Here is a 72089-nt window from a genome sequence, read left to right as displayed (position 1 = left end):
ATTCTCTAAAGCTCTTTTTTAAAAATGGAGATCTATATTCCAAAGCTTAAGGTTTAGAAGTTTAAGCTTTATATATTTAGAACTTAATGTTTAGAAAAAAAAACGTCATTTTGAGATAAGAGAAAAGGGATGGAATCCGATACAAGCCATCCATTATTAACAAGGTTGAGATGGTGGATTTGGAAGTGGTGGAGGGCGGTTTAGAAGTAGCATCACCAACTGACCAAAATTCATATAGGCTGGTCTCTTCCTCTCTATTCGGTACAATATCCTCCCATACATGGGTGAGCACCTCCCCCATGTATGTATTTATGGATTTTTATTAGTTTTTGTGCTTAAAATACATTGAAATGCCATCATTTTTTGAAAACTTGATTTTCTCTTCTTGCACGACATGGTTATGTCTATTCTAGCATTTTTATTTAAAAATAACATTTTTGTGTTTCTACGCTTTCTTGCACAAAAATTACAACTAAACAAATAATTTGTACAAGTATGCATATAATAGCCTTAGTGTAACGTTTGCCTAAACATTTTTCTAAGGATAATACAAAATTTTTTTATTCCCCTCCCCAGTCGACTGTTGTGCTGGAAGGGGAGGGGAATAGCAACGAAGCGGAAGCTCCTCGGTGGGAGCTCACAGGTGTGGGAGATGCATGCCCATCGACACGTATGAGGGGGGAGGATCTTATCCCCTCCCCTATATAACTGGGGGGGGGGGCCGCATGGCTGAAAGGGGGGACGGAAGGGCAGAGATCGAAAGGACAACGCTACCGCCATAATGCCGTACAGTGCCGCTGCCGTGAGAAGTGAGGGTTCTCTGAATGCGCGTCTGAGAGAAGGGAGGAGGGGCTGCACTGGTCGCCTGGGCAGAGGGACGCAACGCCGTCGAAGGAGGGAGGAGCCGCCTCCATTGCGCCGTCAACTAACGGTCTTAAATACCCCCTAGCAAGCTTCTAGAAGCTTGGAAGCTTCCAAAGGGGGGGCCTTCTTACCCCCCTTTCCCCTGGTGTTAAAACCCCCCCTCACAACCCCCCCCCCCCCCCATGTTTAACCCTTAAGCCCCCCTTTCACCCCCGTGTCCTAAAATCTACCAAGGCCCCCTTCTTATGCCTTTTGGAACCACAGTTCCCCCCCCCCCCCCCCCCCCCCTCCCGGGCTTTAGAATCTCCTTAAGCCCCTTTCTTATGGGCTTTGAAACCCTTTCCTTCCCCCCCCTCCCCCCGTGTTTAAACCAATTAGCCCCTTCTTAAGGGATTTTAGGATTACCCCCTCCGAGTTGTCTTTAAAGGGCCCTTAGGCCTTTTCCCGCATTCCAAAAGGTATAGCCTTTAAAGGCTACTTTTTCCCCTTGGAAGTTACACCCTTAGGATTCTATAAGGCCATTTTCCCCAAGAAAAATTGTCCTTAGCCCTTTCTTCCCCGTATGCAAAATACCCTTGGGACTTTGTTTTTTTCCCACTCGAAAAAGAGAAGAAGAGTGTTGAAGGTTTTAACACCTCCCTTTCCCACTTAAAAAAAAACCCTCATAAAGGATTTCACACCTCATTATTCCCTATTCGTGTGAGTCCTTACAAAGGCCATTAAGCCTTTCCCATGGCTTAATAGGTCTTAGTCGTGAAAGATTCTGAAATACCCCCTTTCGAACTCCCGACTCCAAGGAGGAAGCCTTCTAAAACTCCTTTTGACGGACGTTGCAAGTTATTACGAAAGAGAGCCACGGTGGAATATCAAAAAGAAGTTGTTAAGCTGCTTCCACGGCAGAAATGCCTCCTAAGAAAGTCCAAGGTGCAACTGCGGGAGGGTCATCTCCCGACATCCACGTGGATATCTCACCCCAAGCCCAGGTTTTCCTTCTTAATTTTTATTTGATATTGTTGTAATTCAAACATGCAAGGTTAATTATTAGAAATAGGATATATTTTTGTCCTAGTTGTTCACGACGAAGGAACGTAGTCATCAATACTTTTTGAAACATGCAAATTAAGAAAGTATAAACGCATTTCTAGCAAATAGCTTATGCATTGAAATGAATTATAAGACTAGATTATTATCCATTAAAATAGTATACTTCGGTAAAGCCTAGAAGTATAAACTGCATCTCGCACTATTAACCCATATCGCAATGAATCATCATGGAAAGTGCAAAGCATGAAACGAATCTTACGATGCATAAACTCTATGAAATTATCGTTTTCAACTGCACAAATTAGCAAGAAAAAGGTTGCTTATTTAGCATGAATTTTGTTTGCGAAGAAAAGGAAAGATTAGTTGAAATTAATCTAACCTATGCCTGACCTCAAACCGATAAGTTAGGGTTAAAATAATCATTTTACGCATAGTCAACGAATCATGTGGAAGTAATCTCGAAATTATCTTCTAAGAGTTAACCAAATTGGCATAAACCTAAAACACCTAAGCCACGAACTACTCGTTTGGAATAAGTTAAGTTTCAAGAAATGCCTATACCTTAAATACTTGCCCGCATTCACTGAATGTAGGGACAATGAAAATGTAATTGGAAAGTAAGCTAGGGTTTGTCCCTAAGAATCTTACAGGATGAAACTTGGAAAGCCTAGGTCTAATGACGTCAGCCTAGTAACCTGAAATACATTGTTTCGTGACTCCATCCTCTCATAGTTCGATGCGACACTCGCGCAGCAAGTGCGGAGTCATATGATCTTGTGATTGGATCAGAAGAGAATGGCAAAATTCTCGCAATGAGGTTGGCGGATCCTTACGCAAGTTATCTTGCAAGAGGATGAATACTTTAGTATCCTTCTTGAGTAAGGAAGATTAATTGGAAACTAAAGACCAGCCGATAAACTGAAGTAACCAATGAACGTAAGGTTTGACCAAGTTGGGTTAATAGGGTACACCCTGACCCAGGATATAGGGAATCTTGCCAAGTTGCAAGTCATCCCGGATCAACTGCTGGATGCATTCGAAAGGAAGGATTCATTCCTTAGCAGTTTGCCAACAAAAACGATCAATGGAAATGTTTGTGCTTGCTACAGATTTTAGAGCACTGTTTGGCTTTGTTTGATCAATGAATTAAAAGATAAATGGATATCTATACTTCAAGTTGAAGTCCTGAAGGGAGAGGCAGGTTTAGTTACCCTCGACTGCCTGCCTGACCCTAACCAAGGGGGTTGTTGACCGCGCCGAGAAAAAGGACCGAGCCCGCCGCGAGAGGTCTCTCCGTTGAGCGCTACTTGGAGCAGGAGGAGCTTGGGTGCCAGGGGGCTCTGGCCGTAAATCCCCCTTCTTCCGAGCCCTGCACAAGAGGCTAACGTGACTTGGGATTAGATCTCGAGGCCCGCATACTAGTCTACGGGTGGAAACTTGGAATAGTGATCCCTGTGGATTGCTGGATAGCCTTCGTGCGGATTGTGGATAAGCCTATAGGCTGGACTCTTTGTATTTCAAAGATAAATATGATAACCTATTAATAAGGAACTTGTCTGATATTGTTTTTCTATGTCAAGTGATAAGATTACGTGAAGGAACCAGTGCCTAATGGGTTAATTAAAGAAGCTGGTTGTTACATGTCCAACTAATGTGTTAGGTAACTAAATAACTAAAACAATCCAAGGAAAGTGCAAAGGATGGGCCATAGGTCCGTCCTACGGATGGGTGGTCCCGGTTGGCCGGGAACTTTTCTCAAATCATGATGGACAGCAAGAAGATCGTCAAAGAACACAAACGACAAAAGCGTTGACCTAGAGTTATGATTAAACCCGATTTACGCTGTTTTAGGGGAATGGAATGGGACTATGCCTTATGGCAGAGAGGTTGAGCTTTGCCTCCCTCTCGTTTCCCATTCTGCTTGAACCAAGTGCAGCGTGAATTTGCTTCGGACCCGGCGTTTCTGTGTAAAGTAGTTCGCTTGGGTCTGATGCTAGTTGCTGTTAGGAAATGACCAATCAGGAAAACCCTAATTCAGGTCGATTCTAAGTGGGAACGGCCGGAATACTTCCACTACGTGGCAGACGCAAAAATCCCTAGATCGCAAACCTCGTAACATTCCATGGGAGTGCTGGGCAGAGCTTTCTAGACATCCTTTTCGATGGACTGCTAAGACGTGTCCTGAAGATACAAGTGGACACGTTACAGTTGGTATCAGAGCCCAACCAACAACAGAATTGTTTTATGAAATCTTAATAAGAAGAAGTAAAGCAAATGTTGATGTTCCAAACATTTCCTTACCTTCAATGTTGTCTTGCAGAATTACGAAGCGTGGAACAAGTTCTTGGTATTTTGAGTCATGTTTATGACTGCAATGCATTCTCCGCATTATCGACAAAGGGTTGAGATGATGAACATCCTAGAGCAAATCTATAATCCATCACCCTTGTACATGGAATGAAGATGGACGGGTGCCTCAGGAATCTACTATATAGCCGCCTACCGGTTTGCTTACCTACAAACCAACTTAACAAGGATCAAGTGGTTGGAAGACCTGAAAGTCGTGAAGCTGTTCATTTTTGTGGAAGCTCACATAAACTCAACTTTACATATTCGAGGTCAGAGGGTTAAGATGAACTCATATGTATACGAGGACGTAACCCGTGTAATCCCCGCCGGACAGAATTAAAGTGTTGGGCCGCCATGAGAAGAATGGATTCTAACGGAAAGGATATCCTGAACTTCCAATGATTTACCGATTCTCGAAAATCCATGACCCGAAACCATACTATTATACAGTTCTTGTAGATAAATGTAATACAACGTTGTTCTTCCCAAACTAAATGTAACAGTTGGCTTATCATCTCAAGAAATGTTGTATTCCGAAAGGGCTATGCCCATATAAATACGAATAAGACCTCCTTTTATCAATGTCTAATTGTGCATGAGAATTGATAAAAAGTTAAGTAGCTACATTGCTTACGTGATAGCAGAATTAAAGATGTAATATAAATCAATAACGATTATCGTATAGTAACGTTAAGAAACCTTTATCTAGGCACAACCCCAGGTATAGGTTCCTAATTCGCCTCCTACATCAAGTATGGCTGTAATCCAGGAGAAGAAGTTCCTTCTCAAGCAGATTAAGCCACCTGAGTTTGACGGGAGAGGAGGTCCGTCCAAGCAAAACGCTGAAATTTGGATTGAATCCATGGAGGGTTACTTCAAAGCAGCCGGTACTGCACCTGCCAATGAGGCTATGCTCGCCAAGTTAAAGCTCACCGGAGAAGCCAGGCTTTGGTGAAAGCAATGATGCAGGGATCAAGGAATCGCAGAGGGATCCATTACCTGGGAGAAGCTGAAGAAAGCCGTGCAAGGAAGATATTTACCACTTGCTTATCACACGCAGAAAATGAATGATTTCTACGAGCTAAAATAGCTGGGGCTCACGCTTGATGCATACTATTCTAAATTTGTCTCAGTTCTTAAGTATGCACCACAGATGGACATGACACAGCAGGTGTCCAAATTTTGTGTTGGTTTAAATCCACGAGTCAATACCCGTCTCGAATCTATGCATCCATCAGATCTTCAGGACGCACTCATTCGAGTGGCGCCTATAATTCAGGAGGTGCAATCTAGACCAAGGGGTAACAAAACTTGGTCTTATAATGACCCGAACAGAGGAGCATTCAGACCTCAGATAAAGAGAGTTCAAGGTCATAATCAGGGACAAAGAAAGAAAGCAAGAACTAACAATGTCAACAACTTTGTTCCTACTCAAAGCAATGGCCGAAACCTCCGTTGTTTCCACTGCAACGACCCCGGTCACTTCAAGAGGCAATGTCCCAAGCTTGGTGGAGGACATTGCCAAGCACCTTTCCAAGGAATGGGCTGTGGTCAAGGAGCCGCTACCCGAGGAAGAGGAAGAACCGCCTGTGTTTCCAATAGGCAAACATGCGAAGAAGAAGAAGAAGAAGAAGAAGATCCGGCCATGGAGGCAAAGTTTGAAAGAGCGACAGTCCATGCCGCTCTACACAAGAAAGGGCCGAATTGCCAGTTCTTAGTGATTCAGACACCGTCGGACTATCAAGGTAAAAGTTTCAAGACCTTGATTGATTGTGGAAGTACACATTCCTTTATCTCACCAACTTGTGCAAAAAGATTAGGAATAGCCTCAGTAGAAGCACCTACCTTGCTTGTGGAATTGGCAAATGGTCGTGAGGTTACTTGTACTAGGCAAACTGCTAAGGTGGAATTCTTTCTAGGAGGAAAGAAGGCTTTGGTCAAATTCAGAGTCATGAATTTAGGTATCCATGAGTGTCTACTCAGAATGGATTGGCTTAACCCTAACGATGCCCACATTCATTGTGAAAAGGGTCAAGTTTCCTTTCGAAACTCTGAAAGGGAATTAGTCACAACTCAAGGTGAGGCTGGAGTGCCAAGAATCCAATTGGCCAAAGTATCTCGGATCATAAAAGGAGCCAGAAAAGGATTACCTGTCTACTTGATTAAACTCAACAAGTTGGATCAGAATCAAAAGTGCAGACTAAGTATCATGAATTTTCTATCAATAGTGGACTTGCCTACTATAGAACAAGGCTGTGTATACCAGCAAGTCAGTCACTTAAGCAGAAGATATTATGGGAAGCTCGTGATTCCCCTTTTTCAAGACATCCTAGCTATGCCAAAACTCTTAATGCAGTTAGGAAGAGCTACCATTGGGAGAGGCTCAAAGGTGACGTTCTCAAATATGTCAACGAGTGTTTGTCTTGTCAACGTATCAAAGCCGAACATGTCAAGATGCCAAGGGTTCTACAACCGCTTGACATTCCCCAAATGAAATGGGAATTCATCAGCATGGATTTTGTTATAGGCCTACCCCAAGTCCAGGGAGGATACAACTCCATCATGGTTGTGGTTGACATGCTTACTAAGGTTGCACACCTTATTCCAGTAAAGACAAACTATAAAGCCTCAGACATTGCAAGATTGTTTATCAAGGAGATATTCAAGATACATGGGTTACCTAGAAGAATCATTAGTGATCGTGATTCTCTCTTCACATCATACTTCTGGAGAGCTATCTTTGAAGCTATTGGGACTCAACTCTGCTTTAGCACCGCTTACCATCCCGAAACGGATGGCTAAACAGAGCAAGTAAATTAAGTCATCGAGCATATGCTTAGGGCATACTGCTGTCGAGAGCCGAAGAGGTGGATTCAATACTTGCCTTTGGTTGAATTTGCCTACAATGCTTCTTACCAACAAAGCATTCAGATTACCCCTTTCCAAGCATTGTATGGTCATGACTGTCGAAGTCCCCTAAACTTCTCAGATCCAACCTTAAGGGTTCAAGCTTCAAGGTAGATGTTGGAAGAGATGGATGACCAAATAAAGTCAATAAGACAAGACATCCAAGCTGCCAAGGATAGACAGAAGACATACTCGGACTTGAAGCGTCAAGATAGAATCTTCGAAGAAGGTGACATGGTCTTCATTCGCATACACCCTAAGAAGAGTTCCCTATCCTTAGGAGATTGCAAGAAGCTGAGTCCAAGGTATTGTGGGCCGTATAAGATCCTCAAATTCTTAGGACCTAATGCTTATAGATTGCAACTCCTTGAGAACCTAAAGGTTGACAATGTATTCCATATCAGCCTATTGAAGAAATATGTACCTAATCCTAACCATGTACTTGATGACCAACAAATTGTAATGCCTAGTCAAGGAGTCCATGAACTAAGGCCTGACAGGATCTTAGATGTTAGGGAGAGACAATTAAGATCCAGAACCCTGAGAGAATGCCTCGTCCAGTGTAAAGATTATCCCGAAGAGGATGCCACTTGGGTAGATGAAGGCACCCTCAACCATCAATATCACCAGTTTATCTCGAGATGAGGACATCTCGGTTCCTCTAAGGAGGAGAGAATGTAGCATTCGCGTAAACATTTTTCTAAGGATAATACAAATTTTTTTTATTCTCCTCCCAGCCGACTATTGTGCTGGAAGGGGAGGGGAATAGCAACGAAGTGGAAGCTCCTCGGTGGGAGCTCGCAGGTGTGGGAGATGTTGAGACTCAAGCTCATTTTGTTTACCTTAGTGAATAAGGTTAAGTCACACTGACTTAACCATGATTAGATCTAGGTCAGTTGATCTTTGAATGTGTGTGGTACATACAGTTTACTTTATAGATGGTGTTGATGGAATGGAATGAACTAACGGGAGCATGTCTGCTACCCTTTCAGTCTGTGCCTTTTGTCCATATCTCTTTCTCTATGAATGCTAATATGGTATCAGAGCTCGCCAGGTAGTAGGGATGCAGAGCCAAGTTGGTGGTCATGGCTATGACCTTCAGAGGAGAGCACCTTCAAGAAAGCGTTTATTCTGATATGCCAAAATCAGTGCAGTGATTCTCCAGAGAGCACGTGAAGATTATAGAATGTCAGTGATGGAGTTATATCCAGGCAGTAGAGACGGATGTTAGAATCAGACAAAATAGCAAAAATTGTGTGAAATGCCACCATAGCAAGTTTCCAATGCTGTTAAAGATGGCGTGGGATCAGAGTTCACTGTCTTCATGATGCTGAAAAGTCAAAAGGCCATTCATTTCATGGTGCAGGAGCAGCACGATACCCTCAAGTGGAGCACGACAGACTGAAATCAATAAAAACGTCATCGTATACTGCTGATGAGTAGAGATGATAGCAGAGTCCTGGATGACCTATCGTGCCAGCCCGTTGTGCTATTGATGCCTTACTTATCCATTGTATTTCATACCTTGTCATACACAGATTGGTATCCAGTGCATAAGCAACAACGTTTGAATGTTGTTCTGGCCTTGTGTTGAAGACCAGAAGGTCTTCGTTGAAGGAGTTGCAAAGGTTGATCGGAAGGCCTCTAGCAATAGTCCTGCTTGGGGTCGCATTACATTCCCAACAGGAGGTGATATTATCTTTTACTTGCATTCGTTGCTATTGGAAGATTGAGTCATGGAATGTCAGTGGTTGATTGGGATGTATTGTGTATAGCAGATCCATTCATAGCAAGATTTCTGAATCAATGTAATTCTGAAGTCACCAAAACGTAAACTATGCTCTCTTGATGAGAAGAAAGAAAAGTATCAGTGCAGAGACCTATACCATCGAAAAGGTTCCTGCAGCCACTGGCCAGAATACAAACTTGTGGCCTATGATTGGAATATCAGTTTCCCTGCACTGAAGCAGCCAACTGAGAAAAGCTAAGTTGAGCATGCAAAGTTGGACATTGTTTGGGGACTGACTCTTGGGTTTGGTGAGGTGCATCTACAAAGATGGACATGGAGCCTTGGTTGCACTAAATTGAGTGTTGTAGCATGTATATTATCACGTCATTGTGACCTTGACAAAAGAATATTTGTAATGAACATGTGCTCTTTCAAGGCATTTTCCTCATCGTGGTCCACAACATTTTAAAATCTTGCAGATATGGGCTGAACAAACATACAATAGCCTCCTTGCCAAGAATTGCAGTAATCATATCACATTGGAATGCAAAGGTGTTGATGCATTGTAATTGCAGTTAAATGGGAATAAAAGACATGTACTATCTGAAAATGCAATAGTGGTTATTGTTGCAGTTTTACAATAAAAAAACTGGTTGTACTACAGATCATGGAAGCGTATTGCCTGCTGGCATTTTTGGAAAATTAACTGGTTTTGCAAAACTTAAGGCTTTAAAATGGCAAACACAGGAGAGAAGGATACTATCACTCAGATAGTTGGTGAGAAGTTGGACTATAACAATTTCGTTCTATGGAAATTCAGGATGTCTAATTTTTTAATTGGAAGAGGCTATTGGGACCTAGTCACAGGTCTTGAAGATGAGCCTAAGCTACCGGAAGATAGACCTCCAACACAAGATCAGTTGAAGGCACACAGGACTTGGTTGGAAAAGGCCAGCAAGGTCTTGCATTGGTTGTCACTATGTGTGTCAGACACAAAGGCTATGCAAATTGCAAATTGTACTTCCCCAAAAGCTGCTTGGGACTTATTGATGAAGAATTATGGGCATGTTACTCATGCAAGAAAGACACAACTGAAGCAAAAGTTCAGCCACATATCCAGGAATGGAAGGTCTATTGAGGACTATGTCAGTGAGATCAAATCCATTGTAGAACAACTAGGATCAATTGGAGCTGAAGTTGAGGATGATGATTTGGTAGCTACTACCCTCCATGGACTTGGACAGGAATATAAGCAGTTTGATACTTCCATTTCAGTGCGTCAGGAGCAGCCTGACTTTGATGAACTTGTAGCACTTCTTTTGCATGAAGAAGTGAAACTTGGACTTAATACAAGTTCCAGTGGATCTAAAAACAGTAGGGACAATGTCTTCTACTCAAATCAAAGGGGTAGAGGTGGAAGAGGAAGATCAAATTTTCAAGGAAGAGGTGCTGGAAATGCATATGCAGCCCGTGGACAGCAAGCTACTGGATGGCAAAATAGGCAGCCTCAAGCAAATAGAGGTGCCTCAAATGCTCGTGGAAGAGGAGGTTATTCACCTAGAGGAAGAGGCACTTGGCAGCAGCATCAAATGAGTTATGGACATCAATCAAATGCAAATAAGGATTGCCATTATTGTGGCAAATACGGGCATGTAGCTAAAGATTGCTACAAAAAGTAGAATGATCAGAGAGGAAGAGGGAAGCAACATGGTAATTATGCTTCTTCTAGTGGTATGCAGGAGGATGACAGGTTGTTTGCAATGCAACATGTGAAGAAAGGGTTGCCTGTACACGACAAAGCCGATGATGTATGGTATATAGACTCAGGGGCATCTAACCACATGACTCCTCATGGAGAGTGGTTTGACACATTGGTAGAAGGTGCTCATGGATATGTTTGCACAGGAGATGATACGCAACATGACATTATGCATGCAGGTACTGTTCCCTTGATGATGCATGGTGACAGGAGAAAGAGTCTTTATGATGTATTGCATGTACCCTCCATAACCAAAAACTTGCTTTCTGTGGGACAAATGACTGAACAAAATCTACAAGTTAGATTCAATAGAGATGGATGCTACATTGAAGAGTATGGTCAAGGATGCAAACTCATTGCTAAAGGCAAAAGAAATGGCAGGATGTTTACATTGGATACGAAAATTCCAGCATTGAATGCTGCTATGTACTCACATGAAAATGCTGCAATAAGGGACATTGAGATATGGCATAAAAGGATTGGACATGTAAATGTTCAAAAGTTGAAGAACATGCAGCATAAACAAGTTGTACTTGGACTTCCTAAGTTCAAGCATGCGGAATTGGGACATGTATGTCAGTCTTGTCAATTTGGAAAGCAATCAAGGCTTCCATTTATGAGGCATGTAAGCACTACTACTAGACCATTACAGCTTGTACATTCTGATGTATGGGGACCCTCACAGAATGCATCTCTTGGGGGATCACGTTACTATGTGTCATTCATAGATGACTATAGTAGGTACACATGGTTGTGTGTGCTAAAGCACAAGAGTGATGTCATGGATGTTTTTCAGGATTTTAAGAGACATGTGGAGAAAGAATTGGCTTGCTATATCTCATGCTTGAGATCTGATAGTGGTGGAGAATATGTTTCTAAGGACTTTGATTACTTCTTGGCAGCTCATGGAATTAAAAGGCAATTGACATGCAGGTACACACCACAACAAAATGGTGTGGCAGAAAGGAAAAACAGGGTGATCATGGAATCGGCTAGAGCCATGTTGAATGAGAAAAGCCTACCAAATGCATATTGGGCAGAGGCTGTAATGACTGCAGTATATGTCATGAATCGTACACCAACAGCAGGTATACATGAGGTGACTCCTTATGAGAGGCTTTATGGGATAAAGCCAGACATCAGCCATCTTAAGGTTTTTGGATGCTTGGCATATGTACATGTTCCAGATGAAAAGAGGAGCAAGCTCGATCCAAAGGCGGAAAAGGCCATTTTTATTGGGTATGCACAAGATAGGAAAGCGTACAAATGCTACAATCCTTCTACTCATGAGACATTGATCTCAAGAGATGTGGTATTTGATGAGCTAAAATCATGGCATGAGAAGAAGATCACTGTGATGAATGATGAAAATGGCTATCACGAGCCTTATGTACATGTAGGTACAAATGAAAGTGCAGCAATTTCTGGGCCTTCTAAAGATGCTACTACGTCAGTTAGTCCTTGGACAGGTAGATTGAGGACTTCAGCATCTTTGTCCACTGACACGGGTATGTCAGTGAGGGGGAGAGATGTGGATAAAGGCAAAGGAAAACTTGATGATGTTACTGGGCCACTCACCTGTGGTTATGATTCACCTGGTACTGACAGCTTGGATAGTGAGTTTGGTATTCCATCAGTTGTGACTCCTGGTGTGAGACATAGATATATACCACCTCATGAGAGAGGAGAGTCTCATACTGCACCTCAGTTAAGGAGATCAGAAAGAGTTAGGAAGCCTATGGATAGGCTTACATACAGTGGTTACACAGTGAGACACTATGCATATATGGCAAAAGTCACTAGCTTCAAGGAACCCACAAAGTTTTCTGAAGCTACTTTGGATGATCATTGGTGTAAGGCAATGGATGAGGAATATTCAGCATTGGCTGAAAATGACACTTGGGATTTGGTTGAATTGCCTGAAGGAAAAATGGCTATTGGTTGCAAATGGGTATACAAAGTGAAATGCAAATCAGATGGCACATTGGAAAGGTACAAGGCAAGACTTGTGGCAAAAGGGTATGCACAACAATATGGTCTTGATTATGAGGAAACATTCAATCCTGTTGCTAAAATGGCAACCGTGAGGACAGTGATTGATTTGGCAGCATCTAAAGGATGGAGTATGTATCAGATGGATGTGAAGAATGCTTTTCTCAATGGTGATTTGGTTGAGGAAGTATACATGGATCAGCTCGAGGGCTATACACATCCAGATTTTCCTACATATGTGTGTAGATTGAAGAAAGCATTATATGGGCTGAAGCAAGCACCTAGAGCTTGGAATGCTAAGATAAGTGCATGCTTACAAAAACTTGGCTTTACTATGGGCAAGGCTGATCATAGCTTATTCACAAAGAAGACAAGAGCTGGTTATGTAGTATTAGTCATCTATGTGGATGACTTAATCATTACAGGTGATGATGTCACAGAAATTGAAGAGATCAAGGAAATGTTACATGCTGAATTTCAGGTCAAAGATTTGGGAGATCTAAAGTATTTCCTTGGGATTGAGGTTATCTCTACATCTCATGGTACTTGGTTGTTGCAGAAGCAGTATGCACAGGATATATTAACCAAGTATGGTATGTTGGATTGCAAAGCATTGAGCACTCCATTGGAACAAAATGTTAAGCTACTTGCAAATGTTGGACATGAGATTGAGAATGTCACTATGTATAGACAAATGGTGGGTAGCCTGATTTACCTTACCATTACTAGACCGGATCTTAGCTATTCAATTGGACTGATTAGTCAGTTCATGCAGAAGCCTATGAAGCCACACTTGGATGCAGTGAGGAGGATCTTGAGATATGTAAAGGCTACATCAGATTATGGTCTATTCTATGAGCACGATAAGCCTTTGGAGCTTACAGGATATACAGATGCTGACTGGGCAGGAAGTATCTATGACAGGAGATCTACTAGTGGGTATGCATTTTCCCTTGGTAGTAGTATGGTCAGCTGGAGCAGTAAGAAGCAACCTACAGTTGCACTCTCTAGTACTGAGGCAGAGTATAGAGGTGCTGCACTAGCTGCATGTGAGGCAGCATGGCTCATGAAGCTTCTTGATGATTTGGGCATGCAGGAAGTCAGGCCTGTCACACTCTATTGTGACAACATGAGTAGTGTACTCCTAGCTAGTAATCCTGTCTATCATGCTAGGACTAAGCACATTGAGGTACACTATCACTTCATCAGGGAAAAAGTGATTGCAAGTGACATTGATTTGGTCCATGTGAGGACAGAAGACCAAGTTGCAGATATCTTTACCAAGTCATTAGGTAAAGATAAGTTTGTGCATTTCAGAGAGTTACTTGGAGTCAAGTATCCTACTTGAGCTTGAGGGGGAGTGTTGAGACTCAAGCTCATTTTGTTTACCTTAGTGAATAAGGTTAAGTCACACTGACTTAACCATGATTAGATCTAGGTCAGTTGATCTTTGAATGTGTGTGGTACATACAGTTTACTTTATAGATGGTGTTGATGGAATGGAATGAACTAACGGGAGCATGTCTGCTACCCTTTCAGTCTGTGCCTTTTGTCCATATCTCTTTCTCTATGAATGCTAATAGGAGATGCATGCCCGTCAACACGTATGAGGGGGGAGGATCTTATCCCCTCCCCTATATAACTGAGGGGGGGGCCGCAAGCTGAAAGGGGGGATGGAAGGGCAGAGATCGAAAGGACAACGCTGCCGCCATAACGCCGTGCAGTGCCGCTGCCGTGAGAAGTGAGGGTTCTCTGAGTGCACATGTGAGAGAAGGGAGGAGGGGCTGCACTGGCCGCCTGGGAAGAGGGACGCGACGCCGTCAAAGGAGGGAGGAGCTGCCTCCATTGCGCCGTTGACTGACGGTCTTAAATACCCCCCCAGCAAGCTTCTAGAAGCTTGGAAGATTCCAAAGGGGGGGGGCCTTCTTACCCCCCTTTCCCCTGGTGTTAAAACCCCCCCTCACACACCCCCCCCTATGTTTAACCCTTAAGCCCCCCTTTCACCCCCGTGTCCTAAAATCTCCCAAGGCCCCCTTCTTATGCCTTTTGGAACCACCACCCCCCCCCCCCCCTCGGGTTTTAGAATCTCCTTAAGCCCCTTTCTTATGGGCTTTGAAACCCTTTCCTTCCCCCCCTGTGTTTAAACCAATTAGCCCCTTCTTAAGGGATTTTAGGATTACCCCCTCCGAGTTGTCTTTAAAGGGCCCTTAGGCCTTTTCCCGCATTCCAAAAGGTATAGCCTTTAAAGGCTACTTTTTCCCCTTGGAAGTTACTCCCTTAAGATTCTATAAGGCCATTTTCCCCAAGAAAAATTATCCTTAGCCCTTTCTTCCCCGTATGCAAAATACCCTTGGGACTTTGTTTTTTTCCCACTCGAAAAAGAGAAGAAGAGTGTTGAAGGTTTTAACACCTCCCTTTCCCACTCAAAAAAAACCCTCGTAAAGGATTCCACACCTCATTATTCCCCATTCATGTGAGTTCTTACAAAGGCCATTAAGCCTTTCCCATGGCTTAATAGGTCTTAGTCATGAAAGATTCTGAAACACCCCCTTTTGAACTCCCACTCCAAGGAGGAAGCCTTCTAAAATTGTGTTCGACGAATGGTGCAAGTTATTGCAAAAGACAGCCACGGTGGAATATAAAAAAGAAGTTGTTAAGCTGCTTCCACGGTGGAAATGCCTCCTAAGAAAGTCCAAGGTGCAACTGCAGGAGGATCATCTCTCGGCATCCACGTGGATATCTCACCCCAAGCCCATGTTTTCCTTCTTAATTTTTATTTGATATTGTTGTAATTCAAACATGCAAGGTTAATTATTAGAAATAGGATATATTTTTTTCCTAGTTGTTCACGACGAAGGAACGTAGTTATCAATACTTTTTGAAACATGCAAATTAAGAAAGTATAAACGCATTTCTAGCAAATAGCTTATGCATTGAAATGAATTATAAGACTAGATTATTATCCATTAAAATAGTATACTTCGATTAAGCCTAGAAGTATAAATTGCATCTCACACTATTAACCCATATCGCAATGAATCATCATGGAAAGTGCAAAGCATGAAACGATTCTTACGATGCATAAACTCTATGAAATTATAGTTGTCAACTGCACAAATTAGCAAGAAAAAGGTTGCTTATTTAGCATGAATTTTGTTCGCAAAGAAAACGAAAGATTAGTTGAAATTAACCTAACCTATGCCTGACCTCAAACCGATAAGTTAGGGTTTAAAAAATCAATTTACGCATAGTCAACGAATCATGTGGAAGTAATCTCGAAATTATCCTCTAAGTGTTAACCAAATTGGCATAAACCTAAAACACCTAAGCCACGGAGTACTCGTTCGGAATAAGTTAAGTTCCAAGAAACGCCTATACCTTAAATACTTGCCCACATTCACTGAATGTAGGGACAGTGAAAATGTAATTGGAAAGTAAGCTAGGGTTTGTCCCTAAGAATCTTATAGGATGAAACTTGGAAACCCTAGGTCTAACGACGTCAGCCTAGTAACCTGAAACAGATTGTTTCGTGACTCCATTGTCTCATAGTTCGATGCGACACTCGCGCAGCAAGTGCGGAGTCATATGATCTTGTGATTTGATCACAAGAGAATGCCCAAATTCTCGCAATGAGGTTGGCGGATCCTTACGCAAGTTATCTTGCAAGAGGATGAATACTTTAGTATCCTTCTTGAGTAAGGAAGATTAATTGGAAACTAAAGACTAGCCGATAAACTGAAGTAACCAATGAACGTAAGGTTTGACCAAGTTGGGTTAACAGTGTACGCCCAGACATAGAATATAGGGAATCTTGCCAAGTTGCAAGTCATCCCGGATCAAGTGCTGGATGCATTCGAAAGGAAGGATTCATTCCTTAGTAGTTTGCCAACAAAAACGATCAATGGAAATGTTTGTGCTTGCTACAGATTTTAGAGCACTGTTTGGCTTTGTTTGATCAATGAATTAAAAGATAAATGGATATCTATACTTTAGGTTGAAGTCCTGAAGAGAGAGGCAGCTTCAATTACACCCGACTGCCGGCCTGACCCTAACCAAGGGGGTTGTTGACCGCGCCGGAAAAGTGGACCGAATGCGCCGTGTGAGAGGTCTCTCCGTTGAGCGCTACTTGGAGCAGGAGGACGCTTGGGTGCCAGGGGGGGCTCTGGCCGTAAATCCCTCGCCTTCTGGGCCCTGCACAAGAGGCTAACATGACTCAGGATTGGATCTCGAGGCCGGCATACTAGTCTACGGGCGGAAACTTGGAATAGTGATCCCTGTGGATTACTGGATAGCCTTCGTGCGGATTGTGGATAAACCTATGGGCTAGACTCTTTGTATTTCAAAGATAAATATGATAACCTGTTAATAAGGAACTTGTCTGATATTATTTTTCTATGTCAAGTGATAAGATTACGTGAAGGAACCAGTGCCTAATGGGTTAATTAAAGAAGCTGGTTGTTACATGTCCAACTAATGTGTTAGGTAATTAAATAACTAAAACAACCTGAGGAAAGTGCGGAGGATGGGCCATAGGTCCATCCTACAGATGGGTGGTCTCGGTTGGCCGGGAACTTTTCTCAAATCATGATGGACAGCAAGAAGATCGTCAAAGAACACGAACAACAAAAGCGTTGACCTAGAGTTATAATTAAACCCGATTTACATTGTTTTAGGGGAACGGAATGGGACTATGCCTTATGGTAGAGAGGTTGAGCTTTGCCTCCCTCTTGTTTCCCATTCTCCTTGAACCAAGTGCAGCGTGAATCCGCTTCGAACCCGGCGTTTCTACGTAAAGTAGTTCACTTGGGTCTGACGCTAGTTGCGGTTAGGAAATGACCAATCAGGAAAACCCTAATTCGGGTCGATCCTAAGTGGGAACGGCCAGAATACTTCCGCTACGTGGCAGTCACGGAAAGCCCTAGATCGCAAACCCCATAACATTCCATGGGAGTGCCGGGTGAAGCTTTCTAGACACCCTTTCCGATGGACTGCTAAGACGTGTCCTGAAGATATAAGTGGACATGTTACATTTAGACTAAGAAGTGCCTACAAAAATATAATAATCGTGTTCTAATGAAGTTTCTAATAAGTAGAACTTGTGTGCTATGATGCACTCTATTCTCTAGTCAAAAGTATTAATTCTCCTAACTCCACCTAATAATATGCCCACAAAAACAAAAAATACATTAGCTTCTTGCCATCTATCTACCAAGCATAATACGATGAGTGTGTCACAAGTGGGCACATACATAGCAAGTGATGATTATGCAATGAATAGATAAAGGAAATCCAAAAAGTTGAATAAATAAAACTCAACTTAACTTCATAAAATTTTTCATAACTCTATGAATCCCATTGCAAGAAGGGATGCATAAGTGTCTAAGCGATATATAGTTTCTTACATCCTAAAGAGTAACAAATGTATTTTGGTAGTAAAAGATCTATAGAAAAATTTGAGAAGCTATAATAAATATGGCATGGTGACATTAACGACATTAAGTTGGGTTCACTTGTAGTGAGAATGGCCAACGATGATGAGATTGTTCATCCATTTTGGATAGCAAAGTTTTGGAAGTTAGGAAGGATGAGTTTCCATCTAGGATTTCCTCTAAAAATGTATATTGGTATTTTAAAAAACATCAGGATGCACTTAAAAGTCTAGCCATAAACTCTACAAGAAATGCCAAACCAAAAGAAAGCAAGCAAGGTTAAGTGAATGTGTAGGCATATTTAAACTTGATGAGGTGGATATATTAGTTTATGAGTTTTCCCTCATAACGATTGGGCACCTTAGAGAGAATCATTGCAACTCTAAAAGAGAAAGCACTCCTAGCTTGAAGAAAGATGATGATGATGATGTTGATCAATGAATGTAGGGAAAATAGATATACTAGAAGAATACCTAAAAACTTGGAAAAGCAAGGCATGTATTTAGATGAAAAAAATGCTATAATCGTTGATAGTAGAGAAGAGGATGCACCATCTAATTCATGAAGTGAACAAATAGAAGCCAATACAACACAAATGGTGCAACATGAGGAAAAAGAAGAAGAGTAATTTCATTGTTCTTTTACTCCAATTAGTATAGATTTAGCGCCCATTGTCAAATCTCAATGTCATATGTATGTGGACCCTCATAGTGAATAGCAAGTTTCATATGATATATATATAATTCATATGCCTCTCTTATAGTTTTTTAAAGTTTATATATCAAAATTAGGATAATATTCAAGATTACCAGTCTAATACAACTTAAAAAGTTAACTCATTTTCATAAATTTCTTTGAAAACATTGAGTCTAAAAAGTGTGATATTAATTAATTATATGAAAGTAGAAAAATTGTTATGGAATATAATATTAAAATGTATTTCACATGTTTCTCCTAAGATGAACTAGTATCAAAAAGATTCATAACTATCTTGGTAATGACCTAAGAATAGGTTTCTGTAGGATGTTTAGCATGACATGAAGAATATTTGGAACGAGCCTATGTATCTTTGTATATGTGAGAGAACACTATGTGCTTGAAATGTTGTGAGAATTAATGTGTACAAAAGTCTTATTTGTCATGTACACGTGAAAGGGTGTGCCTTGTTTGATTCCTTGCTTAATATGTATCTTTGTATATGTGAGAGAATACTACGTGCTTGAAATGTTGCGAGAATTAATGTGTACCAAAGTCTTGTTTGTCATCTACACATGAAAGGGTGTGCCTTGTTTGACTTCTTGTTGCATACATAAGGACTAACTTAAGGCACACACTCAAGGAGATCAAGGAGTTATGCTACTATGCTATCTAACTAGATACCCAAACATGAAATTAATCCATACACTCTCAATGGAATCTAGTAGAATTTGTTCTCTTATCAACATATATGCATTTGAACCAAAAGGAAGAGGGATTTATACTAACACAATAAGGATGAAGAACCAAGGAACAAAAGTTGTAAAAGCTATATATTATTTTGCACATGATTGATACTACATGATTTGCACATGATTGAATAGATAACATATGACACAATGTGTCCTATGTAATGATATAGAGAATACTAAGTTTCTTTAAGCACACCATCTTTATGAATGGCCATTGTAATGTTTTTTGGTTCATATGAAGAACGAAAATTTCATTAATGTGAGGCTTATTGCTCTTGGCTTCATGACAATATGAGTATCTTTAAGCACACCATCTTTATGAATGTCCATGATAATGTTTTTCAGTTCATATGAAGAACAAAAATTTCATTAATGTGAGGCTTATTTCGCTTGGCCTCATGACAATATGGGTCATACAATTACAAGCTTCCATGATTACAAAAAGAAATATGAATGAAAAGAACACAAATAATGATTGTCTCCACAGAACATGGGATATACTCTTGCATATTAACAAGTGTGTGAAACACCTACCCCTTGAGCCTTCCACAATAGCTTTGCAAATATATTGGGATTTGATCCCTCTTACAAATTTGTTATTGCTTGGAATTTTTTTTCCATGTGCAGACATGGTGATTACATGTACTTTTTAACTAATATGGCATGCCAAACTTTCTACAAGGATGCAAGGTGTTTGGTACAAGGAATATGTGGATATAAAACTCAAACAAGTGGTGCCATTCAATGTAGGTAGTCTCTTGATCAAGCTTTCATTTTCCAAGGGAGAGCAAGTCTCTTTCCATGAGAACCCACTACACCATCTTGTTCAAAGAGGAGCTTGTGCTTTACTATAAGGTATGGTTTGGGGATAAAAAAATACAAGGCATGATTCTAGATAGACAAGCTCAAGATTTTTAGCTACCAATGTGATTTAATGAGGTCTGCCATTGAGCTTTTTGGAAACAAGCTCCTCAAGAAGACTCTTCAATTCTTCACTTCCAAGGCAAGCTTTCTCCGTAATCTGCAATAATTAGATGGTAAATTGATTAAGAATGATTAACCATGGTAGATGTGATGGGCAATGCTAGCGAATATAGATTGTATGAGCATGAGGGACAAGGAGATGATAACTGCAAGACATACATACATAGGCATGGATAGTATGGACGTGTGTGTCGTGGGCAGTGGTGGTGAGATTGGCCTCCACAACATTGAAGTTATGAGTCTCCATGCTTGAGAGCAAGGCGGGCCACAAGCCTCGACCCTTGGGGCTCTTCAGGGTCACAAACGCTTCCTTTCCCAAGAAGGAAACTGCAACATGGGCCTGCTGGCCACGGCCATTCCCGCCAGCATCAGAGTCGTTCCCCATGAGGCAGGGTGACGAGAGGGCGATCTCTGTCTATCTGTCTGTCTGTCTGTCTGTCTGTGTTGCGCGTCTCTGTTTCTGTGTCTGTGACTCGTGAGCGTGAATCTCGCAATGGGTCGACAGGCCTTCAGCTCCCAACTATATCATCACTCTCTCTCTCTCTCTCTCTCTCTCTCTCTCTCTCTGTGTGCGCAGACTACGTATGGAATGGCAAGATAATAGCTAAATAGCAACACACTTTGTTTGTCTCCCCGACTCAGTTGCTCAAGAAAGAGAGCAAGTATATTGCCCAATTAATGCAAACCCGGCTCTTTAATCATTGACAAGATCGTACGACCCAGGGCGATCATCGAGACTTGAGAGAAAAAGATCCAATTAGGACAGAGACGGGCATCTGACACAACGTGCAGGGTCCCTTTTTCTCTTTTCTCCGGAGTCCGCAGTGTCGCCTGCCTCAGTGCGACTCAGCCACTCAAGCACCTTCCGATTTGAAGCGTGTTAGTAAGGAAAGAACATCCGTGTGAGGAGGTACTGGAGAGCCCAGATGGCCATCCGATCATTTCGAAAACACGGTGAAAACGATGTGATATCATATATGTGGCGAGAGAAGAAAAAACATGAAAATGAATGGTGGGCAGGCATGCGCCCGCAGAGCACACGCTCTTCTTGCAGTCGCGAGACCACATGGGTCTCGCTTGCCTCGTGGGCCGTGCGCCTTGCGCATGTCTTTCATCTCTCTCTCTCTCTCTCTCTCTCGTGTGCACTGTGCATACACTGCGCTGCGCTGCGTACGTTGTTTGCAATATTCTAATCACATAAGATGATAGATCTCTCTCCCTCTCTCTCTCTCTCTCCGTCTCTATTCTTGAGAAACTTTAAAAGTGTATCTAAAGGAAGAAACAGGCTTTTACAATACTCTAGCCCTTAAGAGTTCCTAACCCTTAACTTATGATTAACTCTCAACCCTTAGCTTAAGTTGAGCTCACAACTTTAGAGTCCTACTTTCTATATACAAAAAAGTGAGAAGCCAACTTTGATGCTCTCTTCTTGACAATACCTCACTCTACTTTAGATCGGTCTCCTGTTTTCTCTCCCATGTGTGTGAGTATTCATGTACTTTCTGATATCCTAATACTATGGCATGATAAATGTGTGTGTGTGTGTGTGTGTGTGTGTTTTCATATCTCTCTCAATCATGAATCCTAAGTCTTTTGAAGGCAAGACTTCTGCTAAAAACTATAGGTGTTGAAACAAACACTTATTGAAACTTGAAAATAGGTCTAACTATTCATTCTAGGCTAGTGAGATCTTCCACCTCTTAGGTTAGACTTAAGGTCGTTCCACACCTAGCCCTTACTACACTTTGTCAAAGACTTTCAAGTAAAGTGAAGATGGCATGGCATGTAGTTTTGCCTCCTTACTTACTATTAGCATGATTGCTTTTACTTATTAGACTCTTTAGAATCTCATAAATGGCTTGGGTGGGGTAGCATCCTTATCAATATAAGCTATTGTTGATCTCAACTACTTGCTCCTCTTTCGTAACAATATGGTGATATACCCAACTCTTACTCAAGTTTATGAGAGTCTTGAAAGAATAGTGAATATGGTATGGCATGTCCTTATGCCTCTTCACTTACTTAAAGTATGGCTAACTATACTTGTTGGACTATTATATTAATGTTTTACTTTCATAACCCTTTGTCCAATTATATCTTGTAGTCATTTCTAAACACCTATTGCTTCATTTCTAGATCTACTTGATACAATACTTGTATCAAGTAGATCTAGTTATAAACAAAGGGTTTATAAAAGAGTGACGATGAGGGACCAATAGAGTGACACTCCATGATGCCTTGTTAAAGATATTTTAAAAGTCAATAATAATAAAACGCTTAGATGATCCATTTGTCTGATTCATATTAGGCTTATATATAGTACATCAAAAGATGTATTATTGCTTTAAGTGGCTTTAAACAGTGCACTTTGTAAAAAAACTTCACTAAATTGGGTGAGGTGTGTTTTGCTTTTGGGGGGTGTCATCTTGTTGGCCCCTTTACTACATAGTTCTCTTGCCTTCCTATCAGACTTCTCAATCTCAACATCCATCTACAAATCTGAATCACTTTTCAACCTAGACCTCAACATTATGCTAAATGACTGTGGAAAGGAAAATAACTTTGTTAATGGAGACATTCCAAATATAAGTAACCCTTAATTAATGCCAAAGTACAATAGGGACATTATATATCTCACTAGGATGAGACTCTTTTTACTAGCATGATTCAAGAATTGAATAGAAGAGTGAAGATAATGTAAAACATCTTTGATTTTGCTATAAGTAATAAGTATATGTCACATAGATAGGTTCCTCCATGTACATCAATAACAAGTCCCATCCTTTACAACAAGTTTTGAGTTCTCTTTAGTCCACTAGGCTTAAAGAAATCTTAAATTGTGAAGTAAACTTATGTTTTTATATATGTTTGAAATCTACATATTTTCAAAGGGACATTTTTGGCTTTGCAAAGAAAAAGGGATATTTTCAAAGGGACATTTTTGGCTTTGCAAAGAAAGAGTAGGAAAAAGGCACCATGTGTCTCTAAATGGGCCAAATTCATTTACTGACATTAACCACAATTAACATTCAACAATTATCAAACATTATGTGTGATTGGTTTAACTTGAGTTTAAGAATATTTGAACTCTTATCCCTCTCCTTTATGGCTCCACGGTGCTATTGTTTGAGCTTTATATTTAGATTTTTCATGTATAAACTACTTAATAGGGTTGCTACAATCATTTATCTCACATGGACTTGACCATTTAAAACTATACATATGATCATTGCTCTCATATGGTCTCTTTCACAAACTTATTTTGTCCTCTTTTTCACCTTTTCATTTAATGTCTTTGAATAATCCTCCTTCTCTTTCTATGAGTGTAAGAAACTACTTCTTACCTCTACCTCTTAAGAAAACCATAGATCTTTAGTGTCCTAGGACTAAATCTTGTGATCATAACCTAGAGGTTATAGGTTTAACCCACAAAACTCGTCATGGGTAGGGACACCTATATTTAGATGGAGTGTTCATGTAGTTGTAGCTCTTGCCCCTTGAATACTTTGGTGAACCCTCCTCCTTGGTGGGCAGGCCAAGGAGGATGATCCTAAGCTCTATTATTCACTTAGCTCATGGATTGTCCTTGTTGTACATAGGAGATGCCAAAGTTATTTCATGGCTAATATTTGGAGGGGAGGCACAATTGGGATATTTTTGAATAATATACTTTCTTATTACACTCACAAACCACAAAAAAAGTGGTGAAGTTGCACATAACATATCTCTCCTAATCAAAGTTGTGTGAGATGTTATACATAATCCTTTCTTTGAATTTTTGTAACATGTTTACAATATCATAGATTAAGTTCATGGATTTAGGGCATATGTCATGCATGAAAAAGTTTGCTAAGCTTATAGATTGCTTTCATCTTTGTAATCCATTGCTCTAAGATTATGTTATTCTCATGTGCCTTTAGACTAGCTAGGAATCATATATTGTTAAGAAATTCTACAAATTTCAAAATATCATTGTATGCAAAAAATTAACAATCTTAGCTATCCATTACTCTTGTACTTTCTTGAATGTGCAACTTGATTTGAGAAATCCAACATAGATGACCAATGATGTTGGATAAATGGGCATGCTTGTCATCCTTTGAGGAGGTTTGCTTTTGAGGGAATCGATATAAATAGTAATTATTTCCCTTCAAAATTGAAGATATGCAATTTGATTTGTAGTAAGAATAGATTCATGCAAATATGTGACTACATTTATGTTAAACTTCAAGTCTATATTGTGGCATATCATTTATTTCTAATGATAATTATACCACAACAATACTAGTATAACAACTACTCTCTACTATGTCCAAATGTAATGTGTGTGGACTTAAGCATGATGCATTTGCAAGCTTTCACTATTTATTGAGATTCTTTAGTATGAGATGTTGAAGTAGTTAGAGTAACTCTTAATCATACAATAATATCAATGTATGTTGAAATGAAAGGCTAGAACATGCATTTGTACTGTTGTACAAATTATTTGAGAGCGTAATCAATTAACCAAACACACTTTTAGACATGCAGTTTTAAACTAGAAATTGCATAGTCTAAATCCAACAAATCAACTAGCTCTAGATTGATTCTTTTAATGCACATGAAGCATGGATTCTCCTTTGGAAGTTGATATGACTTTTCTTTAAGAACTAGCATGAGCTTCTTGGAAGCTATATGAACTATCTCAATTGAGGAGAATTTCTCTTCTCATATAAATCTTAAACATGAAAGCTTTGACTTATTTGTAGAAAATTTATATTTTAAGAATATATTTGGTGGTATGAAATTAAGAAGAGAGAAAATTTACGGGTAGAATATAATTGCTCAAAATGTCTATAAAGTTACATCATAGTTGTTGTGCTTGAATTGAGTCCAATTAAGTACTATACTTATAAATGTTAGAAAATTTCTCTAAATGTTTCTAAAGGTACATTTGAGGTGACTGATTTAAAAGTGTTTTATAGAATGTCATTATATTAGGGAAAAATGTTCGTTGTAGTGACTAGAATAATTAGGAAAACATCATTCTACATTGAAACATGTGCTCATAATTTGAAAGCATAACTTTGAGAGAGAGAGAGAGAGAGAGAGAGAAAGAGAGAGAGAGAGAGAGAGAGAGAGAGAGAGAGAGAGAGAGAGAGAGAGAGAGAGAGAGAGAGAGAGAGAGAGAGAGAGAGAGAGAGAGAGAGAGAGAGAGAGATTACTATTGAATCTTGATCAAATAATGATTCACTCAAGCCATGGAAACCATGGGGACTTTACCTTATCGTTTTCTGCCATATCAATTTTGAAAAGCTCCAAACTGTTTATGAAAAATCATTTGCCGCTTAATGTGAGAGAAATTTGGGAGGTCAACATTTGTGATGTGGAGCTAAACAGAATCTTGTAAGCGACCTAGAAAATCATACTAGTATTTACAGAGATGGTATTTGCCTAGAGAGAGTGGTGGCAAGCACAATACTCTTTGAAAGAAAATTGAGTAAAAGAGGCATGATAGATGGCAAGTGCACATGTGGAGAGGAAGAAATGCTAAGACACATACTTTGTGATAGTTGTTTGGTTACAAAAACATGGAATGAAATTTTGCCACATTTGGGGCTTAGTCATAGGATAGTAGTTGCATGAGGATAATAGATTTTTTGAGACTCCTCAAAAAAATAGGGACCATATTCAATAACCATAAATATGATCATGTTTCTTACACTCCTTGAAATCTAGCAAGCTAGAGCTAAGAATAAAATAAGAAGTGAACATATAACATCAAAGAACAAAACTCCAAAAGCTTGCATGACATAAGAATGGGTACAATCTCCCCCCATGCATGGATGAACACCTCGCCCATGCATGTATTTATAATATTAGAATAAGCTTTTGTGCTCAAAATACATTGAAAGTATCCTTTTTGTGTTTTTACTTTTCCTCACCTTGCAAGACTTTCTTTTGTACAAATAAATCAAAACACTCTCTATTCTAATAACTTTATGAAAAATAATATATTTTCTCTCTAATAAATACATCAAAATAAATCTATTGCAAATATGCATGTGCAAATTCCTTCCGCATGCGTGCACACACACACACACACACACACACACACACACACACACACACACACACACATACACACACACGACTTTTGGCAATAATTTTTCACATTGTAAAGTGTATAAATTCCATGTATTAAAATGTAGAGTCCAAAATAATAATTTTTATTAACTCCATCTAGTTATTTGCTCACCACAACACAACACACATTAGTATGTTCCATCTATCTATACCAGACATAATGTAAGTAGTATTGTACACATGTATTTGCTTGATAAATCACAAATTATGTGGCAAATATATAACATTCATAATAAAAATAAATTAATAAATATAATTTCATAATATTTCGTAGGGGTTGAAAAAAAACTATCCTCGATTGATAACTCAAAGGAAAATGCAAGTGTGGCCAACCACATGTAGGTGCTACCTATCATGACAGTGAATTTGCACCATATAGTAGTGCTATCCACTATAGTGAATCTACACTATAAAATTCATTAGATTTTACACAAAGCACTGTCTACTACAACAAATCAATATCTGTGGGATATTTAATGTGATTCTGAGTTATAAGCATTAATTAGATTGTTATATTGTAGAGTTAGTGTTGATTTTTGTATCCATTGTGATTCTTTCACAGAAGGATTTCTATACTTCACTAAATACCTATGGTATTGATTTCATGTTCTAGTAGTTGTGGTCCTCATTAAGGATTACTTTAGAAACTAAAGTTTTAGTATCGATATGTAATAAAGGTGGGTCATCAAATACATGTATAACTAGAGGTGTTTCATTGAATGGCCTCAATAGACTAATGTGAAAAGAATGATGTATTTGGTAGTGAGGAGGGATGCCCATTCTAAATGCATTCTCATTAATCTTGTGAAGACTTTTTAATGGACCATAATATCTTGTTGCTAGCTTAATTTTTGGATGCATTTTAATGGATTGAAGCCTTATCTTTTCAATTCTTAACCAAATTGATTCATTTTCTTGAAATTGAATAGTCTTTCATCATTTGTTGGCTTGGGCTATGTATCTTAATTGATCTTTCTTAATATTTTCTTTATAATTTTATCTAAAAAATTTCTATTGTTAGTAGCCAAAGAATTTGCAAAGTTGGAACATCAATAGCAATGGTTGTCATATGGATAGGCAATTGCTTGCTTCCCATAAACTACTTTGAAAGGAGCTCTATCAATTGTAGAATGTGGGGTATTGTTGTAGGAAAATTGAAGTCTAAGTAGATGTTGGTCCTAATTATTAGGTCCATCAATTGTGTAGGATCTACAAAGGTCAAGTAAATAGTCATTTCAATCTAACCATTACTCTCAGACTAAAAGGGTGAAGTAAAATCCATCTTAGAACCTAAAATTTTAAAGAGACATTCCCAAAACTAATTGCAAAATCTGTTCATCATGATCATATAGGATACCCTCAGGAAACTCTTGATAAGGGAATATGGTGATAGTAAATAATTTTGCAACTTGTGGAGCAAACAAAGTCTTTTTTATAAGAAATGAAATAGGCATCTTTACTAAATATATCAACAATGTTCTAGATCATATCATGATGAGAGGATGTAGCAAGAAGGCTAATGATAAAGTCTAGTATAGAAATTTTCTCCCATTGGCCATTAGGAATTGACAAAGGCATAAACAAACCATACAGTTTTCCATGGGATACTTAATTCATTGATATACAATGTAGTTAGACACAAACTTTGCTATGTCATGCTTCATAAGAGACCAATAAAAATATTATTTGTATGCAACTATTCTTGATTGGATACCTCTATGTCCTATGTATGTAGCTTGATGCACTTCAGTCATAGCAACAATTCTAAAAGATATGGTAACAACGGACAACTTTCTTTGATATATAAAAAACCATTCAAATAAGAATAATTATAAAAAACAATGATATTAGTATTTTGAAATCTTTCCCAAATAAAAGAGAAATTTCGATCAAAAACATAGGTAGGAGTCATTGCATCAAAAGTTTGACTTTAAGTAGTGTAGATATGATTTAAATACACACTTTCAATCTTAACAAATCCAAGTAGTTCATGTGATGCAATACTTTCATGTGGTCTATGACTTAATGCACCTATAACATTGTTAACATGACTTGGTTGATATTGGATCATGGGGTGAAATTTTTGAATGAAGGAAGCCCATTGGATCATGGGGTGAAATTTTTGAATGAAGGAAGCCCATTTAATGTGTCGATTAGAAATCAAGGATTGCTTCAGCATATATTTGATGGCTTCTTGATTAGTTGTTATAAGAACTTCAGATCCCATTAAATAATGTTTCAAAATATCCAAAGTATCGTAAGAAGCTGGGAATACACGTGTTAGTGAAAGAGAGTTATTCATAATACCTTGTCACACTGACATAGGTATAGAAGGTGTGAGACACGTAGTTTTTTACCATCTTTGATTATAATACAATCAATGTCTCTTATCTCACCTAATGTACTCAACTTTCATGGCTTCTCTCTTCTTTTCTATCTTTCTAGTATCTCTCTCCTCATTGCTCTTTCTCCCTTTCTCTCATCTTCTCTCTCTCTTATACGCTTATTTCTCTCACCTCTTAGCCCTCTCCTTGACAAGTGCTATTAGAGCATTGGTCTTTGATACATTTGGTACAATTCTTTCTTGGATTTTCTTCCACAGTCTTGTTGCTTCCTAATTACTCAATGATAGGGTGTCAATTTGGAAAAAATGGTCAAGTGCACTGACCAAGGAGACCAAGGACAGCTAGTCAGAGTTAATTGGAGTACTTGAAGGAAAAGTTGGAGGCATCTTGGATAAAATGGCAAGTCGTGCATCAATAACATGGTGTTTTGCAAGTAAAATGGTTAAAAGACAAGGTGAATAAAGTTAGTATTGGTTATAACTTTAATTTCTTTTCAAGACAAGTTTTCTATTTCCTCTATCTTTCAAGTTTTTGGCTGAAGCTCTCATGGCGAACAACAAATATTTGCTTCTTTTTCTCAATAATCATCCTATCTCCTTTTGGAAGCATGGGGCAATGAATCTTCATCTCTTGTTGACCATTTCAACCACCAAACTTGAGTTTTGTGTGATACACAAGAGACCATCAAGAGCAGGGTCTGAGATTTGCAACACATTTTGCACAAATTTACTGCTCAGCTTCTCCAGTTCTTGACAATCAACAATCATCCATCTCTATCTTGCCTACTCTTTGGACCATTTCTTGGCATTATATTCAGTAGTAGGATGAGCCTTTTGAAGCCTTTGATCTTCATCATTCTTCTCTAAAAATCCTAATACATAGTAGGGCAACCATAGCCATAGATCTGGAAGCTTCCATTTTTTCAATCTTTAGTTCTTTCCAACCTTCAAGGCTTCTCTATTATCATTTTTGAGCAGATATACTTCAAGATTGAAGGCATTTCAAACATTTCAACATAATGAGCCTCTTAAAGCTCATATTGAAGGATTATTTTGGGATTTTCTTCAAGAAGCTTGAATCTTTAACATTCAAGTGTTCAAGTAAGCTTGGGGCATTGATTCTTCACGGATTCAATCTTATTCAAGCATGTATGGGCTAATTTTATGGATTCTTTGAGCTTCATGATAGATTCATGGTGGATTATGGAAGATTCTTCCAATAATTGGACTGAAGCTTGCACCAATCATCTTCTTCAAGCTTGATAAAGGGTGAGGACTATTCTAGATAGTAGTAAAATAATAATTCTAAAATATTCTATCTTGATTCTGAATTTGAGCAATATAGATCATCTTAAAGAGCTATTTATGGGCTTAAATTTCCATCAAAATGTTCTTAATTCTGAAACCATGGTCAAAAGTTACAGCTATTTTGTAATAGGGGATCTACTAGGACTATACTATACAAGTGAGAAAAAATGGTTGAAAACAAGGAAAAGAACAACCCTAATGATGATGTTCAACAAAAAATTAGAGAAGTATGTGAGATAATACCTAAGGCACATCAAGATAAGGAAGATTCACAAGAATATGGTGCTCATAGTACTCTTAATGACACTCTTGTAACCATGAGACTGGGCATTCCATTAGAAACATGAAATTGTTTTCCAAATTGGCATAGGTGGTTGAACATTTGGCTCAAGTAAACATGCAAACCAGGGAAGCGATGGAGAATACGACTCAATTTACCAATTATTCTTTGGAGAAGTTTGTCTCTTCTACTAAGATTTCTTTGGACAAACTTAACTCTCAAATTTCTATGATTGTAGCACCACAAATGGCAAATAAAGAAAGTAGAGATAAATAATCCTTTCATCCATTTAAAAAAATCCTCAATAAGGTATTATTGGAAAGAAAGGGATACCACACACCACTTATGAGATTGGGGAGACTTCTTTTAGAATTGATGAGCCTATTTTGAGCATTCATGGGTCAAATCCTCCACAAGCTACTAGAAACCATCCAATTATTCATCTAGGTTGGTTTCAAACTAACTATCATAGGAGTGCCTATTTACATGGACATGCAACCCCAAGTAACTAATGGACATCAAAGCTTTGTTGAGAGGGAATTTCATGGATAAGATTGTGTTAACTATATATAATGGTCATTCATAATCATTGGCTGATTTGGAGGAGTGGACTTCCAAGCTGGAGTCCTACTTTGATATTTTCCCTAGGTCACATGACCAAAAAAACCTTGAAGGCTTTGCTCATATATGGTGGAGGTACATAAAGAGGAAAAATCAATAGGTTGATAGATGAGAGAAATTCAAAGCTAAGATGGCTCATGTGTTTGTATCTCTCATTGAGAAAGAAAAGTTGGCAAGAAGATAGTGTCAATTGGACCAACAAAGCCTATCAGTTAGAGAGTATACAAATCAATTTTTAAATCTTACCATGTAGGTAGAGAGTGTGAGAAATGCTGCAAATTCGCATAAGTATATCTATGGTTTGGAGCCTAATTTGTCAACTAATCTTATGGCCCAAAAATCTCCCATACTATTTCATGTTATTAAGCTAGCTGAGAGGTATGCTTGTAAGTATAGGAGGAGAGATATTTCTTATATGTAGGCTTCTTTTGGATAGCAAAGGGATATTACTAAATAGGGAAAATTTGGTGGTGACTATAAAGGTGCCAATACTTCATTTAGAAATCCCAAAGTCCCTACATACCCTATGCTCAATGCCTCAAGATAGCAAAGTGCTTCAAAGCTAGAAATAAGCCATAAAGTGGAGCCTAGGCAATGTGACAATCCTCAATTAATTTAGCGAATAATGCCAAGTTTATACCTATGGATCTTTTCAAGGAAAGAAAGGAAAAGAGTATTTGCTTCAAAGGTGGTGAAAAGTATACGCTTAATCATGCATCAAAGTGTACTTTCAAGAATGCCAAGGCTAAGAATTATAACATGATAGTACTTGAGAATGGGAATGATGAAGTTATTAATGAACCAACAGTAAGTGCTCAAGTTGGATTTGAAGAGCATGATGAGGATCTTGATCCTGATAAGTCTTATGAGGTTGCAAATGGATTTCCATTAGACCCTGGTGGGCATATTCCTTTTAACCTTGGTGATGCTAGTTTACCTCTTGCTACCACTACCCTTTGTTCTATTTACATGGATGCTTGGATAGGTTCAAAGAGCGCTAGTGCACTTCTTATGAAGGGTACCACTCATGGCAAAGATTTCTTTATCATGATAGATAGTGGTAATATACACAATTTTATAAATAAGTCAATTGTGGATAGGTTACACTACTTTTCCACTAATTTATAGAAATCCATAAGAGTACAAGTAGCTAATATAAAAGAGGAAATTAGTACTCAAATGTGTCCACAAGTTCCCATATAGTTAGCTAAAATTTTTGAAGTATAGGTGAACCTAATTGCTTTGGAAATCAATTTGATTGATATAATTATACTTGGTTATGATTAGTTGATGACTTTAGGAAAGATTACTATGGATTTCTCATAGTTATACATGGAGTTTATCTTTGATGGGCAAGTTATCCATCTATAGGAAATCCCAAGTAAATCTATACATGGAGTTTGCGATTGATGGGCAAGTTATCCATCTACAGGAAATCCCAAGTAAATCTAATTTTCAGCTTATTACCATTAAATACCTCAAGAAGGAGTACAAGAAATGCTCACATATTTTTGTATTACACTTGAATAAAGAGGTAGAAGATAAGTCCAAGAATTTTAGTAGAGTATCTTACTTTGAAAGCTCTACTTGAGGAGTACAAGGACTTATTTAAAGTACCTACTTCATAACCTCGTAAGAGAGAAATGGATAACCCTATTGCTTTAGAACCTCATTTAAAGCTAATCAATAAGCCACACTACAGGTTATCAAAATGTGAGTGTGATGAAGCAATCAAGGAAATCAAGGAGCTTTTATGGATCTTAGTTTTTCACCTTATGCATCTCCAATCTTGTTGTGAAGAAGAAAGATGGATCTTTTAGGATGTGTATTGACTACAGGGATTAAAAAAAGATCACAATGAAGAACATGTATCCAATATCTAGAGGTGATGATTTTCTTAATGAGCTCAAGGGGACTAGATTATTTATCAAGGTTGATTTGAGGTCTGGATATCATCAGATTCATATGCGAGAAGGTGATGAAGTGAAGATTGCCTTTAGGACTGATGGTGGGTTATATAATTTCCTAGTGATGCCATTTGGGCTTTCTAATACTCCATCTACCTTCTAGAGTTTGATAAATAAGATTTTTCATACTTTCTTTTTTCAGTTTATCCTAGTCTTCTTTTGATGATATATTGATTTACAACAAGACTCTACATAATCATTTATTCCATATGAGGAAGGTTTTTTATGTGTTGAGACATCATGGACTCTTTGCTAAGGATTAAAAATGCTCTTTCATCGAAACTGAAGTGGAGAACTTGGTTTATATTGTCAGTGAACTAGGGATACAAGGGTTGACTCTAAGAAGGTGTATTGTGTTAGAGATTGGCCAACACCTACCACCACTACCTCCCTTCGAGGATTTCTTGGTCTATCATCATTCTATTGTAGATTCATTAAGCATTATGTAGCTATAGTAGCTCCTGTGTTAAGATGACAAGCTCAATACATGCGGACATTGATGATGGACCGCCTGGTTAGATGGGTCCACACGTCTACACTTAGCACGTTGGTGGTCATTATGATTCTCACATGGCCACTGACTCATTACTTATTATATTCAGGTTGTTACACCTATTTACAACTGGCATAGTTATAGCGCCAGCTGACTAGTGTAGTCGGTTATGCATTGTTTGACTTAGTAGGCCACTTTCCTTTATGTTGTATCTTATCTATACTTTGTGTACATTGTAAAGAGTGCGAAAGAAGAAGAAGAAACCAGCAAGAAAACGTTTTGGCCTCCATCTCTCTTCTTGTCTCTTGAGTGAGCTTCTCCTTGTGCATTCTGTGTGTGTTCAGCGTAGCATCTTGAGCAAATCCCCCCACCACGCGATTCTTGACATGGTATCAGAGCTGTGCCACTGAGAGAGACTGATTTTGAAGGCTAAAGTGAAGGAGAAGAAGCAAGGTTCGAGCAAGCAAGCCACGGGTAAGAAGCTCTCCCATACTTCCACTCTCTCTCTTGGATAGTGCCTGTGGAGGCACTGGAAGCAGGGCAAAGCAAAAATCTCAGATTGTAGTGAGATTTGGTGTGCTCAAAGAGCGCTGTGTATTCTGCAGACAAAGCCCTTTAGGACTTATCCATAGTTATTTTGGGCATCAGAGGCCGTTTCAGGCCCGTTTTAGAGCCGCAAGGTTGCGGACAACAATTCGAGATACCCTGCAATTTAAATTGTGTCTGCCGTATACAGGTGCACAGGTTACAAATTTTAGATCTGTAAGTTCAAAGGTGTTTACCAGCGAATAAACACAAGGTTTATCTGCAAATTGGTTTGCAGATTGCATGTATTGATGAGCAGATAGTGAAAAAGACTGTCTGGTGTATTGCTATGCACTACAGGTTGAGGGTTGCAGAAGATTTGCTTGCTGTTTGGTATTAGTTTTGTGATAATGGCAGAGAACAGTGGAAACCCCATCATTGAGAAGCTCGACAAGAACAACTACCCTTCATGGAAGTTCCGTGTCACGAACTTCCTTATTGGAAAAGGCCTCTACGAGTTTGTTTCAGGTGAAGTAAAGGAGCCGGAGGTGAGTGTTCCTCCAACTGCAGAAGAGATAAAGGCACGAAAGGAATGGAATGTAAAAGACAAAAAGGTCATGTATTGGCTGTCTGCAGTAATTGACAATAATATGCTGGGACATATTAGAAATGCAGAGAATTCATATACAGCTTGGACCATACTTGAAAGTATGTTTTCCGTAAATACGAAGGCACGAAAGATTCAACTCAAGCAAGAGTTGAATACATTGAAGAAAGGGAAGATGTCTATCAATGAGTATGCACTGAAGGTAAGGAGCATTGCAAATGCCTTGGCAGCGATTGATACAATGCCCGATGATGATGATTTGGTGTCATCTACCTTGGGTGTACTTAACAATGAAAAGGCTTGGAAGTCTTTTGTAACTTCTGTATATGTCAGTAAGCCATTTCCATATTTCGATGAGTTGGTCTTCCTTATGATCACTGAAGAGATCAATATGCAGAGTGAGACATCTGAAAGAAGTGGTGAACAGGTCCAAGCTTTCTACTCCAGTTCAGGAAGGGGACGTGGTAGGTTCTCTTCAAGAGGCCTAGTACAGGACGTGGTAGTGACAACCAGCAAAACAGATTGAATCAACAATTTGGCGATATGCAAGTTTCAGGAGGTCGTGGTAACTTTAGAGGTAGGGGGAGCTTTAGAGGAAGAGGTGGATGGTAGAACAAAGGTTCTAATAACTCTGGTATTATGTGTCACTACTGTGGCAAAATAGGTCATATTGTAGCCCAATGTTATGTTAAGAAAGATGATATTCGCAGTGGTAAGTTGCAGCAAGGAAACTATGCATCGTCTTCACGACAGAATGAAGACAAAAATGAATGTCTGTTTGTTATGCAGCATATGTTGAATGCTGTTACAGAAAAGGGAACACATGATGATGTTTGGTATGTTGATTCAGGTGCATCCAATCATATGACCATCCATGTAGAATGGTTTAGAGAGATGCATGATTTGCAAAATACAGGTTATGTGCAGACGGGTGATGATTCATGCCACCCAATTTGACACATTGGAAAAGTTCCCTTGTCCTTGCATGATGGTAAGACAAAGAGTCTTTCAGATGTATTATATGTGCCATCTATTACAAAGAACTTGGTGTCAGTCGGTCAAATGGTAGAGCAAGGGTTGCAAGTTAGATTTAATACAAAGGGCTACTTTGTAGAAGACTTCAATGACAAGTGCAGGTTGGTAGCAAAGGGAAGTAGAGTTGGACGTATATTTACTCTGGATGCTGGAATTCATACTATGAATGCTGCTATGCATGCTAAAGGAAAAGGTGTTGTTGCAAATATTGAAATTTGGCACAAACGCATTGGACATGCAAATGTACAAAGGCTGAAATTAATGCAGTCCAAAGGGTTAGTTACAGGTTTGCCTACATTTAGAGTTGCAGAATTTCATAAGGTATGCGAAGCATGTCAGTTTGGTAAGCAGGCAAGACAACCCTTTTCACATGACAAAGATGTAAGCAAAAATATCCTTGATGTTGTGCATACAGATATTTGGGGGCCTACACAAAATGTATCTCTTGGAGGAAGTTCATACTTTGTCACATTCATTGATGATTGTTCTAGAAAGCTGTGGGTATATTTTATGAAGGAAAAGAGTGAAGCGTTTGAGCACTTTAGAACTTTCAAGGCTGCAGTTGAAAGAGAAATAGGCTTGAAAGTAAAGTGCTTGAGGTCAGATGGAGGGGGAGAGTATCTCTCGAATGAGTTCAGTGATTTTCTAAGGTCTCATGGGATAAAGAGACAGTTCACATGTAGGTATACCCCACAACAAAATGGTGTTGCAGAAAGGAAAAACAGGCATATTGCAGAAGTTACACGCGCCTTGATGGCTGAAAAGAATATGCCTAAGCATTTTGGTTTTGAAGGTTATGCAACTCACCATTATGCCTATATGGTGAAACTAGTTGAGGATGTTGAGCCCACTTGTTTTGAGGATGCTATTGGTCATACTCATTGGGATACAACAATGGATGAGGAGATGGCTGCATTAGCAGCCAATAAGACTTGGGATCTAGTATCATTGTCGAAGGGCAAGAAAGATATTGGATGTAAGTGGGTTTATAAGATTAAGCACAATGCAGATGTTTCTATTAGTAGGTACAAAGCTAGGCTGGTGGCAAAAGGCTATGCCCAGACATATGGCATAGATTATGAAGAAACTTTAGTCCAGTTGCTAGGATGGCAACTGTCAGATGTGTGATTTCTTTGGCAGCATCCAAAGATTGGAGGTTGCAGCAAATGGATGTGAAGAATGCCTTCTTGCATGGTGACTTGTAGGAAGAAGTGTATATGGATCAACCAACAGGTTATGAAGATTTAGAGCATCCCACGTATGTGTGCAGGTTGAAGAAGGCGCTCTATGGGCTCAAGCAAGCACCTAGAGCATGGTGTGATAAGATCAGAGAGTATCTTGTCAATATTGGCTTTTATGTTTCTGATGCTGATCACTCAATTTATGTGAGAAAGAGAGATGCAAGTTTGGTCATCATAGTCATCTATGTGGATGACTTGATTATTATAGGTGATAGTGATAGTGGGATTGCTGAAGTCAAGGATTTTTTGAAGAAGTTTGGGATGAAGGATTTAGGTGAGCTAAGGTACTTCCTTGTCATTGAGGTGATCAGATGTGATGATGGTATATGGTTGTCCCAAAGCTTGGATATGTTGTTCAAGTATGGTATAACAACATGCAAACCACTTTCAGTCCCATTGGAGCAGAATGTAAAGTTGAGTGCTGATGTTGGGGATGAGATAGAAGACCCTGCTATGTTCAAGAGGATAGTGGGGAGTTTGATCTACATGACCATTACAAGGCCAGACTTGAGCTACCTTGTTGGTCTTGTGAGTCAGTTTATGCAAGTACCTAGAAAGCCACATTTGGATGCAGTCAGACACATATTGAGATATGTGAAGTCCACATTACATTATGGACTTTTCTATGAGGCAGGTACATATGTACAGGTGTTTGGATACATAGATGCAGATTGGGCTGGTAGTATGTCTAATAGAAGATCTACCAGCGGATACATGTTCTCTCTTGGTAGTGCAGCAGTTCCTTGGAGCAACAAAAAGCAACCTATAGTTGCTTTGTCGAGTACAGAGGTTGAGTATAGAGGTGCTGTTGTAGCACCATGTGAGGTAGTATGGCTACAAAATTTATTGGCTAATTTAGATGTGCAGGTGGAAGGTCTAGTTGTCATTTATTGTGACAACATGAGCAGTATACATTTGGCTAGGAACCCAGTGTTCCATGCCAGGACAAAACATATTGAGGTACACTACCACTTTGTGAGAGAGAAGGTACTAGCAAGTGAGATTGACTTGGTGTATGTCAGCACACAGGATCAGATAGCTGACATCTTCACGAAGGCATTGGGTAGTATAGAGAAGCTTCAAAGGTTTCGAAGCTTACATGGAGTTGCAGAGATGCAATTGAGCTTGAGGGGGAGTGTTGAGATGACAAGCTCAACACATGCGGACATTGATGATGGACCGCCTGGTTAGATGGATCCACACGTCTACACTTAGCATGTTGGTGGTCATTATGACTCTCACATGGCCACTGACTCATTACTTATTATATTCAGGTTGTTACACCTATTTACAGCTGGCATAGTTATAGCACCAGCCAACTAGTGTAGTGGGTTATGCATTGTTTAACTTAGTAGGCCACTTTCCTTTATTTTGTATCTTATCTATACTTTGTGCACATTGTAAAGAGTGTGAAAGAAGAAGAAGAAACCAGCAAGAAAACATTTTGGCCTCGATCTCTCTTCTTGTCTCTTGAGTGAGCTTCTCCTTGTGCATTCTATGTGTGTTCGGCGCAGCATCTTGAGCAAATCCCCCCACCACGCGATTCTTGACATCATGAAAGGTTGAAGTAGAAAGATATTTTTTAGGATGCACTTGTTTTTGCTGATAGTATCTTTAACCACTTAAAGGAATTAGTTACTTCTACTCCTATTCTAGTATGCCGAGATTTCTTTAGAGAGTTTACCATACAATGTGATGCCACTGGCCATGGCACATGGGCTATTTTGTTACAAGAGCATGGAGTTATTGCCTTTGAAAGCCCTAAGCTTATATATAAAGAGATGGTTATGAATGTTTATAGCCAAGAGATGTTGGCTATTCTACATGTGGTAAAGAAATGGTACCATTATTTGTATGGTAGTCGATTTAGATTTCAAAGTGATCACAAGGTCCTAAAATACTTCCTTATTCAATCAAATCTTACCCCTAAGCAGTGTAGGTGGGTAGCTACCTTGGAAAAAATGATTTTGACATCACTCATACAAGGAGCAAAGACAATATAGTAGTTGATTCTCTCTCTAGAATGTGGACATGTCAGGTTTCAACTATGACTGAGTTACATGGTGACTGGATTCATGAATTACAAGAAGCCCATCTTTTGGGTGATGGGCTTAGCCATATACTTACGAAATTACAACAAGGTCTTATGGAGAAAAACCTCCATTATCAACTTCAAAACGGTCTCATTTGGCTTAATAGTAAGATTATTATTCTCTCTACTTCTTCTTTCAGACTAAAAATTATTGAGGAGTTACATTCTTCACCTTGGTGTTTAAGACCTATGATAAAATCAATATGAGTTTTCACTAGAAAGGATTTTGAAAAGATATTAAGGATAATATTATGAAATGTGTGCCTTCTCATCAAAATAAGGATAGTACTTTTTGTAAGCTAGGTGGTTTATTGCAATCACCATTACGCAAGCGGACACACATTACCAAGGATTTCATTACTGGTCTACATATTACTAGAAAGGGTTAAAATAGCATTTATGTGGAAGTGGACAAAGAATCACTAAGGTAGCCCATTTCATTTCTACTAAGACTCAATTCATTGCTTCATAAGTGGCTAATCAATTCATGGAGAAAATCTTTAGATTACACAGGTTACCACATATGATGGTGCATGATAGGGAGACAAGTTCTTGAGTAGTGTTTTGCAAGCGATATTCATCTTCATGGAAAGTAAATTAGCTCCTTCTATAGCTTATCATCCCTAGAGACTGATGGTCTGATAAAAAGGGTTAATAAGTGTCAAGATTGTGGGAGAGAAGGAAGGAGTCTCACTTGTAGCTTTCTTGCTTGCACAATGGGGGAATACACACAGAGGTGGAGGCTAAAAAACAGTTTTCCTCTTCTTAGTTGTGTAAGCCAAAAGAACTCTCTTACAAAGAAATAGAAGAACCCTACATATGGGTCTTAAACCAAACTCAACTAACTAAGGTGGCATACTAACTGAGCCACGAACTAGAGTAGATAAGGATAGCTGTCATGTAGCTATTATTCATGGGCGGTGTACCAACCGCGTCTGCAACTGACAAGTCGGTGACATAAATACACAACGGTCACCCTGGCGTATCGCGAGTGGAGCTCGATATCTGAACACTCCCCCTCGAGCTCAATCCCAATTCCTGTACACCAAGCAGGTCTCTGAACTTGCGCAGCTTCTCTGCGCCCAATGCCTTCGTGAATATGTCAGCTACCTGATCCTCTGTGCTGACATAAACTAGATCAATAAGACCTAGTAAAACCCTCTCTCACACATAGTGATAATGCACCTCAATGTGCTTTGTTCTAGCATGATAGACTGGGTTATTTGCCAAGTGTATACTACTCATGTTGTCACAATAAATGACAACTGGCCCATCTGTAGACTGATGCATATCATAAAGTAGCTTATGCAACCAAGCTACCTCACATGCAGCCATTGCTGCACCCCTGTACTCAGCCTCTGTGCTCGACAAGGCAACTGTAGGCTATTTCTTGCTGCTCCAAGTGACTACAGCACTCCCAAAAGAGAACACATATCCACTGGTAGATCGTCTATCAGAAATACTACCAGCCCAATCAGCATCAGTGTATCCATGCAACTGTATCTGAACCCCAGTCTCATAAAATAGTCCATACTGCAATGTGGACTTCACATACCTGAGTATGCGTCTAGCCGCATCCAAATGTGGTTTCCTTGGAGCCTGCATAAACTGACTTACCAATCCAACAGCATAGCTCAAATCTGGCCTGGTAATAGTCATATAAATCAAACTTCCTACTATGCGTCTGTACATAGTAGGGTCTTCTAGAAGCCCACCTGCATCTGTGCTCAGCTTCACATTCTACTCCAAAGGAACTAAAATAGGCTTACAGCTTGTCATCCCATATTTGGACAGCATGTCCAATCCATACTGCCTCTGCAAGAGCTGTATCCCACTTGGTGATCTAATCACCTCAATGCCCAAGAAATAACGCAGCTCTCCCAAATCCTTCATCTCAAACTTCTGCTTCAATAGCATTTTCACATGAAGGATATCTTCATCACTGTCACCTGTCATAATCAAATCATCAACATAAATGACAAGTAGCATAATATCTTTCTCTGTTTTTCTCACATAAAGTGAGAAATCTGCCTTGGAAATCTGAAAGCCAATAGTGACAAGATACTGTCCTATCTTGTCAGACCATGCTCTAGGTGCTTGCTTCAAGCCATACAAGGCTTTCTTCAAACTGCAAATAAACTCAGGATAAACAGCATGCACATAACCTAGTGGCTGCTCCATATAGACCTCTTCTTGCAAATCACCATGCAAGAAGGCATTCTTTATATCCATCTGATGTAAAGACCATCCCTTTGATGTAGCCATAGCAATGACTGCTCTTACGGTTGCCATCCTTGCAACCGGACTGAATGTTTCTTCATAGTCAATGCCATATGTTTGTGCATACCCCTTGACTACTAATCTTGCCTTGTATTTGTTCACAGAACCATCTGCATTGTGCTTCACCTTGTAAACCCACTTACAGCCAATTGCATTTTTACCTTTAGGCAAAGGTACCAATTCCCATGTAGCATTTGCTTCCAAGGCATCCATTTCTTCATCCATGGCTTTCTCCCATTTTTCTTTTCCCATGGCTTGCTCAAAAGAAGTGGGTTCTAGTTCCTGTATCACTTTGACCATATATGCATAGTGAATGGCTGTAAATCCATCATATTTCAGCCTATCCACAGGATACCTAGCTCTCGTAGACCTGCGCAAAATAGGTTCACTCCCAGGTGCTCTCAAAACATCCCTGGTCTTCCTTACTCTAGGTGTAACAATAGAAGGAATACCCAACTCATCATCAATGCTCTGTTCTGAGCCACTGGATTCACCATCCACATAAGAGTGACCTGCATTCACATCAAGCATGGGCTGATCAACCTTCTCTTTTCCTTTTCGTGATACCTGTATACCACTATCTGCATTGCTTTGAGAAGATTCTCCTGATCTCAATCTGCCTGTCCATGGCGAAGAATGTGAACCACTGCTAGAGGACGCTCCAGGTCCACTAATATTTTGTGACTGCTGCTGTGAATTCTGTGCAGCATTACCATTTTGTGCATCTACATCATCAATCACATTTACTGGTTTATACCAGCTACTCATCTCATAAAAAACAACATCTTTGCTCACTATAAACTTACGAGTAGAAGGGTTATAGCATCTATACCCTTTTTGTTGCAGAGAGTAACCAATAAAGATGCACTTCTCAGCTTTTGGATCCAACTTGGATCTCAACTCATCTGGCACATGTACATAGGCAATGCAACAAAAAAATTTCAAATGAGAAATATCCGGTTTCCTACCAGTATACCTCTCCTCTGGAGTCATCCCATGTATTGCTGCAGTGGGAGTCCTGTTCATTATGTAGACTGTTGTAGCAACTGCTTCAGCCCAATAAAAATCTGGCAAGTCTTTTTCATTGAGCATGGCACGAGATACCTCTCCAATATGCCTGTTTTTCCTTTCTGCAATTCCATTTTGTTGTGGGGTATGACTGCATGAATATTGCTGCTTTATGCCATGCTCCTGCAAGAACTTTGCAAACTCATTTGAGAGGTACTCTCCCCCTCCATCTGACCTTAGGCATTTTACCTGCAGGCCTGTTTCTTTTTCAACCATAGCTTTAAGAGTTTTGAAATGCCCAAAAACTTCACTTTTCTTTTTCATAAAATACACCCAAACTTTTCTACTATAGTCATCAATAAAAGTGACAAAATAATGACAGCCTCCAAGAGATGCAGCTTTAGTAGTCCACACATCAGAGTGGATTAATTCCAATGGCTTCTCACTCTCTTGAACATGTCTAGGAAATGGTTTCCTTGCATGTTTTCCAAACTGACAGGCTTCACATACCTTATGCATTTCTGCAACCTTGAATTTGGGCAATCCTGCAACAATATTTTGGGCCTGTATTGATTTAAGTCGCTGTACATTAACATGACCAATGCGCTTATGCTAGATATCAATATCTGCAACTACACTGGTCCCATGTGCAAACATTGCTGCACTCAATTCAGACATGTCTGCATCCAATGTAAACATTCTGCCCATCTTCTTTCCTTTTGCTATCAAGCGACCTTTATTTTTCATATCCTCAACAAAGCATCCATGAGGATTAAATCTGACCTGCAAGCCCTGCTCAACCATTTGACCAACATAAACTAGATTCTTGGTGATATTCGTGACATGAAATACATCGGACAGGTATTTCTTTTTCCCATCCTGCATAGACAAATAAATTTTTCCAATCTGCACAATAGGATGTGCAGTATCATCACCAGTCTTCACAAATCCTGGTTTTTTCATTTTCCTTGCATCCTCCATCCATTTTGCATGACCTGTCATGTGGTTTGATGCACCTGAGTCAACATACCATACATCATTGCTTTCTTCTGCGCTTGTCACAGAATTGTTCATGTGCTGCACCATAAACAAATGCTCATTTCTATCATCACCCTGTCTACTAGAAGATGCATAATTCCCTTGTTGCAGTTTTCCATTCATGATGTCATTCTGCTTTTTATAGCAGTCTTTAGCCATATGACCCATTTTACCATAGTAGTAGCATTCAGCATTATTGTTTGCATTTTGGCCTCTTTGCCATCCACCACGACCTCTTTGGCTCCCCCTGCCTCTAGAGTTACCATGTCCTCCTCCATAGGACTGGTTTTCTTGAGTTTGCTGCATATTCTGATTTCTGCCACGGCCTCCAAATCGGCCTCCTCTACCTCTGCCTCTACCTCTTCCAGCATTTGAGTAGAAGACAGCTTCTTTTGAAGTTCCTCTTGAAGAAGATGCACCACCATTTCTCTGATCCTCAGAAATTAGAAGAGCAATCAACTCCTCAAAATTAGGAAATCTTTCACGGACGAAAATGGATGTTCGGAACTATGCATAATCCTTTCCTAGACCATTCAAGGTCACTGAGACTAAATCATCATCTTCCACTGGCGACCCAATGAAAGCAAGTGCATCTGTAATCTTCTTCACCTTCATGTGATAGTCATTGATGCTCATACTTTCTCTTTGCACATTGTGCAACTCTTGCTTGAGCTGCATTTTCCTGGCTTGTGTATTTGTGTTATACATTTTTGACAAAGTATCCCATGCCTCCTTTGGCGTACTTGCATCTTAAATATGCACAATCATAGAGTCTGAAATGCTGATAGACAGCCAGTACATAACTTTTCTGGCTCTCTCATGCCATGCTTTAAATACCTGCATTTGCTGTTGATTGGGAACATCAGGAAGAACTGGTTCTTCTTCATTTCCTGCAACAAATTCCCAATATCCTTTTCCCATAAGGAAATTCGCCATTCTAAACTTCCATGCTTGGAAGTTGTTCTTGTCAAGCTTTTTAGTGACAATCTGTGAAAGAGAATCAGATGCCATTACAGAAGACTGCAAAAAATTCTATCACTGCAAAAAACACAGCTTCACCCTCACAAGGGAAAATCTGCAAAACTGGCGAAAGTGGTATTTGACCAGACAGTCACTTCCTAGTGACGATTTTGCATCAACAGGCAACAAGGATGATTCTATAACTCCCAATGTCTCTGCGCACAAGCATACGATGCAATTTCTACAGTAACTTTTCACCGACCTGTAGAACAGTGGCTACACAGCATAAACTGGGCCTTTTCCTGAGTGTGTGCAGAAAACTTCCACCTCCAAAACAGGCCCCGAAATGGCCTCAAAGCATATACTGCCCTCTTGCTTTACCGCGAAGGGTGTCTCAACCTGAGACAATGCACTCCTGCACTTTCCGGCTGTGCTACCTGCAGAGATCTGCTCCCAAAACAGAAAATGAAAGCAACACTGCTCCTCTTACCAGAACACCGCGAGCTTGGCTTGCTTTCTTGAGCTCCTTACCACGAACAAGGCTCTAATACCATGTCAAGATTGTGGGAGAGAAGGAAGGAGTCTCACTTGTAGCTTTCTTGCTTGCACAATGGGGGAATACACATAGAGGTGGAGGCTGAAAAACAGTTTTGCTCTTCTTAGTTGTGTAAGCCAAAAGAACTCTCTTACAAAGAAATAGAAGAACCCTATATATGGGTCTTAAACCAAACTCAACTAACTAAGGTGGCATACTAACTGAGCCACGAACTAGAGTAGATAAGGATAGCTATCATGTAGCTATTATTCATGGGCGGTGTACCAACCGCGTCTGCAACTGACAAGTCGGTGACATAAATACACAATGGTCACCCTGGCATATCACGAGTGGAGCTCGATATCTCAACAATAAGTGGTCAGAGACCTACCCTCACCATTTCCGTCATGATGTACTATAACATGTGTGGGATTCATGGTTACATTTGGTTGAGTTTGCCTATAATAACTTTTCTCATGCTAGCATTGGAGTTTCACCCTTTGAGGCTATGTATGCCTATAAGGTACCCTTACCCACAGTTATATGTAGTGAGAAGATTAGGCCTCATGGAAATGAGGAATTGGAAAGAATGCAGACCCTTATTCAATAATGTAAGATGAATCTTAAAAAAGCTTAAGATCAGATGAAGATGTGTGCTAATGAGAAGAGGTGATCTTTGGAGTTCTAGGTGGGAGAGTTAGTTCTCTTGAAAGTACCCAAGTCTTAATATTCTACTCTAAAGGATGACTCTAATAACAAATTCAATCACATGTTTTATGGGCTCTACAAGATCTTGAAAGGTATTGGAGACTTGGCATATTGATTGAAACTTCTCTCTTCCACTAGGATTCATAATGTATTCCATGTTAGTCAGCTCAAACCCTTTTATAGTACCTAGGTGAAAATAGTTGATGAACTACCTCCTATGGATGAAGAATGACTTATTTAGTATATTCATAAGGAGGTCGTAGACGTGAAAAGAAGGTTTGGTCTTGCTCCATCATTGAGGATTTGATTAAATGGAAGGGTTTACCATTGAGAAAGCTTCTTAGAGGTCAAATTCCATCTTGGATGAGTTTCACTACCTACGGGATGCATTAGTGTGACTCGGCCATTGTCATATGGCAGCTAGTTGCACTCTAAACAAGGTCTAGATAGTAGTCTTTTGTAGAATATATTTTATTCTACCTATTTTTTAAAAATCCACCACCTACATAGGGTCAAAGTACTCTTCAATAGCTACATTTTATATATGGCATACTTTATTTGAATACTTATGTTAAAAGTTATGGTAGTTTTCTTCTACATGTCCTATTTTATACAATATGCTATCTACTCTTTACGGAGGTTATTTCTTGAAGATTTGAAGGCTCAATTCTTTTTAAAGACATCTATATTCTGTATATGGTAGAGCCTTTCTTTAATAACTTTATTTCAGCAACTAACTCTTCACTATTTGATTCCCATCACATCTTTTGTATAGTTGAAATTAGAGTAGTACTGTATTTTTATTCGTCCTTCTTTGCCATTCTAATTTTTTTTTTGTGGGCAAAAGCCTTTAGGTAGGGATGGATTGTAAGAAGCTAAGAATACGTGTTAGTGAGAGAGAGTTATTAATAATACCTTATCACATTGACATATATGTAAATGGTGTGAGACATGTAATTTTTTGCCATCTTTGATCATAATACAATTATTATCTCTCATCTCACTTGTATGTACTTAGCTTTCATGGCTTATCTCTCTTCTTTTCTAGTTTTTCTCTCGCCTCATTACTCTTTCTCTCTTCTCTTTTCTCTCTCTTCTACTCTTCTTTCTCTCACCTCTTAGCTTGATAAGCATAAATTACAACTAAGAATTCTTTATCATATGTAATGTAGTTTTGTTAAGAAGGTTTTAGTTTTTGGCTTTCATAAGTCATTCTACTTTAAGACAATACCTATGCTTCAAGAACTAGCATTAGTGAGATAACTAGAAAGCAAGGCTTAGGCAATTAAAGAATAGATGCATGGCTCAAAATATTTTTGTTGAGTAGGATCCAAATGAAAAATGATATTATTGTGTAGTAACATGGTCAAAGGCAAAGCAATCAAGGAAAATTTTCTAATGAATTTTCTATATAACTCTACTAATCCTAGGAAAGATTGAACTTCATGCATACTCTTAGGATTAGGTCAATATTTTATGGTTTGAATTTTCTTAGGATCGATAGTGATATCCTTGATAGAACCTATATGACCCAAATATTCAATTTAATACTAAAAGAATAAACTTTTATCAAGATTAGCATACAAATTATTTTTGTGGTGTAAATCAAATATAATACAAAGGTCTTTCTTACATTTCTCTTTCGATTTATTAAAAACAAGTATATCATCAAAGAAAAGAATGACAAATCCTTAATAATCTAAAAAAGTTATATTCATCATTTGTATTCATACATTAGTAAGACCAAAAGGCGTAACAATAGATTCATAATGTCCAAATTGTGTCCTAAATGTAGTGTTAAATATGTAAGCTAAATCCATATGATTTTGATGGTATCTTGACTTAAGATCTATCTTACTAAAAAATTTAGGTCCTTTAAGTTTATCATGCAAATCATAAACTCTAGGAATCAAATAGGAATTTTTAATAGTGACTTTATTTAAATCTTGATGTAGAGGCGAACCACCAAGACCCGCAGACTGTTTAATGTTTCAAGCGTTCCAAGCCGAGCACTAATGGCTACCTCTCACATAGCCGACATGCTATCTCTCTCTATGAGTGTAGTGAGCTTATCTCCAAGCACTCTGGTAGCTCCATGATCCAAGTGCAAGATTCAAGAGAGCCTGATCCTCAAGCTCCATGTTCCAAGCTCCATTGCTACAAGCAAGAGAAGAGAAGAGAAGAGAAGAGAAGAGAAGAGAAGAGGAGAGGAGAGGAGAGGAGAGGAGAGGAGAAGATGGAGAGCTTCTCCAACACGGTCCCTTGCCCTCACACACTCACTCCCTCACACTCTCACACTCCCTCTCTCAAGCACAAGCTCAAGCAAGCAAGAACAAGAAGAAGAGGAGAGCTACTTTTGGCCACACACAAGAATGAGCTTCTCATTCACTTTTCAACTTTATATACATAACCCTAAATCCATTTTGGGCGATCATCCCCTTATTCCCTTTTTTACATGGCCTAGGCTCTTTTTCCCATTGTCCTCCTATCTTCCTAGCTTCCTTTCTATTGCCCATCTACCTTTATATTTTGTACGGGTGAGAGCCCAGTGCTCTTAAAATAAATCATGGTGCACCTTGCCCTCTTTTATAAAAGTATTGACTTGCACTTTTTCTTGTGCACCTCTCTCCTTGATTTATGACTTTTTTTACACTTCTTGTGTTTCTAGATTTTTCTTAGCACACCTTTGTCTTCTGTTCCACTTTTGCCTTGGCTTTGTCTTCTGCTTTAGATTTTTTAGATTTTCCACCTTGTTCATTTGAGGGGCACTCACCATCGTTAGGTAGCAGGCTTTGGCATATATGGAAGATGTGGGTGGAAAGGACTTGGTTTGCCTTGGAGGAGTGCCTTGGAGGAGTTTTGATGGTGGTGAGGATGAAGGTAATTGGTGGCATGCTATTGGCCTAATTTGCTGGTAATAGGGTTGTTGTAGTTGGTGATAGGGTTGTTCTTTGTTGGGAGTTGCACTCCTGGCTGGCACATGTGTTGGTGTTGTGGGGATTCTATGTGCGTGATGATTCTTTGGTGGGCTTGCATGATGATAAAGGATAAGAATTCAGAGTTGAGTGTTGATGAAGAGCTGATGGTACTTTCATTGGAGTCTTCAATACATGCATTTGAAAAACCTCTCATATGTGGTCTCTTCCTGAGGGTAGTGTTAGTCTTCTTATCGTGCACAAGACATAGTTTGATTAGTTTGGGAGACAAGTCAACAAACTCTAGGTGAGCCGAGAGTAATGTCCTGCACTTGAGGACCCAAACTGTGTATAGATTGTGGTGCAAATATTATGTGAGTGCACATGCATATTTAGATATTACATAGTTAGAAGATTGTTGGTATGTTTCTTCATAGCAATGTGTGGATGAAGCAAGGGTTCAATGGGGTGGAAAAATTTGTCAATGTTGAGGAGAAGTACACTAGAAGGCTTCTTGAGACACCGTTTGTGATTTTGACAATATAATGTAGCATAATTGAGCTCATTGATGCCTAAGCTTTTGGTAGCTGGTGGCTATGTGTATTGTTTGAAGAGTACGATGTACCTTTCATGGCCTTCCATGCCTTTCTCACCACTATTGATTGCAATGGTACTGAGATGGAGTGCAAAAAGGAATCATGCTAATGGGTCAGGGTGACAGGTCCCTAGGTATGTCATGCCCTTGATGTGCTCTGAACAATTGTGGGGGATGTGTAAAGGGCTAGGGGATTAGGGCAGAGCCAGCCGACCAAGATCACTGGGACATACGTAATTTGAGGACTCCTAGGTGTTGTGCTATGATCATGAGTGCTTTTTTTTCTTCTTTTTTCTTTTCTTTTCTTTTTTTTCTCTATTTCCCTCCCCCCTCTCTTTTTTCAGATAAAATGAATACAACCAATGCAATATATTGAGGCTATCAACCTTTCATTTGGATTAAGAAATGTCAAGATCCAAAGGCTGTGAAAAATGGATATTACAAAGATGATTGTGTTACTAGCCTCAATGCTAGAAGAACAATTATTGAGATGGAGAGATACACTTGAGAATTTGTAAACCTCTTTGTAACATGTGAGACATCGGTATAATTGAGGTAGCAACTAGAGTGAGCTATGCATGGACAAGGAATAGAGAATCTGGCGAATTGAATCCTGATTGATGAATAAAAATTTGTCATTGCTGAGAGTGTGGCTCCTACCCTGATATGTAGAGTTTGGCCAAGAAAGAGAGAGTAGTCGATAAGTATGATTTGGGCCATGCTGCAATGTATGCATTCTATAGGGGTGATTTTCTCTTCCCATGGGGATTCCGTCATGGCTCTTTGTTGTTGGTATTTATGTCACTTTCTCCATAATAGTTCTTTGTGATATTGGTGGTCTTGTGGTAGCTTGGACATTGAACGCTTTTGTACAGAGACTTGTGTCATCCTACATTCACTTGGCAACTTGTGAGAGTACTTGCAAGTCATATGCTTCAACCATAATGAATAGGTGCAACTCAAAGAGGCATCACTTATTTGAATCCTATGGTGTTGACTTTGATGCATATCACTTGCTCTTCGTTATCATTGCTTGTGTGTGTGCTGGCTTTTCCTTTTTTGGTATTATCTATACATAATCACAAAAATCATTGTTTATTTATGTACATGTTTATGAATCCATATCACTTTGTGAGGATAAAAACCAATTGTAGAACTTAAGATTGTACTAGAGTGTGGCACACACATCTAGTACTCATGATAGCCTACTCAATAACAATAGATATTTTGCAACATCGAGTAGCATGGTACCTTGTTTGAGTCTACTGTCAACATGTAGCTTCTCCTCAATGAGAATTTTATCAATCAAAGAGTTCTCTTGGCTAGCTCTGGCTAAATCCATACCCTAAAGGACAATTAGTACTCGAAAGGACGTTGGTTCCACATAGGTTGGGTCTCTTTGAGACTGCCATCTAGCCAATCGCTTCTTTGAGACTTTTTCATAATTTGGGCTCTAAGTTTGACCATTGTAGTGTGGTTTTCAAACCAACGTTCTTGAAATTGACTTTGACCCTCTGATTGTTGCTTTAGCTTCTCTATCTCTAAGATATTGGGTTGGCAAAGCACTTCATTGAATGTCATAGTTAAGCATAGTTCGTCGGCTTTCTCATCAGATATGAGTCGCATACGTTCATGTAGGAGCATGTCATAGCACTCGTTAAGGTATTCTTGTTCTTCCCAGGATAACAGATATGACAAATATTCCTCAAGCTGCTCTCTAGGGAATGTGTCCATGTCTGCAAGGATGTAAGCACATGTGAATAATTTGAGTTTAGCCTCCAACTCAGGGTCAAGTACTCTATTAAACTTCTACGTTTTGAAGGCTTGATCAGTTGCTATCTCATGCAAGGTTTTGGGAGTTTACCTAGGCTTTAGCATAGTTGGGGGACTCAGACCTAGATGAGCAAGATTGATCATCACTGCTAGGATTGCTCCTATTCTTGGGGTTTCCACGTTTCTCCTGAGGCTTTGCCACTATTGTGTCATGGTTCTCCTCAGATGTGACTGGTATAGTTTTGTCAACCTGTTGTGACAGTATTGTATCCACTCTTGATTTGTCAATGTAAGTTCTATTGCCAGTGGATTGAGTGTTGCAAGCAATCGTTGATGGTAATGGTTGCTTTGACTTATCAGAACACACAGATGTGTCTGAGATTTCACTGCTATTACGAGAGATGGCAATGAGTTCATTCATGGGACTTGATGCTTTATTCCTAAGCTCTTCAACACTCTTGGTGTCTACAACCACTTGCAATTGTCATTGTTTTCGTTGTTTTTTCCTCTTTTTCTTAGGCGATTGAGGTGTATCCTTTAAAGAATCAAGACCTTAAACTAGGTCAACCGTTGATGTGCTTAGTTGGGCCTTAGCATTCTCTTTTTCTAGCATGTCCTTATGGGACATAGCCATAGCCTGCTGAATAGTCTCGCTAGGTTGTGAGGGTATGACTATCTCTCTTTTTGGAGAGTCTAGATCTTTAGATGATTGCCCTCCACTTAGCCCCTCATTCAATTGCATTGGCAATTACTCTTGGTCGGACATTTGCTTTAGACTATTGTCCTTACCTATTGAAACATATCTCCATTGCTTCTTATCAGAGTGGGTGTTGTGTTTAGAGCTATTTTTCTCTTGCTCAAGAGGTTCAAGTGACTCTAGTGTAGAACCAAGAGATGGTTTAGGGTTCCTATCATGTAGGCTTGGATGAAACCAGCTGAAGAAGTCAGGATTGTATTGATGGGAAGCATAGAGATCTAGTGTTAACCCCAACACGAAGAAAGAAAAAAGAAGTGGAAAAGACGCAGGGAAAAGGTGGAAAAAAGGTAGCCCGACTGAAGAAAGAAAATGAGAAAATGCCAAAAGCGCAAGGGCAACCTTAAAAATCCAAGGCAAAGGCAAAAGGGGAAAGGCACATTTTAAAATAAAAAGGCGCACCTTGAAATCTTGTAAAAGAGCGCCGGTGCAATTTGTAAATATAGACGGGCGGTGGAAAGGAAGCTAGGAAGATAGAAGGACAATGGGAAAAATGGCCTAGGCTATGGCCAGCCATGTAAAAAGGGAAAAAGGGGATGACCGCCCAAAAGGGATTTAGGGTTTTGTATATAAAGTTGAAAAGTGAATGAGAAGCTCATTCTTGCGTGTGGCCAAAAGTAGCTCTCTTATTCTTCTTCTTCTTGTTCTTGCTTGCTTGAGCTTGTGCTTGAGAGAGGGAGTGTGAGAGTGTGAGGGAGTGAGTGGGTGAGGGTGAGGGACCCAGGAGGAGAAGCTCTCCATCTTCTCCTCTCTTCTTCTCTTCTCTTCTCTTCTCTTGTCTTGCTCGCGGCAATGGATCTTGGAGCATGGAGCTTGAGGATGGAGCTTGCTTGAAGCTTGTACTTGGATCGTGGAGCTACCGGAGTGTGCGGGAGAGGAGGTAACTCGAACAGCACGGAGGTAAGCTCACTACACCCGTAGATATGGATGGTGCGTCGGCTATGTGAGAGGTAGCCATTAGTGCTCGGCTTGGAACACTTGAATCAATAAGCAGTCCGTGGGTCTTGGCGGTTGAGTGAAAGCTCCCACATTTTAGTTCCATTGCCGGGACCAACGGATTCAAGCCTTGAGCGCTTGCGCGCTTCGAAACGAGCATTGGAGTAGGGTTTTCCCCGAACCGGTGCTTGAGTTAGATAGGTAGGAAGCGAGGGGGTTGAAGAGGGTATTCGATCTCCTTGGCAAGTAGGTGTTTTGCTTTCTTGAGATTTATAATTGAGATGGAGTAGTGAAAGTATTTACCTTGTGTTTTGGATGCATTTAGGATAGGAAAAAACAAAGAAAAAGAAACAAACATTAGGGTTTTCTGTTGCTGTATAACAGGCTAAAACAGGGAAACAGGGGACTAGATTCAAGTTTCTGGGAAGACAGGGATAGGGAACTAGCTGTGAGGTTTTGCAATGCTGGGAAAGGACCTTAAGAGGCCTGGGAGGCTAGGACAGACCTCATTTCCTTGGTTTGCCTTGTGAGAGAGAGAGAGAGAGAGAACTTTTGGTTCACAGGGCGAGGAAGCGTTGCCCCGATTTCTAAGCACCGGTGATTCGTGCTGCTCCAGTTGAGTCTAGAGTTTTCCAACAAGTGCCCTGATTAGATCTAGAAAGTCTGTGGTGATTGTGTGCACCAGACGGTGAGGAGGAGACAAACGCGCGGGAATCGCACCCACCTCGCCGACGCACTCGGACCAACTCACTGTGGTCCAATTCCCAGAATCGGACCACCCGAGTTCGGGAGTCAGACCGTCCGATTCCCAGAATCGGACCAGCTCGATCAAGCATGCCACATGGCACTCGAACCAACCCGTCCGATTTTGAGAATCGGACGCTCGGACCAATCCATCCGACTCAGACGCTCGGACGAGTCCATAATCGGACCAGGCCGTCCGAGTCCCAAACTCGGACCAGCCAGAATCGGACCAGCCAGAATCGGACCAACTCAGAATCGAATCAGGCCAGAATCAGACCACCCTGTCCGATCCGATTCCCAGAATTGGACCACTTGAAAATCGGACCACCTTTTGATCCGACTCCTAGAATGGGACGTGACCAAAATTGGACCACTGGTCCGATCGGACCCACCCAAAATCGGACGTCCGATTCTGATAATCGGACTCCTGAAAATCGGACATCTGAGAATCGGACAAAAAACTGTCAAAATCGGACACGTGCCTAGAACACAAATTTTGATACATCTAAACCCCGAGATTGACCCCTAAGGCTACATAGAGCGGAAGGTATATCACAGATCCATAACCGGGCTAAAATTTAGAGCACGTAGTTCAAAATTTGGCTATAACCGGTTCTCCAAATTGCATATGGCATCTACCATAACGGCCCTGCGGGCCGGGGGGGACTGCCCCCCCGGACCCCCGCAGAGGGGGCTCTGCCGCTCCGCACCTCCCCCGAGTAGGTTGGAGAGAAAACGCGCGCCGTGACAGGTCTTCCAAATTGGACCCTAGTGAAGTAATAGCTCTGCACCAGCATGAAGTCTCACTTGCAATAGAGCAACCAAAAGCCCATACTTGAATAGAGAGAAACAGAGACCCTAGAACATCAATGGGCCAATCTAGCCATCAAGGGCAAAAAGGCCACATCACGAGAACACAAAGACATTGTGTTCAAACCGTGTCTAGTCAGAGCAAAATGCAACTTCAACAAGCTACAAATGCGAAGGTGACTAGACATGACACTCTTGACGAGAGATGTACCTCGAATAGCAGTGCGCTGACGATTCAAGACAGCAGTGGAGAATCCACATCTGGTCGTATAGTCGAGAACTCAAGGGCATCTGTCAAAAGGCTTAAATTTACAAGCCAAGACCCGAAAGATGAAGACATAGTACCACCTGCTTATCTTAGGGTCAAACTCACCGCGAAAAGAGAGCATACTATCGATGCTCTGATTGATGAAGGAGCAGATTTTAACATCTTGACCTATGAATCATGGACCCAACTAGGCCAACCAGAGCTCGCACAGACTAGTGCAACTCTTAGCCCTTATGGGGGACACCCACAAGCACTCATAGGGAAGTGCAAAATCCTTGTGACAATTGAAACGGAAAGCTTGCCTATCCTATTTCATGTTCCTCCAAAAAGTGCTAGCTACAAGAAAGAAACCCTCCTAGGAAGACCCTTCAAAAGGGCGACCAAATGTGAGGCTGACTATGTAGCACAGAGGATACACCTGACACTACCGGGTGTGAGGATAGTCACCACCTTTAGCAAGGGTGACCTCATCGAACCTCAAGGGAAAGGCAAGGAAGGTGATGACATAACAGTCACGCCTACAAATGAGGGCAAGGACTTGTTGGAAGAGTTGATACAAGCACAGGTCGAACAACGAGAACCAGTGAGTGAGACCATGCCGGAAACAAAAAGGTCAGGAGACAATGCCAAGGACGGGCTTTGGACTTACAAATATCGTAGAAGACCCCAGAAGAAGCCCAAGCCTTATAGACGGAGGCATCGATGGAGAGTTAGCACAACACCGCGATGGATATCCAAGGCGTTGCTTCGTGCTCAAGGGTATTATGCAGGCAATCATTGGATTTGGGTGCCCAAACACCCTGCTAGGCCACCTCTATCAGAAGCCCAAACTATGTCCAAAGCAAAGAGGCGTAGGAGGAAAACCAAACGAAAGGCCAAGTTTCAAACCAAAAATATTGGAGTGATTGAGCCCATCACTACTGAAATCAAGAAACCAAACATGGCCTATCAAAAAGTAGATCCTCAGCCTAGTGTGCTTGACAAGCGGACATCAGATGCAGCCATTGAGCATGCACAAAAATCATTAGTGCCCAATGAGCCTGTGATTTCCCAAGGGGAGAACAAACATCATAGGCACAACATTGCTCAAGGCAAGGCTGATCACTCAACAAAGCAAATGGCACAATCGTCTAATAGCCTCGAGCAAATCATTCAACGAGTGCCAAGTCCACCTAAGAGTCCTAGATCTCCTACATCCTCTTTTTTCAAACGGACACAGGAAGCACAACAGCGGTTGTCAAGGGAAACTGCTCAATTCCAATCTCTATCTCCATCTAAGCTTCAAAATGTCCAAGAGGTGGGACATGGCTCCATCTGTAGCTCTCAACCCAAGGATATGCATGAGCAACCTAGTGTGACTAGATCTGCTCATGTTCGATCTACACAAATGAGTGCTCAAAGGCCAACAAAAGACACAGCCACTTCTGATCGCCCTAGCGACTTGACACCGCAATCCACCAAGGGTAGCCAGCCCACTGAACTAGTTGCTACTACTTCCAATCAGGGATCACAGCAGTCACAGCCCTTGGCCGTGACAATGCCCCTTGTGGAACGTGTCCTTAATAGTTTACCTGTGGAGGAGGTGTCACAACCAAATCCCTCAACAACTCTAGCACTTTCAAAGTGCCTAAAGCCTAGGACGGAGGAGTCGAACACAAGGGGTTTGGTTGAAAAGCTAGACTCTCCGAAAAGAGCGGCAGTTGTGCCCTCACAACCGGGCAAGGCTATTCAGCAAACCACGGCTATGTCCCATAAGGACACACTAGAGAAGGGAAATGCTGAGGCCCGACCAAGCACATCAACGGATGATATAGCCCAGGGTCCTGAGTCGTTGAGAAAAGCACCTTCATTGACCAAGAAAAAGAGGAGAAAGCAGAGAAAGCAGCAACAGATGCAGGTGGTTGTGGACCCCAAGAACATTGAAACGAAGGGCACTGGAGAGCTGATGAATAAAGCATCGAGTCCATCCACCAATGAACCCGCTGATGCCTCTCCTAATAGTGGTGAAACCTCAGACACATCTGTGTGCTCTGACAAACCAAAGCAACAGTTGCCATCAACAGTTGCTTGCAACACTCTATCCACTGACAATAGAACTCACATTGATCAATCAAGAGTGGATATAACGTTGTCACAACAGGGTGACCAATCTATAGCAGTCACATCCGAGGAGAACCATGACAAAATAACAGCAAAACCTCAGGATAAACGTGAGAATCCCAAGAGCATAAGAAAACCTAGTGTGGACCAATCTTGCTCATCTAGGCCTGAACCCCCAGCCATGCTAAAGCCTAAGGAAACTCTTAGAACTTTGCATGAGATAGCAACCGAGAAAGCCCTCGTTGAACATAGAAGTGTCGCAGAATGCTTAACTGAGTTGGAGGCTAAGCTCAAAGTGGTCGCGCGTGTCTACGTCCTTGCAGACATGGGCACGATCCCCAAGGAGCAGCTTGGAGATTACTTGACCTTTCCTCTATCATGGGAAGAACAAGAACATCTTAACGGGCACTACGACAGGCTCCTGCATGAACATATGCGACTCACCCCTGACGAGGAGGCTGACGAACTGCGCCTAACCGTCACATTCAATGAAGTGCTCTACCGACCGAATCTCGTAGACATAGAGCTACTAAAGCGACTGTCAGCAGGCCAGAGTCAATTTGAGCAGCGTTGGTGCGAAAGCCGCGTCGTAATGGCCGAACTAGGGGCTCAGATCATGACGGTCTCAGAAGAGCGATTGGCCAAATGGCGATCTCAAAGAGACCCAACCTACGTGGCACCAACTTCTCTTCGAGTGCTCACTGACATTCGGGGTACGGGCTTAGCTGGGACTAGGCTACAGGGCCCTTTGATTGATAAGGTTCTCACTGAGGAGGAGTTACATATTGCCAATAGACTCGGTCAAGGTTCCATGCTGCTCGACGTGGCAAAATATCTATCAGTATTAAGTCAGCTGCCACGAATACTAGATGCATGTGCCACTCTCGGGTACAACCTCGAGTTCTACACTTGGTTCTTATCCTCGTGATGTGACATGGATTCATAGATATGTATATAAATAAACACTGATTTTTGTGTCACCATGTATAAACAATAGCAACACACACAAGCAATGATAGTCAAGCGCAAGGAGAAGAGTCGGGTTGGACAGGCTAAGCTCCTCAGGACCTCCTCACATCACACTTTTAAAAGTCAGGTGACCAGCCCCACCTCCAAGTGAAGGGCATGCAACCCATATTGCCGCCATAGGAGGCCTTGACCAACAACTTTGATGGTGTAGACAAGGTGTAGTCCCTTCCTATACACCTTCTTCCCTTTTTGGTCTATCCTTTCGAGGATGTACCATGTCCCACTCCACGACAACCAGTCCACGCGACTTAGCACAAACTAATATCCGCTAATGACTAGAAGCAATGCGAACATCAGCATGGGGACCATTCCTCTACAACAATCACCGCATGCCTCACCCCTCCCCTTCTTGTCATATGTGCTTCATAAACCACACTAAAATCCCCTCCATGCAAACAGTTGTACCCTGTATCAAGGTTTAACCCTTGAAGTGCATCTTGCAGGTTTCCTTTTGCGGTGGAACGCATGGAGGATCATGGAGATCTAGCATGCAAAGACGCTCTGCGCAAAAGACGGGAGCATGTGGCACGCACCCCTCCACTGGAGCGCTATGTGCCCACCATCAAGAGGTATGCCAAGAAGCGAGACCCTAAGCGACATTGCCCAGTGCGAAGGCCGAAGAATCCTCGAGTCAAGAAAGTCGAGACTCGAAACCCGCAACAGGCCGCAGCACTACTGGTACGCACTCCCAGCTCCCGCTCGGGCCCCAGACACTCAAAGGCAGAAAGGGTAGCTCGGGAAAGAGAAGAATTTAATGAAGTATTTAAAGATATTCTAGAGGCGGTAGCGGGCTGGGATTACACCATTCATGTCTCGGCCGACATGTTCCCTGCTCACCCCCGCGGGAGCCCCACACCAGTAGAGCCCCAATCACCCGGCCATCCAGACTCGCCCCGCCTCGTACAAATCGAGTAGCCCATAAGGCATAAAGGGCTTATCAAATGATAACTGGCTAGGATTTTTGGTTTTTAAATGGTTAAGTGTTCCCGACTTGTTAAGTATTTACATGTTCCTAACTTGTATGAACTCATCATATCTGCGTTTAATATATGCTACGCCTTGAGCAAAAGAAAAAGCTAATCAAGCGCAGGTGATAAATGTCTAGTCAACACCATAGAATTCAAATAAGTGATGTCTCCTTGCATTGCATTGGTTTATTATAGTTGCGGCATACACAATGCATATGCTCTCATGAAGCGACAAGTGGATGCAGGATAATACAGGTCCTTGTGCGAAAATGTTCAATATCCAATCACCGCAACACCCACAACCCCACAACGAGCCGCGGCAAAGCCATGCTGCCGAGAGCACCCTTGCCAACCGCCCACCTTGCATGGCCCACAAAACATTCCTAGGCCACGCCCCCTTTCTGGGTCAAGCTCTATAGTTGGTTCACGGCAGTTGTCACCTCAATTGTACCCACATCGCATGTGCCACAAGGAGGGTTGCAATATCTCAAGTGTATCTCCCCCTTTCGCCAACTGTTTCTCTAACAACGAGGCTAGGGCACCATCATCATGGTACTATTCATTTTCGAAGCCTTCGAAGCTTGACATTTTCCAACCCATTGAAAGGCTGATAGCCTCAACATATTGTAATGGTTGTACTTAGGCAAAAGAAGAAGAAGAAGAAGAAGAAGAAGAAGAAAGAAAGAAAGAAAGGAAAAGAAAAGGAAAAGAAATGAATGGAAAAATAAGAAGCACCCACGATCACAACACAACACCTAGGGGTCCTTAAATTAGGTACGTCTGGTGACCTTGGTCGACCGGCTTCGTCCCTAGTCCCCTAGCCCCCTACAATCACCCACAATTGTTCAGGGCACATCAAGGGCAGGACATACGTGAGGAGCTTGTCTCGCCTAGGGTTAGACCTGTCACCTTGACCCACTTGCACAATTTTCTTTTGCACTCTGCCTTAGTACCATTGTAATCAGTGGTGATAAGCACCGCACAATTGGCCATGAAAAGTACACCGTACTCATCAAGCAAGTCCAATAGTTTCCAGCTACTAAAAGTGCGGTGTCCCTGTACTCAATTATGCTCCGTCGTGCAGTCACAATGCAAAGGATGTCTCATATACCTTCACGTGTACTTCTTCTTAACACGGACAACTTTGCTTCATCCACACATTGTTATGAGAAACTAGCCCACGGTCTTCTAGCTATGTAATATCTAAGTATGCACGAGCACTCACATAATATTTGCACCGAAGTATATCCACAGTTTGGGTCCTCAAGTGCAGGACAATACTCTAGGCTTGCTTAGCGTTCGACCTGTCTCCCAAACTAATCAAAATATGTCTTGTGCACGATGAGAAGCCTAGCACTACCCCTTAAGGAGAGATCACAAGTGAGGTTTTCCAATTGCAGGTATAAGGTGTTGTTTGCTCTTCATCAACACTCAACTTTGATACTTGTCCCTTACCATCCAACAAGCCCGCAAAGAATCGTCATGTGTAGAATCCCCAACAAACCAACATTTGTGCTGGCCATCAATGCAATCCCCAACATAGCATAGCCCTACCACCAACTCCAACAACCTTCCACCAGCCACCTTGGCCACCAACAAGCCCCCAGGACCTTCTGCCACACCACCACTAACACTCCTCCACGGAAACCACAGGCATCCTTGTCACCCACGTCTTCGGTGCATGCTACAGCCTGCTACCTACGACGGTGAGTGCCATGGGACTGGCACTCGTCTAGGAGGGGGGTAATGTTAACCCCAACACGAAGAAAGCAAAAAGAAGTGGAAAAGACATAGGGCAAAGGCGAAAAAAAGGTAGCCCAACTGAAGAAAGAAAAGGAGAAAAGGCCAAAAGCGCAAGGGCAACCTTAAAAATCCAAGGCAAAGGCAAAAGGGGAAAGGCGCATTTTAAAATAAAAAGGCGCACCCTGAAATCTTGTAAAAGAACGCCGGGCTCTCACCCGTGCAATTTGTAAATGTAGACGGGCGGTGGAAAGGAAGCTAGGAAGATAGAAGGACAATGGGAAAAATGGCCTAGGCTATGGCCAGCCATGTAAAAAGGGAAAAAGGGGATGACCACCCAAAAGGGATTTAGGGTTTTGTATATAAAGTTGAAAAGTGAATGAGAAGCTCATTCTTGTGTGTGGCCAAAAGTAGCTCTCTTCTTCTTCTTCTTCTTCTTCTTCTTGCTTGCTTGAGCTTGTGCTTGAGAGAGGGAGTGTGAGAGTGTGAGGGAGTGAGTGGGTGAGGGTGAGGGACCGAGGAGGAGAAGCTCTCCATCTTCTCCTCTCTTCTTCTCTTCTCTTCTCTTCTCTTGTCTTGCTCGCGGCAATGGAGCTTGGAGCGTGGAGCTTGAGGATGGAGCTTGCTTGAAGCTTGCACTTGGATCGTGAAGCTATCGGAGTGTGCGGGAGAGGAGGTAACTCGAACGGCACGGAGGTAAGCTCGCTACACCCGTAGATATGGATGGCGCGTCGGCTATGTGAGAGGTAGCCATTAGTGCTCGGCTTGGAACGCTTGAATCAATAAGCGGTCCGTGGGTCTCGGCGGTTGAGTGAAAGCTCCCACATCTAGGATTGTAGGGTCTTTAGTGAGGTTGAAGACATATGCGCTAACATCAAGTATCGTGCTCCCTACTCCTAGCTTGCTAGCCACGTGTAGATCTTCTTCTAGAAGTAGTTTATCGTACAAGGGATGTTTTTGGATAGTGGCAGAATGCTGGATCTCATGGACCATTGCCAACACTCTTAATGAGATTGGGATAATATACGTGGGATCATGTATTGATGTCCAAATGGCCTTCCTTTGCTTAGCAAGCATCATTAGTTGGTGGCCAATTTTGGCCGCCAATGGAGTACCATTTTTACACAAAGTTACCTTGTCCTTTCCCTTTTCATTTGATTGCTTCAAGCTTTTCCTTGTTCCTCTCACATTGAGTAGTTTAGAGTGAGGATATCAAGTACAATTCTCTATTGGGATGTCCTTTATGACTTCTTCAAGGATAGCTACATAGTAAGAGCAAACATGTTGTTGCTCGTTCCATGTCAGGGTTTCGGCTATGAGCTTTGTGTGCTTTGGTGTTGGCCTTCCAATGTCCACATGGACGTACGCACCTGTGATGGCTATTACCTTGTGGTCAAGCTTCATCATGCACTTCACCTCTAGTTCATTAGTCAAATGCACTATCTCTTTGGCCAAATCTTCAAGATATTTCTCCTCAAGCCTTAGCTTTAGGTTCTTTGGAAGTGTTGGAGGTGTCAAGGATGTTGGTTGTGACATCTCTTCCATAGGTGAATTGCTAAGGACACATTCCGTAAGGGGCGTCATCACGGCCAAAGGCTGTGACTACTATGATTCTTTATTGGAAGTAGTAGTGGCTAATTTAGTGGATTGGCCACTATTGGTAGACTACAGTATCAAGTCCTTAACCAGATTAAAAGTGGTCACGTCTTTTATTTCTCTTTGCACATTCACTTTTGCGCTAGTCACGGTGGATTGTACAGGCATATCCTTAGGCTGAGAGCTAAGGGTGGTGTCGTGTCCCGCATCTTGGACATTTGGAAGCTCAGATGGAGAAAGAGATTGGGATTGAGTAGCTGCACTTGATGATTGCTATTGTGATTCTTCCTATGTCTGATTAGGTGGAAGATTTGCTCGTGGCTATTAGACGATTCTGCCATTTGATTTGTTGAGCAATCAACCTTATCATGAGTAGCATTGCGCTTGTGGTGCTCATTATCCTCTTGGAGAACCAAAGGCTCCTTGGGCACTAGTGGCTTTTGTGCACACTCAATGGTTGCATTTGACATCTACTTGTTAAGCCCACTAGGCTAAGGATCTACCTTTCGAATAGTCATGTTTGGTTTCTTGATTTCAATCATGAGGGGCTTAGTCACTCCAACGTTGTTGACTTAAGACTTGAATTTTCGTTTAGATTTCCTCATGTGCTTCTTTGCTTTTAATACAGTCTAGCCTTTAGCTGACAAAAGTGGTTTAGCAGGGGGCTTTGGTACCCAAATCCATCAGTTATATGTGTAATACCCTTGAGCATATAGCAACGCTTTAGATATCCACCATGGTATTATGTTGGCTCTCCATCGATACCTTAATCTATAATTCTTGTGGTTCTTTTGTGTTCTTCTATGATATTTTTAAGTCCAAAGCAATTCCGTGGGATTGTCTCTTGACCTTCTTGTTTCAAGCATAGCCTTGCTAGGTGGTTCTCTCTATTCAATATGTGCTTCTATCAACTCTTTCAACAAGTCCTTCCTCTCGTTACTAGGCTTGCTTGGTATGTCAAAATGTTTCTTATCTTGAGCTTTGATGAAATCACCCTTACTAAAGGTTGTGATTATCCTCACACCCAGTCGTGTCAAGTGTATCCTTTATGCTACATAATTAGCTTCAGACTTTGTCACCCTTTTGAAGGGTCTTCCTAGGAGGGTTTCCTTTCCAACAATGAGCACTATTTGGAGGAACATGGAATAGAATAGGCAAGCTTTCAGTTTCAATACTTACAAGGATTTTGCACTTCCCTATAAGTGCTTTTGGGTATCCCCCGTAAGGACTAAGAGTTGCATTAGTCGGTGTGAGCTCTGGTTTGCCTAGTAGGGCCCATGCTTCATAGGTCAAGATATTAAAATCAACTCCTTCATCGATGAGAGCATCGATGCAATGCTCTCTTTTTGTGGTGAGTTTGACCCTAAGATAAGTAGATGGTACTATGTCTTCATCTTTCGGGTCCTGGCTTATAAATTCAAGCCTTCTAATACATGCCTTTGAGTCCTCAATTGCATAACGAGATGTGGATTCTCCACTAATGTCTTGGGTCGTCTATGCGGTGTCATTCAAGATGCATCTATCATCAAGACTGTCATGTCTATCATCCTCCTAGTTCTAGCTTGATGTTGTTGCATTCTGCCTTGACTAGATGCAATCAAAACACAACCTATACATGTTTTTGTGGTATGGCCTTTTTGCCCTTGTTGGCTAGATTGGCCCATTGAGGTTCTAGGGTCTCTATTTGTCTTTGTTCGGTTATGGGCTTTTGGTTGCTGTTTTTTGCAAGTGAGAATCTATGCTTATGCAAAGCCATTACTACACTAGGATCTAATTTGGAGGACTTGTCATGATGTGCATTTTCTCTCCAACCTACTTGGGGGAGGTGCGGAGGGGGGGAGAGTTCCCCTCTATAGGGGTCTGGGGGGGCAGTCCCCCTTAGCTCGCAAGGCCGTTACACTAAATACCATGTGCAATTTGAAGGGCTGTTCGTAGCCAAGTTTTAAACTGCTTGCTTTATATCTCAATCAAGTGATAGATCTATGATGTGCTTTCAGCTCTATATGGTTTTTGGGTCAGTTTCAAGGGTTAGATGTGTTAATTTTGTCTTCTATTCACCTCTCCAATTTTGACAATTTTTTGTCAAATTCTCAAAGGTCAGATTGTCAGGAGTCTGATCATTAGAATAAGATGTCTCATTTTGGGTTTGTCCAATCGGTCGATCGGACCAACCGAGCTGTTCGATTCTAGTGATCCAATTTTTGTGCATCTAATTCTGGGGATTAAATGTCTGATTTGATAGGTGTCCAATTTTGGAGTGTTCGATTGGCCTGATTTTAATGTCCGATTATGGAGTGTCCAATTTTCAAAATCGGACAGGGTATGTCCAATCAAACATGATGGGTTGGTCTGAGTTCGAAAATCAGACCGTCAAATTCTAGGAATTGGACCTTGGTAACAGTGTCCAATTCCTATAGACAAGTTTCTAGGATGATGAAAATCAACTCGATTTTAACCATTTTGGTTATAAGGGGTCACACACAACTTCTAGAATGTAAGAATAGACCATGATAAAGGATTGTATATACTTGGAATAACAAATAAACTCCAAAATACAAATCGGCAAACAAATCAAACCCTCTTGCCCTGTTATGATAGCAGAAACTCTAATGCGTGTTTTCCTTTTTTTCTTAGTTTTTTCATACCCTCATGCATCCAAATCACAAAGCAAACACCTACACTACTCCAACCTACTTTTTCAAATTCCAAAAACCAAAAACTTACTTGCTAAGGAGATCAAATACCTCTTCAAACTCCCTCACTTTCTACCTATCTACCTCAAGTACTGGTTCGGGAAAAACCCTACTTCAATACTCGATTCAGAGCACATAAGCCCTCAAGGCTTGAATTCGTTGGTCTCGGCAATGGAACCAAAATGTAGAGACGATAACCACCAAGACCCATGGACCGCTTATTGTTTCAAGCGCTCCAAGTCAAGCACTAATGGCTACCTCTCACATAGTCGATGTGCTATCTCTCTCTATGAGTGTAGTGAGCTTACCTCCATGCCCAACTGCCTCCTCTCCTAAGAACTCCAGTAGCTCCACGATCCAAGTGTAAGCTTCAAGAGAGCTCGATCCTCAAGCTCCATGCTCCAAGCTCCATTGTCGAGAGCAAGAGAAGAGAAGAGAAGAGAAGAGAAGAGAAGAGAAGAGAAGAGAAGAGAAGAGAAGAAGAGACGAGAAAATTGAGAGCTTCTCCACCATGGTCCCTCACCCTCACACACTCACTTCCTCACACTTTCCCTCTCTCAAGCACAAATTCAAGCAAGCAAGAACAAGAAGAATAAGAAGAAGAGGAGAGCTACTTTGGCCACACAAGAATGAGCTTCTCATTCACTTTTCAACTTTATATACAAATGTTGAGAGTGAAAAAAGGCTGAATTTTTGACTGATTTTTGTTATTTTTGAGGTTTGAATGATTGATTTTTTATGGATTTAGAGTGATGTATGATTTGTAAGGGAAGTATTTGAGAGTGTTTTAGATGATATTGATTATTTTTTGGAATTTCATGATGATTCTCAGTGGAAATATGAGGTTTTGTGATGTTCTGATAGCTTCTTATTGGTTCTGTATACCTTCTGTATAGCTTCTGTTTTGTTCTGATTGTCTTCTATATAAAGCATGGATTGATGATTGATGAAGATTGAGATCTTTTGAAAGCTTATTGAATAGTTTTTTATAGTTTGGAATGGTTTGAGTATGAGTTATGAGGTTTTGATGACCTTCTGTAACCCTCTGTAGAGCCTCTGTCTCTGTACTATAATTGTACTGTAGTTGTTCTGGTGTTGTACTGTGACTGTTCTGTAGACCTTCTATAGGTGTTCTGTATAATGTATGTGTGATTTTGGAAAAGTTTTCTAACCTTTGGAAAGGATGAATCTAAGTTGAAAAGAGCTAAAATAGGTGGAAGAAACAATGGTGCTGAAGACTGAAGAGAAAACTAAGTGACAGTGACAATAGTGAGCTGTGAAAAGATACTGTAGTGGCTCTGGTGACTCTTCATATCAGACATACCTCTTGGGAGGTGCATCCACGACCTAAGAATTATAATTGAGGGTTATTATGAGAGCATTGTAGTGAGGATATGATGTATGATTGATAGAGAGAGAGAGAGAGAGAGAGAGTTAGATATAGTCAAATCTATCAAAACAATGTAACTGTATATGAGAGATTGAGAGAGAGAACTATGAAGATATTGAAGAAGAATAATATGTGATTTATTTCCATTCAAAGATGGTGTATTCCCTTGTGTTCTTTGTTCTATTTATGGATTTTGTGAATATGTTGAAGATTATGGTTGATTCTATCAAATCCGTGGGAGAAATCTACTATGATGCTACGTGAAGAATTGTTGTTTTCTTTGTTTTGATTATCAAAAGAATGAAATAAAAGCTTGTTGATGTTACAAGATAGATTTTCTTGCAAGAATTCCCTTTTCCTTGGTGTTCCTCTTGGGGCTCCATGTTTTTGGTGCGCAGCCGGGGAAACTTGCCATCAACAAGCACCAAAAGAGACTGAAAATGAAGGAAATGACATTACCAAGAAGAGGAGAATTCAATGGATGTTTGTACAGTTCCTTCTTCCACTGAAGAGTTGGAATTTCTCATTATCAAATCCACTTTCCACAAGAAGTTCATCCCACAATGGCGAAAACATATCACCATCATGATGCATGCTCTATGTGGTGGACTGTTTCCTCTTCCTGTTGAAGCGGTAGAAACTTGCATCTTGGTGGCAAACTGTTTGGGAACAAACTGAAGAGGAGAAACAGAGAGAATGACCATCCATGGAAGATTTGGCATTCATTGAGAAGTTTCCAGACATCATCAAGTGGGAGATTGTGAAGAAGCTTCAGGAGTCTTGGTCTGTAGAGGTTCACGAAGACAAGAAGGAAAAAAGTTGGAATTTATTCGTGGATGCTCAACAGCAAGATATATGGGATGCTTGGTGCACTAATAATCTTCTATTTGTCCAATTAGCAATCCACTGGAAGTTGGTAGACAGAGTGTTTTTCACAACATACACTGTTGAAACCCTTAGAAGCTGGCATTATTATAATGACACAACAACGATCCTAAGAAGAATGAGTTTTGATACTTTCAGAATTGAATATCTCCCTCTCTGTAGTGGTTTGAAAGCTGAATTCAGAGATGTTGAAAAGAAGGAAGTAGAGGAGATGTTGGCTAGAGAATCTATCAGAGACTAAAGCCCCCTCTGATACTATCCTATTGAGTCCAAACCAACTGGTTGAAGCCAACCTTTGATGAATGACGCAATAAAGAGGCAAGCATTGGAACGAGTCCAAAGGTACGTGAGAAGAGAGAAGGCAAAAATCAAAGTTGAGAACGAGCTCGCAGCAAAAGCCTCCTTTGACACCCTAAAAGCACTCTTTACAGAAGTCCCCATGGCAAGTCAAGGTCCCCTTCCTAGTTAGATTCATCCTGGAAATATTGACAGGTCAGCAAATGTAGTCCCATTGCCAGTTTTTAAGGGAGAGTACAATGAAGACCCTGATCTTCATGTAGCAGAGTTTATGGTAGCATGTGTGGCTAATAATGCCAGAACCCCTGAGCATTGGTTAGCAATATTCTCCGCCACTTTCAAGGGCACAGCGTTTCAGTGGTATGAGAGACAAGCAGTAGGAACTTTTGGCACATGGGACGACCTGAAGTTAGCCTTCCTCACTAAATTCAAGCGTGAAGATTTTGAAGAGCGGATGCGAGAGGAGTTCATGAACCTAAGTCATTCCTCTAGAGAAAGAGTAGAAGCTTATGTCTGGTGAATGGAATCCATCCTGAAGAGATGGACTAACCATCATTTGGACGAAGGAATCCAAAAAGAAGTGTTTCTTAGGGACCTACAACTAGAAGTTTGCAAGTTCATGGAATTGAGAAGACCAGTCAATCTACAAGCTGCAGTGGAAGGTGCAAGATTGTATGACGAAGTTGAAGCAAGGTTGTCAATGACTCCAGGAAGAGGAGTCTTACATCCTCCTATGCCTGGAATGGTATACCCACCAAATCGAGGGATAGTTCCCTATCCCTATCCCCAGTTGCAAATAGTGCCGTAGTATAATGCATCTAATCCAGTGTGGTCACTGCACACGACAGTGCCTCAAATGATGGTTCAACCACAACAATAGTAGCCTCAAATAGTTCCTCCAATGGCGAATCAACAACAATGAAATCCTACCAACTGGAATCAACAACCCCAAGTCTCAATAGGAGCTCTAAATCAAAGCCAGAGCAGAGGACCTTCTGGAGCTACCCAACCAGTGTATGCAGTAATTATAGAAGCTTCCTAAAACCCTATCACAAGTACTTCAGGAGGTGAAAATCTGAAGGACTACTTATCCAACTCAGTTGCAAGTATCAAGAAAGAGCTTCTGGATGTGATTACATAGCAGCTATAGACGTTGAAGGTGAATACCGCCAATATATCCACTCCTACGGGAGTTGGAAGAGATGTGATGCGCTCTAATATGTGGTGTGGAAAGTTCCATCAAGTGGGACATTTAGCCACTGAATGTACCCAAAAATCAACCATTCCTGGAGCTTTCTGTTCCTACTGTTTGCGGAAGAACCATATAGAGGATATTTTCTCTCTGAAAGAGATGCATGAATGAAGACAGAAGGATGAAAATGCAAGATTCAACTTGCTAGAATCCAAAATGACAACACATGATATTGGACCAAAGCCTAGAGAGCTTGGTCCTAATTTTGGTCCAAGGAGGTTTCCCTCTCAAAGTTACAGAGGACGACAGTCTGGCGGTGGTCAGAGATCAAAGGTGGAATGTTATAGGTGTGGAGAAAAGGGACATATCTCCCCAAATTGACCAAACCCTAGAGGATTAGTGGATTACAATCCCTTATGCAGCGGATGCAAAGGAGAAGGCCATACTACAAAGGACTGTCCCAGTCCAGCCCCTGTAAAGGCCAATGCCACTGATAGCCAATAGAAGGTACAAGAACCTGTTTCCAATTTGGTCGAGTTGGAAGTTGCCGCTGTGACATGCACCAAGAAGAAGGAACCAGTGGTTCAGAATGGAAATGACTCTCCTACCAAGACTGTGAAGTTCAACCTACCTATAGAGGAACAAAGCAGTACAGAACAGAACAATACAGTACAGAGCACTACTGTGCCACAGAGAGCTACAGAGACAGAAGATATAGAAGTACTTTCAGAAATAGAAGAAGTGCCGATGCAGCAATTGTTAGAAGAAAAAAGAAAGATGAAAATGGGTATAGCCCCATTCCCCAGCCGGCTGGAGAAGTCTGTGGATCCTATTAAAGATTATGACTTGGTCAAAGACCTAGATACTTTTAAACCAAACCTAACATTCCAACAGTTGCTGATGCTGTCTCCCAGCTGTCGAAATAGATTCAAAAGCATCTTGACAAGAAGACGTGGACTAAGGATCGCTCCTTCAACAGCAACCAAGACCAATAAGGCCCTGGAGCCTGTAAAGGAAGTAGATGTGGCTAATGCCTTCCTAGATCCTGGAACCCCAAAGATTAGTGTATAGATAGAAGGATGCTTCATTTCAGATGCATTGATTGATGGAGGCTCATTAGTAAACATAATGACGGATGTCATAATGAAGGACTTAGGGTTGCAAGGAATTCAACCTACGCAATGGCTTATCAGATTGGCAGACCAAAAACCATTGGGCATCCTTCCGTATGTAAAAACAACCCTTGCAAGAAGAGACTATTGGCTGACATATTTGGTGGTTAAACCAAATTCTTATGGGACTTCATACCCTCAGCTGTTGGGAAGACCTTGGCTTTTTAAAGCAAGAGCTAGGAAGGACTGGTTCAAAGGAACCCTAACCCTAGGAAGAGGACCCAATAAAGCGGTGTTAAAGCTGTATGGATCACAAAAAGGCAATGGATCCACATCCATTGAAGTTATAACTGACTCCTCTAACGAGGCAACTGATGGTACATCAGGAGATGAAGAAACTGTTAAGCAAATCTTTCCTAAGAAAATAGAGGCACTGTCCCTAACAATGGGCACTATAAGCCAACTGCCAAGGGAAGTAAAATCCTTGTCCATGGGAGAATACCTCCTTCCTCAACTAGAATTAACTTCTAAAATCACCTCTAACAGTGAAATAGAAGCATGGATGTACTATTCTCCCTGTTACATGATAGTCACAGAGATAGAGAAGAGTCAGTACAGAGATAGTACAGTTACAAAGTAGAGTCAGTACAAAGACAATACAGTTACAGAGTAGAGTCAGTACAGAGATAGTACAGTTACAGAGTGCTTACAGAACAGAGACATAGCAAATACAGAGACAGTTACAGAGACAGTAACAGATATAGAGCCAGATCCAGAAGCAGAGTCAGAACTGGTGACAGAAGCAGAAGCAGATGCAGAGGCAGAAGATCTGTTCTTCTCCTACAGAGCCTCTACAGAAGCAGAGTCAGAGCCTTCAGAGGATGAGGATGAAAATGATGAGGAAGAAAATGAAGTAGGCTATGAAAGTGCAGATGAATAATTCCCTTTGATAGGGGATGATCTGGTTGATGTCCCTATAGAGACCTCAGAGGCCAGACATCTCAGGGTACTGGATGGAATGACCATGGTTCCATTTGGGTTGATCAATGGACCACAAAGTCTGTAGAATTTGTATAAGCAATGGATTAAAAGCATAAAAATTAAGTTCACCAGTGGCTCCTGTCACCCTGATTGTTCAATCCAAAGAAAAGATGATAATGATGCCCCCTACCAACAGAAGCCCAAGCCCTCAAAGCCACGGCCCCTAGAAGGTCTGTGCTATGTGACATTCCTGGATGCATCTTCTGAAGATGAATCCCTAAGTCCAAAAGAACTTACCACTCACACCGAAGAAAATAAAGCTCTGATACCCTTCCAACAACCTAAACAGATGAATGAGTCATCGGTTCAGAAGGAGGACACTGGTTCTAGTGGGATATCAGACGAGGATACTACTCTCTTGAAAGAGTCAGACCTTTATCCAGAAGCAATCCGTGGAACATTTATCCGCGAAGTGGAAGGTGAAAGACAAGTAACGTTCCTGGATGTTGAGGGTACTGAACATCACCTGAAAGTGGGTCTCAATCTTCCAGAAGAATAATTAGTGGTCCTTCGAGACCTTCTAAAGGAGAACTTAGATGTGTTTACTTGGTCCTACAAAGACCTAAAGGGGATTGATCCCACAGTATGCCAACATCACATTGACCTAGAGCCCGATGCCAAACCTATAAGGCAAAGACAAAGAGAGATGAGTCCTAATTATTCTTGAAGCAGAGTTCATCCATCCCGTGGCTAATAGTGAATGGGTTTCACCCATTGTGGTAGTACCCAAGAAGAACGGGAAACTTCGAATATGTGTTGACTTTTGAAGCTCAATTCGAAGACGAAGAAGGATCATTTCCCTATCCCTTTTACAAACCAACTGTTAGATACAGTGGCAAGCCATGAGCTGTATTCCCTCTTGGATGGATTCAACGAATATAACCAAGTCCAAATCGCAGAAGAGAACCAATCCAAAACAACCTTTACCACAGAATGGGGGACCTATGCCTATAGAGTGATGCCATTCGGACTCTATAATGCTCCTGCCACCTTCCAACGAGTAATGATGGTTGCCTTCCAGAATCATCTGCATGATTTCATTGAGGTGTATCTTGATGACTTCTGTGTCTATAGCTTGATCCGTGAGCACTGGGGACACCTAGAGCAATGTTTCGAGAGTATGGGATTTCTCTCAACCCCGACAAATGTGTCTTTGGCATCTCCTCAGGAGTTCTTTTGGGCCATATTGTCTCTACACAAGGGATTGCAATAGACTTGGCAAAGATTGAGAAGATTGCCGCCTTAACAGCATCAACAAACCTCAAGCAATTGAGAGGATTTCTTGGCCATGTGGGCTATTACAGAAGATTTATTGCACATTTTGCAACCAAGGCAGCCCCTCTACACAACATCCTAAGAAAAGAAGCTGATTTCCTTTGGACGGATGACTGTGAAGAGGCCTTTAATACCCTAAAACAGTGCCTTATTCAAGCACCTATTTTACAGGCTCCTGATTGGACGAAGGAGTTCCATGTGCACACAGATGCATCCGTTGAAGGGCTAGGTGCTGTCCTATGTCAAAAGGGCCCCTCTAAATTAGATCAACCGATATATTATGTAAGCCGAAAGGTCACTGAT

The 72089-nt window shown here is 40.8% G+C and overlaps 1 protein-coding gene across 1 annotated transcript; it reads right to left on the bottom strand.

Annotated features, from left to right (window-relative positions):
- Window positions 1-19954: 19954 nt before the first annotated feature.
- On the bottom strand, window positions 19955-21443 carry LOC148012427 (uncharacterized). Its single transcript, XM_087669016.1, has 2 exons — window positions 20669-21443; window positions 19955-20542 (listed from the first exon to the last, which is right to left on the bottom strand). Exons 1-2 carry the CDS (start codon window positions 20888-20890, stop codon window positions 20453-20455), a joined length of 312 nt encoding a protein of 103 aa, XP_087525142.1. The 5' UTR covers window positions 20891-21443; the 3' UTR covers window positions 19955-20452.
- Window positions 21444-72089: the final 50646 nt, after the last annotated feature.

This window comes from Lygodium microphyllum, chromosome 27 (assembly GCF_053477565.2).
Source record: "Lygodium microphyllum isolate KBCC chromosome 27, Lygodium_microphyllum_v1.1.10, whole genome shotgun sequence".
Classification (NCBI taxonomy): domain Eukaryota; kingdom Viridiplantae; phylum Streptophyta; class Polypodiopsida; order Schizaeales; family Lygodiaceae; genus Lygodium; species Lygodium microphyllum.
Note: the sequence above shows the minus strand (reverse complement) of the source record. Positions and strands in the feature narration are given on the sequence as shown.

Coding starts and splice junctions, on each gene's coding strand:
- LOC148012427 (XM_087669016.1), bottom strand. CDS start 20,890: ATGGGGAACGACTCTGATGCTGGCGGGAATGGCCGTGGCCAGCAGGCC. Junction 20,543..20,668: donor TCCATACTATCCATGCCTAT/GTATGTATGTCT, acceptor TAATTATTGCAG/ATTACGGAGAAAGCTTGCCT.